The sequence below is a fragment of the Bufo bufo genome, chromosome 2, assembly GCF_905171765.1.
Source record: "Bufo bufo chromosome 2, aBufBuf1.1, whole genome shotgun sequence".
In the NCBI taxonomy this organism is placed as follows: Eukaryota; Metazoa; Chordata; class Amphibia; order Anura; family Bufonidae; genus Bufo; species Bufo bufo.
The window spans coordinates 20170261-20242349 of NC_053390.1; the positions used below are offsets into that span (position 1 = coordinate 20170261).

The 72089-nt window shown below is 43.5% G+C and overlaps 3 protein-coding genes across 3 annotated transcripts; all 3 read right to left on the bottom strand.

Annotated features, from left to right (window-relative positions):
* Positions 1–13192: 13192 nt before the first annotated feature.
* Positions 13193–49953, bottom strand: LOC120990645 (zinc finger protein 250-like). Its single transcript, XM_040419561.1, has 2 exons — positions 48978–49953; positions 13193–14651 (listed from the first exon to the last, which is right to left on the bottom strand). Exons 1-2 carry the CDS (start codon positions 49951–49953, stop codon positions 13330–13332), a joined length of 2298 nt encoding a protein of 765 aa, XP_040275495.1. The 3' UTR covers positions 13193–13329.
* Positions 49954–66175: 16222 nt separating this feature from the next.
* On the bottom strand, positions 66176–67259 carry LOC120990646 (gastrula zinc finger protein XlCGF71.1-like). The gene is made up of 3 exons (XM_040419562.1): positions 67249–67259; positions 66967–67175; positions 66176–66630 (listed from the first exon to the last, which is right to left on the bottom strand). The coding sequence occupies exons 1-3, from the start codon at positions 67257–67259 to the stop codon at positions 66176–66178; spliced, it is 675 nt and encodes a 224-aa protein (XP_040275496.1).
* A 167-nt stretch (positions 67260–67426) lies between these two features.
* LOC120991165 (gastrula zinc finger protein XlCGF49.1-like) lies at positions 67427–70676 on the bottom strand (the record flags this gene model as incomplete). The annotated part of the gene is made up of 3 exons (XM_040420077.1): positions 70632–70676; positions 70399–70519; positions 67427–67995 (listed from the first exon to the last, which is right to left on the bottom strand). Coding segments are annotated over exons 2-3 (690 nt in total), but the record flags the coding sequence as incomplete, so codon positions are not given.
* Positions 70677–72089: the final 1413 nt, after the last annotated feature.

The window sequence follows — 72089 nt, forward strand, 5'->3', positions numbered from 1 at the left end:
TAACTTAATCACTACCAGACAGAAACCACACATTTTTCCCAACACACAGAAAACACCTCAAAACCCCACACATCCCCATAATGTATACATCCATGGATAGCTCTGATCTGGGTGAACAACATATCCAAAAATCACCCAGATCCGAGCAGGGGTTCCCGAATTCCATGGAAGTCACATTTGGCCGGCCGCAAGCATGGCTTTCCTGCCCAAAAAAGTTCCACAGATTTAAGCTGTGCGGCCGGTCTGTCTTCTCCTTCAAAGTTAGTATGGGCCATAATCCTGGGGCAGGAGGCTGGCAAACAGCCCCCTCCAAAACACAGTGGCGAGGTTGGTTTCGCCACAGTCATTATACTGCACGGTGTGTAATCTGACATGTAGCTAAACCCCCTGTCTTCATAAGAAAAAGGCTGTGAAGCTGTAACCTTCAGAATATATATCAACTGTACAGTGCACAGGATACAGATAATCTGCTATACAGTCGTGGCCAAAAGTTTTGAGAATGACACAAATATTAGTTTTCACAAAGTTTGCTGCTAAACTGCTTTTAGTCCAAATGAAAAATAAAAACAGGCACTCACCAGCTGGTATGTCTATAGTTGGTATTTTTATATAATAAAATCACACATAAAATATACATAAAATACAATGTAGCATAAAATCAATATGCACTGAGATCACTGGTATTGGTACATATAGGTCGATCCTATTCTCTCTATATATAGCTAGCAGGATGGATATAGTATCCTAACCGAAAACAATTTGTGTTATAATGTGCATACAAATAACTTGTGATACCAATAAAATCCAATATCCTGTAAATAAAATAAAAATAAAACAATTCAAATAATGAGTGTCCTGTGAAAAAATAGGATAAATATCCTGTATAGAAGTGTCCTTTGAAAGGAATCTGTGAAAGGAATCTTGTAGAAACCTAATAACAACTTCTTATGTGGAAACTGTGTCCATCCAATGTAGCAATATTGTAGCAATATAGATCAAAGCAGTTGCTCTGTTGATATTTTATGTTTCAATACCACACAGAGTCCGCAATCAGGGTTGGGTAAGGCATATAGGTTGAAATATAAAAGGTGATCGGGTTTTGTAACTGGGGCGTCCCCCTATTTGCAAACCCTCTTACCTTGCCCTTCAAAGTGCCTGTCCCTTATATGGTTGCTGCTCCAGTGATAGCTGAGTCCTTCGTATCTACCGGGATAGCACACGGGATCCGATACTTTAGGTTTTCCTGCTTGCTGCTCCCTGGTCTCGGCGTTCCACGTGGTTTCCTCTTTGCGTGTCACCGTCCAGGAAGCACTCTGCAGAATTTGCGTGATCTCGCGATAGGTTAAACCAGCTTCTCTTTCATTGGCGTTTAGATCTATATGGAGATCTTATAATGACCAATACTGTGTTAGGTAGGTCTTTGCTCGGGTTCAGGTGGGTAGTTTATCACTCGCAGGACCAGTCAGACGCGTTTCGAGGGTTCGCCCTCTTCCTCAGTGGCTATAATGCGAGTACTACTACCCTCTTCTTTATATACTCCGACTTTCAAAAACCCCACCAAAACCCGGCATGGATTTCTAATATTCACACTTGACCATTTCCTACATCTTCAATACATTCTATTGAGATATATATATATATATATATATCCCTATAAACTCGTTTGCCTTTGTTTGGGCATATTCATCTTGTATCCTTTATTTTTAAATACTTTATTTTTAAAAAGTCAAAAATATCTTAAAACACAAACTTAAAAAACCTTATCCATTGGATTCTATTTCCTTCCTTTTGTTCTCTCTATATTAGATTAGTAGTACATTTTAGTTGGCACAGCATTTTATTTGATTAAATCCTCCACCAATCGTCCAAATTTCTCCTTATCCTCAATGTTTTAGATCTCTCCACCTTTTTAGTTTTTGTTATAGAGATGTAGGGGATCAGGTACCTAGAGAAATCCAAAAATCGCATTAAAAAAACAAAAAAAAAAAAAACGCATCAAACTCCAAAAACTGCATGTGCGTCTTCTATGCGTTTTCGATGTGTTTTTTTTACGGATTTCACTCTCCCATATCCATCTCTATTATCCTATATCAGCTGGTACTCTTCCTCCCTGTTTAGGGACAAAAATATATGTTGGAAACAAAATTGTTGTTGGATAATTTTAATGGGACTACCATCTGTCTAGTTCCCCATATTAGTTTGCTCCACTTCTTTCTCATTGGTTCCTTGGACATTTCTGGTATTTGTATTGTTTATATTGTATATGTTGTATAAGGGGAGGGAGCCAACCCCCGAGGGGAGATCCTGGTGCTGCTTAACAGCCAAACTCAGGATGTCCCGTCAGAGGAAGGCATCCATCTCCAATGTCTACAAGAAACCAAACAGTTCAAAATCCGAGTTAAGTCCTCGTGGGAGGAGTGTTTCAAAATCAAAAATCCGTCTGGATTCCTGCCTTGACATCCTGGCAATATGGTCTCCGCCTCTCCAATGTACATCCACCTTTTTAAAGGCCGCGAAGACCATACCTTCAGGATTTTTATTATGGTATTCTTTATAGTGTAGTGAAAGGGAGTGCTTTTCATAGCCATTTTTAATATTTGTAATGTGTTCTGACAGTCTTTTTTTCAATGAGCGTTTTGTCCTCCCAATGTATTGTTTCTTACACTGGCATTCTATCATATACAGAATATTACTTGAGCTACAGGTCAGGAACTCTTTTATTTTCCATGTAAAGGAATTTACCCGTGATTGAACTTCAGTGGTCTTCCTAGGAAACGATGTCAGTTTACAAATCCCACATTTCCCACATTTATAGAAGCCACTCAAATTCAACCAACTTTGCATGGATGACTTGTTCCCTTTATTCTTAATTGTTGGTGCTGCCTTTAAAGATAGATTCTGAGCCCTTGTATATGTTATTTGGGGACCATCACTAACCATAGGGCCTTTTAATCTGTCATTCAGTAGATGATGCCAGTGCTTCCTCACAATTCCTTCTATTTGTTTGTGTTGTTTGTTAAAAGGTAATATTATTCTCAATTGATCTTGTTCTTCTTTTCCTTTTTCAACCTCTTTTATTCTTTCCGTAAAGAAGGTCTCCCTATGTATATTTTTGACTTTTGTGAGTGCCTTATTCAATACATTGCTAGGATAGTTTTTATCCAGAAAACGTTCTTTCATAATTTCGGCCTCCTTCTCGAAATCTGTTCCATCCGTACAGTTTCTTTTTATCCATTTAAATTGTCCTATTGGGACTTCAAGCAGCCATCTTGGTAGATGGCAGCTTGAAAAAAGGACGTAACTGTTTCGGGAAACCTCTTTTTGATAAGTGCTGCAGATTAGCTGTTTATTATGCACTCTAATTAATAGATCTAAAAATTCTATTTTTTCCACACTTATATTGGCAGAGAATTTAAGGTTATATGCATTGGTGTTGATTCCTACAAGGAATGCATTAAGATCCTCTCTCGTGCCTCTCCAGAAAACCGGATGTCATCAATGAACCTGTGCCAGAGTACCAGGTCTGCCCCCACCATGGGCAGGATCTCCTCACATTCCCACTGCGCCATGAATAAGTTTGCATAACTGGGGGCAAACCTGGTACCCATGGCAGTCCCCCTGGTCTGGAGATAGTAATCGAGATTGTAAGAAAAATAGTTGTGGGTCAAAATAAATTTTACCCCCTCTGATATAAAATCAATTTGCTTCTCAGGGAGATCACTGTGTATCTTTAATTGGCTCCTCAATGCTTGTATTCCTTGGTTATGATTTATAACCGTGTAAAGGGAACTTACATCTAAGGTCCCCAATATCCAGTCCGCTTCGTATTCAAGTCCCTCCACTATTTTTATGACTTGAGTCGTATCCCTAATGTATGCAAAATTCTTTTTTACACTAGGCTGTAGGAGTTTGTCAATGTATTCTGACAGATTGGAAGTTAATGAACCTATGCCAGAGATGATTGGTCTCCCTGGGGGATTCATTTGATCTTTATGAACTTTCGGGAGACAGTAAAGTACTGGTAATCTATTATGGGTGGTACTAATATATTTGAACTCATGTTCATTTAGAATTCCCCTTTCCCAGCCATCCCTGGCATAGTCCATCAACTCCCCCATGCAACTCCCCCATACATTCTGCCTCATATTTTTGTGTCTCCAGAATGACAATGGCTCCTCCCATGTCAGCAGGTCGTATAGTGATTTTCTCCGTCTTTTGTAATTGTTTCAAGGCCTGTATTTCTTGTGTTGTCACATTATTTCCTATTCTTCCATTTGTTTTTAATTTTCTTATATCTTTTTCTACAGACTTCTTGAATGCTGCCATCTCATGGCCTATTTGCTGTCTTGGATACATCTTACTCCTTGGTTTTAAATTTGTATGGAGAAAAGTGTCTTTTTCCATAGAGTTCATGGATATGGGTTCCTCATAAAATGTTTTTTGAGGCACAATTTTCTAACAAATTTTTCTATTCCAATATAGATATCAAATTTGTTAGCTTGTGCTGTAGGGGCGAATTTTAGTCCCTTATTCAACAGTTGGATCTGTGTTGGAGTAAGTACTATTTGGCTAAGATTAATAATTGAATCTGTCTCTTTCTGGGTTTTTATTCTCTGTGATTCCTTCTTCCCTTTTCTCTTTCCCCTCCTTGTCCTCTTTGATCGTGGTGGTATTGATACCGATTTGGGATATATTTCTCCCTCCTTCCCTGATAATCCCCCTCCCTGGAGTTGTATTGTATTTCTTGATGTTGATCCCTGTATCTCAGGTTGTACTGGTGACCCATTTCTCGGTGACGGTCCACTTTTGGGGGAGATTTCGCCCGTTCCGGTGTTATATGTTTCGTTTGACGTGTTTTCGTTTTGTGGTGTGGAGGGGTCCCATCTAAAAAATGGTTGTTCATAATTGGTTCATACCTATTTCTCACTGGGATTTCATATTCTATATGTTGTCTATTTTCTCTAATGTGTTCTTCATTTATCCCTATATTTATATCTATATTTGGTATATGATGATTTTCACCTGATGTCTGTTTATCCATTTCTCCTCTGGTGGTTTTCTTCAATTTCTTACTTTTTTTTGCTAATTATCTCTTGTTCTATCAATCCTAAATTTTTACAAATTCTTTGCTGCCAATTTGTAATTTTTTCACTTGTGGGAAATTTCTGTATTATTTCCCTAAAATTTAGGATTTTTTCTGAGGTTTCTTCTAAAATTTGATTCCTCCTTTTGATAATTAGTTCCACCAGTGCTATGGATTGTTTCATCAAGATTGTCCCATTCTTCCCTGAAGGAATCATTTAATAGATCCATAGCTGGGTTTTTAGAGAGCTGCAATCCTTTAGGTATTATACCTAATTCTAGATGTTTCCCTAGGGATTTGATCTCCCATTTCTGCTTTAATTGCCTAATCAGCAAGGTTTCCAGCTCTCTAAAAGACTCCGTAATGGATCTCTCCATGGATCCATTTGAGTTGTATATGCTAACCTCCTCGAAAGTAAATGTCTCCAACCTGGCATTTTGGTTCTCTATAAACTGCCAGATGTCCATACTAAGAGACACTGGGGAGCTCACTGATATTAGGTGAATACAATATAAGCAGTAGAATATATTTATATCGTGGCTTACCCGTATCTGTTAATATGGTTAAGGTGTTCTGTTTTTTGGATGATTCACCTATTCATCCTATATAACAAATATAATCCAAATGAAAAATAAAAACAGGCACTCACCAGCTGGTATGTCTATAGTTGGTATTTTTATATAATAAAATCACACATAAAATATACATAAAATACAATGTAGCATAAAATCAATATGCACTGAGATCACTGGTATTGGTACATATAGGTCGAATGCCAGTGTAAGAAACAATACATTGGGAGGACAAAACGCTCATTGAAAAAAAGACTGTCAGAACACATTACAAATATTAAAAATGGCTATGAAAAGCACTCCCTTTCACTACACTATAAAGAATACCATAATAAAAATCCTGAAGGTATGGTCTTCGCGGCCTTTGAAAAGGTGGATGTACATTGGAGAGGCGGAGACCATATTGCCAGGTTGTCAAGGCAGGAATCCAGACGGATTTTTGATTTTGAAACACTCCTCCCACGAGGACTTAACTCGGATTTTGAAATGTTTGGTTTCTTGTAGACATTGGAGATGGATGCCTTCCTCTGACGGGACATCCTGAGTTTGGCTGTTAAGCAGCACCAGGATCTCCCCTCGGGGGTTGGCTCCCTCCCCTTATACAACATATACAATATAAACAATACAAATACCAGAAATGTCCAAGGAACCAATGAGAAAGAAGTGGAGCAAACTAATATGGGGAACTAGACAGATGGTAGTCCCATTAAAATTATCCAACAACAATTTTGTTTCCAACATATATTTTTGTCCCTAAATAGGGAGGAAGAGTACCAGCTGATATAGGATAATAGAGATGGATATGGGAGAGTGAAATCCGTAAAAAACGCATCGAAAACGCATAGAAGACGCACATGCAGTTTTTGGAGTTTGATGCGTTTTTTGGGTTTTTGGGATTTTTGATGCGATTTTTGGATTTCTCTAGGTACCTGATCCCCTACATCTCTATAACAAAAACTAAAAAGGTGGAGAGATCGAAAACATTGAGGATAAGGAGAAATTTGGACGATTGGTGGAGGATTTAATCAAATAAAATGCTGTGCCAACTAAAATGTACTACTAATCTAATATAGAGAGAACAAAAGGAAGGAAATAGAATCCAATGAATAAGGTTTTTTAAGTTTGTGTTTTAAGATATTTATGACTTTTTAAAAATAAAGTATTTAATAATAAAGGATACAAGATGAATATGCCCAAACAAAGGCAAACGAGTTTATAGGGATATATATATATATATCAATAGAATGTATTGAAGATGTAGGAAATGGTCAAGTGTGAATATTAGAAATCCATGCCGGGTTTTAGTGGGGTTTTTGAAAGCCGGAGTATATAAAGAAGAGGGTAGTAGTACTCGCATTATAGCCACTGAGGAAGAGGGCGAACCCTCGAAACGCGTCTGACTGGTCCTGCGAGTGATAAACTACCCACCTGAACCCATGCAAAGACCTACCTAACACAGTATTGGTCATTATAAGATCTCCATATAGATCTAAACGCCAGTGAAAGAGAAGCTGGTTTAACCTATCGCGAGATCACGCAAATTCTGCAGAGTGCTTCCTGGACGGTGACACGCAAAGAGGAAACCACGTGGAACGCCGAGACCAGGAAGCAGCAAGCAGGAAAACCTAAAGTATCGGATCCCGTGTGCTATCCCGGTAGATATGAAGGACTCAGCTATCACTGGAGCAGCAACCATATAAGGGACAGGCACTTTGAAGGGCAAGGTAAGAGGGTTTGCAAATAGGGGGACGCCCCAGTTACAAAACCCGATCACCTTTTATATTTCAACCTATATGCCTTACCCAACCCTGATTGCGGACTCTGTGTGGTATTGAAACATAAAATATCAACAGAGCAACTGCTTTGATCTATATTGCTACATTGGATGGACACAGTTTCCACATAAGAAGTTGTTATTAGGTTTCTACAAGATTCCTTTCACAGATTCCTTTCACAGGACACTTCTATACAGGATATTTATCCTATTTTTTCACAGGACACTTATATATAATTTTTCACAGGACACTCATTATTTGAATTGTTTTATTTTGATTTTATTTACAGGATATTGGATTTTATTGGTATCACAAGTTATTTGTATGCACATTATAACACGAATTGTTTTCGGTTAGGATACTTATTGAAGCATATATTGTAAAAAGCACTATATCCATCCTGCTAGCTATATATAGAGAGAATAGGATCGACCTATATGTACCAATACCAGTGATCTCAGTGCATATTGATTTTATGCTACATTGTATTTTATGTATATTTTATGTGTGATTTTATTATATAAAAATACCAACTATAGACATACCAGCTGGTGAGTGCCTGTTTTTATTTTTCATTTGGATTATATTTGTTATATAGGATGAATAGGTGAATCATCCAAAAAACAGAGCACCTTAACCATATTAACAGATACGGGTGAGCCACTATATAAATATATTCTACTGCTTAAACTGCTTTTAGATCTTTGTTTCAGTTGTTTCTGTGATGTAGTGAAATATAATTACACACACTTCATACGTTTCAAAGGCTTTTATCGACAATTACATGACATTTATGCAAAGAGTCAGTATTTGCAGTGTTGGCCCTTCTTTTTCAGGACCTCTGCAATCCGACTGGGCATGCTCTCAATCAACTTCTGGGCCAATTCCTGACTGATAGCAACCCATTCTTTCATAATCACTTCTTGGAGTTTGTCAGAATTAGTGGGTTTTTGTTTGTCCACCCGCCTCTTGAGGATTGACCAGAAGTTCTCAATGGGATTAAGATCTGGGGAGTTTCCAGGCCATGGACCCAAAATGGCAACGTTTTGGTCCCCGAGCCACTTAGTTATCACTTTTGCCTTATGGCACGGTGCTCCATCGTGCTGGAAAATGCATTCTTTTTCACCAAACTGATGTTGGATTGTTGAAAGAAGTTGCTGTTGGAGGGTGTTTTGGTACCATTCTTTATTCATGGCTGTGTTTTTGGGCAAAATTGTGAGTGAGCCCACTCCCTTGGATGAGAAGCAACCCCACACATGAATGGTCTCAGGATGCTTTACTGTTGGCATGACACAGGACTGATGGTAGTGCTCACCTTTTCTTCTCTAGACAAGCCTTTTTCCAGATGCCCCAAACAATCGGAAAGAGGCTTCATTGGAGAATATGACTTTGCCCCAGTCCTCAGCAGTCGATTCACCAAACTTTCTGCAGAAGATCAATCTGTCCCTGATGGTTTTTTTTGAGAGAAGTGGCTTAATTGCTGCCATTCTTGATACCAGGCCATCTTCCAAAAGTCTTCGCCTGCTGCCATTCCTGAGCAAGCTCTGCACTGGTGGCACTCCGATCCCGCAGCTGAATCCTCTTTAGGAGACGATCCTGGCGCTTGCTGGACTTTCTTGGACGCCCTGAAGCCTTCTTAACAAGAATTGAACCTCTTTCCTTGAAGTTCTTGATGATCCTATAAATTGTTGATTGAGGTGCAATCTTAGTAGCCACAATATCCTTGCCTGTGAAGCCATTTTTATGCAACACAATGATGGCTGCACGCATTTCTTTGCAGGTCACCATGGTTAACAATGGAAGAACAATGATTTCAAGCATCACCCTCCTTTTAACATGTCAAGTCTGCCATTTTAACCCAATCAGCCTGACATAATGATCTCCAGCCTTGTGCTCGTCAACATTCTCACCTGAGTTAACAAGACGATTACTGAAATGATCTCAGCAGGTCCTTTAATGACAGCAATGAAATGCAGTGGAAAGGTTTTTTTGGGATTAAGTTAATTTTCATGGCAAAGAAGGACTATGCAATTCATCTGATCACTCTTCATAACATTCTGGAGTATATTCAAATTGCTATTATAAAAACTTAAGCAGCAACTTTTCCAATATTTATGTAATTCTCAAAACTTTTGGCCACGACTGTACATACAGAACATGAGGTAACAATGCAAGTTGGCAATGAGCTATCTAATGCAACAAACATATAATGAATTACAGTATAATGACACATAATTAGTGCCCTTATGCTTGAAACAGGCTGTAGACACTGAACATGGGCAGAAAACAAGTGAGAGTGTGGCTCCTCACACAGACATAAGGTCGCTGCTGCTACTAAACAGGAAGAGGACCATAATGCCTAGAAACTTCAGGCTAGAAAAAATACACTAAACCACCAGTAGATGGTGCTATTATCATACAATAGAAGACAGATGGTATTCAAACACAGGCAATTACAATGTCTGCACTGGTATACACTCACAAAGAGCTAGATTTGTATCTGAGGACAGAACAGTCATCATGCCCCCAATATCACTGTCTCCGCACAGGAGGGTTAGTCTGTAGGAGCAATGAAGGTCACAGCGCGAGGAGATATGAGCCAAGAAGAAGATGTCTGTCAGTGACAATGGTGACGCTGTCGTGGAGCAAATAGAAGACTTTATTTTATCTATAAATACTGTTTGAATGAAGATGAAATATTAATATGTCCACATACATTATAAACTATTACATGGAACGTCGTTACTTCTCCCCATGTCACTCTGGACTCTCCCGCAGTGTGGGTGGAGGTGTGAATACAGTGATAATAAGCAAGGTTCATGGGGACAATTCATCTTCACTGCTCTGGAGGTAAACAAGGCTCTTCTTCTCTTCCAAGAAATATATTGTAGTTGTTCGGCTGATACACGATAATTCCACCCAAAAAATAAATATTCTTATCGGCTTTTAAGCTGGAGATACACGGAGACATCAGATGATATGTTGAATTGTGACACTACATATAATGACTGCCAATGGGTTCACAACATGACACGCTACATGTCATCATAACAGTCACATAAAATCCAACACTTGGATTCCTGATCGCAAATCATATGTGACTTTCCTATGATAGAACACAATGCAAGTCATGGTCAACTACAACTTCTGCAGTTTGGCAGATATTATTTACTGCCAAATCTCAGCTCAAAAATAGCTGCACAATAACAAGTTGCAGACAAGTTGAGACTGTTCTGAGACTTGCAGTAATGTCACACATGTTGCCATGTAGCCCAAAACGTCTGTGAATAAGCTGGGTTTAAAATTCTTTTTTGCTCTTATTGCATTTCCCATATCTAAAAATCAATATATCATATTTTTCGCCCTATAAGACGTACCTGCCCATAAGACGCACCTAGGTTTTTGAGGAGGAAAATAAGGTGTGCTTTTGGTGGGTTTTGAACTAATGGTGGTCTGTGGAAGACACTATTATGGGGAATCTGTGGATGACACTGTTATGGGGATCTGTGGATGATGCAATGTTATGGGGGATCTGTGGATTACACTGTTATGGGGATCTGTGGATACGCACTGTTATGAGGGGTTATGTCAGTGCTTCTCAAATAGTGGGGCGCGCCCCCCAGGGGGGGCGCCAGGCTCCGTAGAGGGGGGCTCGTTCAGGGCCGGCCTTTGGGGTGTGCGGGCTGTGCGGCCGCACAGGGCGCCATAGCAACAGGGGCGCCGGGCGGCCGACAGCTCGCAGTGTAATATGCGGCAGGGAGATAAGCGCTTCCATTGTGGAAGCGCTCATCTCCCATCTGATCAGAGGCCGGCGCAGGCGCTGGACGCGATGTACGGAGCGGGGGCCGGGGGAGGGACTGGGAGGAGGAGCTGGGGGCCGGCAATAGCGGTGGGGCGGTGTGGTCACTGTACTATAGCCCCGCCCCACCGCTCCCTCCGGTATACTAATATAAAATGTATTATTGAATTAAAAGTTATTAAACATGCCCCCCTCACTCCTAATAGTACCGTATATCCGAATTTCTTCTGTATAATGCCGGCAGGCAGGCCGGGCGGCCGGCGCGTCCCTCATTGATGAATGAAGCAGGCGGCGCAGACAAGTGACGTCACTGAGGGACGCACCGGCCGCCTGCCGGCATTATACAGAAGAAATTCGGATATACGGTACTATTAGGAGTGAGGGGGGCATGTTTAATAACTTTAAACGGCGGCGGCGGGCACACGGAATCTGTGCATGGCACAGTTAAGGGGTGGGGGTCTGTTGATGGCACTGTTATGGGCTAGGGGGGCACTGTGGATGGCACTGTTATGTGGTGGGGGGTCTGTGGATGGCACATATATAACAGTGCCAGCCACAGATCCCCCTGTAACAGTGCCAGCCACAGTTCGCCCCCATAAGTGTCCGTCATCCACAGATCCCACCATAAGTGTCCGTCATCCACAGATCCCCCCATAAGTGTGTGTCCGATCCACATTTCTTTCTTTTTTTATTCTCTTATACGTTAATAAGGATACAGTGTTATGCAGAGGTGTACTTATAACAATTTTATAGACAAATGATACTATTTACAGTCGCGCGGGGGGCGCGAAATGTTTTCTTCTTCCTAGGGGGGGCATGACAGAAAATAATTGAGAAGCACCGGGTTATGTGGATACGCACTGTTATGGGGGATCTGTGGAGTGGATGGCACTGTTATGGGGGATCTGTGGATGGCACTGTTATGGGGGATCTGTGGATGACACTGTTATGGGGGATCTGTGGATGGCGGCACTGTTATGGGAGTCTGTGGATGGCGGCACTGTTATGGGAGTCTGTGGATGGCACTGTCATGGTGGGGATCTGTTGCTGACACTGTTATGGGGGGGGATCTGTGGATGACACATATATAGCATCTTATGCTATATATGTGTCATCTACAGATCCCCCATAAGTGTCCCTCTGTAAATAGTGAATGACCCCCAATACAAAGGCTGGGGGCCGGCAACTGATATTGGAATGGCAGCGGGGCCCGATGCAGTCACTGTATTCTATTACACCAGGCCCCGCTCACTGTAGTATTCATATCTAACGTGTAGGCATGGGCGCTTTGTTAAACTATAGCAATTCTTTGCAGCAGTAGAGAAATCCACAGTAGTACCCACTTGAAACCCCCGTAGCAGGCAGGCCGGCCGGCAGCATAACGTCACTCACTACGTCACGCTCCTGCTCCACCTGCTTCATTCATAAAGTGGGAGGAGCAGGGGCGTGACGTAGTGAGTGACGTTACGCTGCCGCCCGGCCTTCCTGCTACGGGAGTTTCAAGTGAGTACTACAGTGGATTTCTCTACTGCTGCAAAGAATTGCTATAGTTTAACAAAGCGCCCATGCCTACACGTTAGATATGAAAACTACAGTGAGCGGGGCCCAGTGTAATAGAATACAGTGACTGCACTGGGCCCCGCTGCCATTCCAATATCAGTTGCCAGCTCCCACCCTGCTGATACATCGCGGCCAGCGATGTATCAGTGTTAAATGGCAGCATTCGCCCCACTGCCATTTTCCCCCCACTTTTGGGGGGGGGGAAGTGCGTCTTATAGAGCGAAAAATACGGTACTTTTTCCTGATTTGTTGAATTTTAGTTCTTTATTACAAAGCATTTTCCAGATATAAAACATCAAAATGGCTTCTCTCCTTTGTGAATTCTCTGATGTCTAACAAGACACGATTTCTGTTTAAAACATTTCCCACATTCTAAACATGAATATGGCTTCTCTCTTGTGTGAATTCTCTCATGTCTAACAAGGTGTGATTTTTTGCAAAACATTTCCCACATTTTGAACATGAATACAGATTCTCTCCTGTGTGAAATCTCTTATGTATCACAAGATTTTCTTTATGTGGAAAACATTTCCCACATTCTCAACATGAATACGGGTTTTCTCCTCTATGACTTCTCTGATGAATGTTAAGTTTGGCTTTAGTAGTAAAACATTTCTCACAGTCTGAACATGAATAAGGCTTATCTCCTGTGTGAATTCTCTTATGTTTAACAAAACTGGAATTATCTGTGAAACATTTCTCACAATCTGAACATGAATATGGCTTTGCACCTGTGTGAATTCTCTCATGTATAACAAGATATGATCTCATTCTAAAACATTTCCCACATTCTAAACATTCATATGGTTTCTCTCCTGTGTGAATTCTGTCATGTTCCACAAGATTTGATTTTCGTGTAAAACATTTCCCACATATTGAACATGAATATGGCTTATCTCCTGTGTGATTTGTCTCATGTACAAGAAGATGTGATCTCTTTCTAAAACATTTCCCACATTCTAAACATGAATATGGCTTCTCTCCTGTGTGAATTCTCTCATGTTTAACAAGATCTGATTTATATGTAAAACAGTTCTCACATTCTAAACATGAATATGGCTTCTCTCCTGTGTGAATTCTCTTATGTTTAACAAGATCTGATTTATATGTAAAACATTTCCCACATTCTGAACATGAATATGGCTTCTCTCCTGTGTGACTTCTCTCATGTATAACAAGAGATGATTTCTGTCTAAAACATTTTCCACACTCTGAACATGAATACGGCTTCTCTCCTGTGTGAACTCTTTCATGTCTAACAAGACTGGATTTATCTCTAAAACATTTCCCACATTCTGAACATGAATATAGTTTCTCTCCTGTGTGAATTCTCTTATGTTTAACAAGAACTGATTTATATGTAAAACATTGCCCACATTCTGAACATGAATGTGGCTTCTCTCCTGTGTGAATTCTTTCATGTCTAACAAGACTGGATTTATCTGTAAAACATTTCCCACATTCTGAACATGAATATGGCTTCTCTTCTGTGTGAATGTTCTCGTGTTTAACTAAATCTGATTTACTTGTAAAGCATTTCCCACATTCTAAACAGGAGTATGGCTGCTCTTCTGAGTAATTTATTTTGTGTGTAGAAAGTCTTGATTGTTCTGTAGAATCTTCACTATCCTGAAACCTTTTATCCCCTTTCTGACCTGTTTTTTTGGCAACAATCTGTAATTGGTCAAGAGAAGGTTCCTCATGATGAGGGAGATTATATAATGGAAGTGTACTTTGAAGTCCTGGGTGTACATTAAGTGTAATGAAGTTTTCTCCTAAGCAGCGCTGTAGGACATCTTCAGCTTCTTCTTTATCATTTAGTGATAATATAGGTTTGCCCTTAATAATTTTACTGGAATACTCTGAAAATAAAGATTGGAATTTATGATTATTTTTCAAACTACAGAGAGGACAAACCTATAACATTCCTATTAGGCTGTAATTGGATATATGGTATAAACCAGCTCTGCCTCTAATGCCACCAGATGTAAGGTAGCTATCCTATAAGTCAGTGTCTGACCTTTTAAACAGGTCTTGAGGCATGACTTGGATAATGATTAAGTCAGCATCATTAGAGCTCTTTTTAGTGTACCTGCTGCTGAAAAACTCACACTGCTCAGTACATGATGAGAGATCCTCCTTCCTCCAGCAGCAGGTTCAGTGTGTAACTACAGCTTCTAATTCCTTCTGCTGTTTTATTTTAATGCAGTCTGCACTAAGCTTGTGTGAGACAGCAGAAGCGGGGGAGGAGGTACACTGAAAGGAGCAGGTCACTTAAGGAACAGATGGACGCTGGAAAGAATGAGAAACAAAAATGGAAAATCGTCATGACCTCAAAGGGTTAAGGCTGTGATCATCTGAGAATCTGATCATGGGCAACATCTACATTTTGCAAAATATTCTGTCACAAGGTAAAGCACACATCTCAGGCTGAATTCATGGACATGACAATATGGTCTGTATAGCCGCCTAAGGGCCGCACAGTCACCAGATCTCAGGTTTATAGACATCTTCAGGATGCAGTGGAATAGACAGAGTGAGGTCATCAATCAGAACCTGTAATAAAGGCTTCCAGCACCTTGTTGGGTCCATTACACTAAGAATCCAGGATGTTCTAAGGCTACTTTCTCACTCGCATTTTGGCTTTCCGTTTCTGAGATCCGTCATGGGCCCTCACCAGCGGTCCAAAACGGATCAGTTTTGCCCTAATGCATTCTGAATGGAAAAGGATCCGCTCAGAATGCATCAGTTTGCCCTCCGATCAGTCTCCATTCCGCTCTGGAGGCGGACACCAAAATTTGGCCTGCAGCGTTTTGCATTCCGCTTGACAAAACTGAGCCAATCTGTAACATAGCCAAGACGGATCCGTCATGAACTCCATTGAAAGTCAATGGGAGACTGATCCGTTTTCTATTGTGCCACACAATGCAAGTCAATGGGGATGGATCCGTTTTCTCTGACACAATCTGGCCCAAAAGAAAACTGATCCGTCTCCTATTGACTTTCAATGGAGTTCATGACGGATCCATGCAGTTGTATTATGGTAACAGATCCGTTTTTGAAGATCCATGACGGATTCGCCCAAAACGCGAGTGTGAAAGTACCCCAAGGCTGTGATGGCGAACCTCCGGCACACCGGCTGTGGTAAAACTACAAGTCCCGAGATGCACACTTGCTTGGCTGTTCTCAGAGCTCCACAGAAATTAATGGAGCATGCTGGGAGTTGTAGTTTCACCACATCGGAGTGCCTGAGGTTAGCCACAACTGTTCTAAGGGGAACGAGGGTCTTATCAAGAATTAAGAAGGTGGATGTAATGACGTGTCCTGTGAGTGCAGGTGACCATCACTGAGACGTCTGTGTCCGTACAATATTTACATGTGACATCGGAGCTTCCTGATCATCATGGAGCTGAGGACAGGAGTGCACCGACAGGAAGGAAAAAACACAACCAAACATCTTAACATTTTTAAACACTTAATGACTAGGCTGGTTGTCATTAAATTAAAAATGTTTTGTATTTCATTGTTACATTTCAAGACATAAAACTTTTATATTTTTGTCTGTGGCCGTACGAGAACTTTTATTTCGCCAACAATCTCCTCCTGTCACCCAGTCTGCATAGGGAGCTTCACTACTCCTACCAAAACCACAGAAAAAGGTAAATTTTTCTGTGACTTGTATTTTGTGACATAAGTTGTATTTCTCAATGGAATCAATTACTTGTAATTTATTGTTTAGCTTTTATTATTTTTTATTTTTTGAAAGAACATAAAAAGCCTCAGCAATTTATTTTTTGCTATTTTATTTGGCGTTCTGTCATAAACAGAGTTCAAGGAAACTGTCACGTTCTGTTTAAGGAGACAGGGCAACAAAGAGTGGAAATCATATGGTTGGCAGATGTCAGCTGGATAAGGGGAACCCTTCATGATGTGATGGAGACATCTCCAATCAAAGAGCAGCTCAGCAGCCGGTGATCAGATTCTCCTCCTGCCCTGAAGGCACCAAGGACAGAATCTGAAGTCACCTTCTCAATTTATTATTCCATACCTGTGGTGACATCTCCTGGAATGTCCTCCTCCACCTCACTCCTACACGGGGGATCGCCCATCATCCTCTCTTCTTCATCCTCCACTGTAATATCAGTCAGATCTTCCCCCTGATTTGTCATCTGTAACAATTCAGTACAATACAGCAGACAGGTGGGAAATCTAACAGATCCACAGAAGAGACCCCCACAATCTATGACCCCTCTATGACTGCAGGACCCCCTATATAGATGTGTATAGGGCTCAGCTCCATCTACCTGAGGGTTCTCTGGGACCTTCTCCTCTGGACAGTCCTGGGAATACAGAGGACGGGGACATCTCTCTGGTGGCTTGCTCCTTTTGGATCCATCTGTGGAGACACAAGCACACAGTGACTAAATACATGGCCTCCTGTAGATCTGTCTATAGATCAGACACTTCTCTCAGCTCCTTCACTTCTAGGTTTAGTAAAGGGGAATATCCTCCTCCTGTTGTGCTGTCATGAGGGATGACCTGGAAACAATGGATTACTATTGAACATTTGTATCAGTCACCACTTTTTCTCCTTTCATGGGTGTGAACCCCGATTCCACCGTCTCTGGCATCTCACCCTACAATAGGCCCTACTCTAATGACTAGAGATGAGCGAATTGAAGTTGACGTGGAATTGAAGTGGAATTCGATTTGAATTTCAGAAAAAAATCGATTTGCACCGAATCTGAATATCCTCACGCTTCGTGGTAACGGCTAAAACGGCTGCTGCACGTGTTAGGACATGGATCAAAAAACTCTGGGAACAAGGGATCACCCACAATGCCATGCATGCAGCCAATCAGCAGCCAGCCAATGTACTTAGTGCAGGGAGAGATGTCAGCAGGCGCTAGGGACAGTGCTAGGAAAGACTTCATTGTGCTGAAAAAACGATTTAAAAGTTCAGGGAAAGATTATTCAAGGTGTAGGGAAAGGATAGGGAGGCATCATCTACACTATAAAAGGAGAACATGGTGCAATAGGGGAGTGTACAGCCTGGGTAATAGGAGCGATTCTATTACACCTTGCTGCACTAATTGGGATCCAAATTGCTATCATACTGCTGCTCTTAGGTTTGCACTAGATGATACCTCTGTAATTCAGCAAACCTTGCTTGTTATTGGGGTGCAAGTGCTGTGTTGCAGGGTGTATTTATAGGAATATATACATATGTCATAGTAACCGTTCTCTGGTGAAGTTACATTGTAGAACACACTTTTTTGGGGGTGTTTTACTAGTATAAAAAGTACATATTTTGGGGTGTATTAGTGTAAAAATAAAGTACATCTTATTTGACGTTCTGCGGTGCAGTTACATTGTACTACAGACTTTTTTTGGGTGCATTAATTTCCTTTTAATTTAATAATTTTATCTGACAGTATGTCAGACAGACAAATGACAGGCCCTTCAAAGGGAACGGGCAGTGGCCAAATATTTTTCTGGCGCAGGCACAAGTAGACCAGCCAAGATCTGGAGGAGAGATCCGCCACTTCCTTCATGATGATGAGAGTCGTGTGGGAGCTGATGTTGCGAGGGGGACATCAGTGATGTGCAGACAGTAGTGGATGATGATGAAGCTGATCGCACTTGGGAGTCGGGTGAAGAAGGGGCTTCATCATCAGGAGAACAGGGTGGTAGCTTGCGCGTGAAGCAGCAGCTGAGCCAGCAAGATGGTAGCGTGGCTGGAAGTCATCAGGGTGGCAGCAGTGGGAGGTCGGGAGCCAAACGTACCTGGGGTAGACCGCCAGCTTCGCAGGAGCCTACCTGCCCAGATTTCTAATTCTAAATTTCAAATCCTGGCTTTCTCCTCGACAACTCAGAATCGGTGGTGACCAACAACGGGAAGAACATGGTGTCGGCGCTGCATCAAGGACGCTGAGCCATGCGCCCTGCATGGCACACATGTTCAATCTGGTTGTAAAGTGGTTCCTGAAGTCTTCACCCCATCTGCAAGACATCCTGAAAATGGCCAGGAAACTTTGCATGCACTTCAGCCACTCGTACACCGCAAAGCACACCCTACTTGAGCTGCAGCAGCAGAACGGTATACCCAAACATAGGCTGATATGCAATGTTTCCACCCGTTGGAATTCTACCCTCCATATGTTGGACCGATTATATGAACAGAGAAAGGCCATAAACGATTTCTCGATGATACAAGCGGACAGAGGTACTTCCCTGTGTAACTTCGATGTTAGCCAATGGCAGCTCATGCGTGACACCTGCCGTTTGCTCGGGCCCTTTGAGAAGGCCACTTTATTTGTCAGTCGCCAGGACTACGGGATGAACAACGTCATTCCACTGATTCATGTCCTGGAACAGATGCTGCTAAATTTGGCTGGCCAGGGGACAGGAGACGTGGCGACTACATCTTACGGCCACATGAGCCCTGTGGGGGCTGAACTAGAGGAGGAGGAGGACATTCGAGCACAAGCAATGTGTGGTATTTCTACACAGGTGACAGGAGAGGAGGAGCAGGAGCAGCCAGAGGAGCTACAGTGAGGAAGAGGAGGCAGAGGACCTAGACACACCGTGGCAGTATGCAGTGGAGATGGAGGCAGGGAGTCCCTCCGAGTAACTTGCACAAATGGCACGATGCATGCCCTCTTGCTTGCGTAGTGACAGACGAATTATCACCATTCGGCAGAGGGATGACTACTGGCTCTCCACCATGTTAGACCCTTGCTACCAGTCGAAAATGGGGGCCTTTTTTGAGAGGGAGGACAAACTGAACTACTATAAAGACATCCTATGTAGTCAGTTGGCTGCTGCCTATCTGCACCATCGCCCATCCTCACGCAGGTCTGACCGGGGGGCCCTCTGTGCTCACTTTCCACTGCCATAGCTGCTAGGGGGGTGGGGGGGGCAGGAGTAGTACTAGCTCCATCAGCAGCAACTTAAGTCTAGAGTCGCTCATGAGCAGTTTTCTTCACCCGCCTACTGAAGAAACTACTCACCAGCAGCAGCAGGTAGACATAGAGCAGAACCTGAACCAGCAGGTGGTGGCATACTTGGAATGCATCCTGCCACCCCACATCAAAGATCGCCTGGACTACTGGGCAGCCAAACTTGATTTGTGGCCTCAACTGGCCCAGTATGATCTGGACAAGCTTTCCTGCCCGGAAAACATAAACAGTGTGGCATCAGAGCGGGTGTTTAGTGCGGCGGGGGCCATAGTTACCCCAAGGAGAACTCGCCTGTCCACCCAAAATGTGGAGAGACTGACCTTTGTGGAAATGAATCATGCTGCTGCCACATCACCTCTGTGGTCTCCTCATGCTGCTGCCACCTAACCACTCTGTGGTCTCCTCATGCTGCTGCCACCTAACCACTCTGTGGTCTCCTCATGCTGCTGCCACCTAACCACTCTGTGGTCTCCTCATGCTGCTGCCATCTAACCACTCTGTGCTCTCCTCATGCTGCTGCCACATGACCATTCTGTGGTCTCCTCATGCTGCTACCACATCACCACTGTGTGGTCTCCTCATGCTGCTACCACATCACCACTCTGTCATTGGGCCACTCTGTGGACTTCTCATGCTGTTCCCACCCTCCCCAATCCATGACTGGGCCACTATTTTGCCTTTTTGGCCTGGCTGACATCATCATTTATTTGACCATTCTTCTGATCTGTCAGAAGGAAAAATGAGACACACAATGGATCCTGTCTGTGTAGCAGCTGTAAGGCCTGTATGGTCCCATCAGAATTGGCTTATGATTTGGTAGCCAAAAGCAGGAGTGGGTACAAAACACAGAAGACATGCAAATATTCCATTCACGTGTCATCTCTGTTTTGGAGCCACTCCTGTTTTTTTTGGCATTAGCAATACTGATGGATTACTGACCAAATGCTGACTGAGTGAAGGCGGATGTTCTACAGACAGGATCCGTTTTTTGTGGGTTATTGTTCTGACCGATTACAGGAAGGGCAAAATAATCAGTGACGTCAACACAAACTTACTGCTGACCCCCTCTCCACTCTGTCAGGGGCGCTACTTGTATAAGAGTTTAATAGAAGAGGTTCTGTAGACATCTATGTGGAATCAGCTGATGACGGTGTAAACGAGTGCGCTTTTTCTTGACACTAACATCGACCTGTAATTATTACTATATTTGAGTTATTTGGTCAGTTTTGCCCCTATAACTGCCCAAATAAGTGAAGTGTGCAGTGATTCTAAAAGCGACGCCTGTCATCTGCATGTCATACGGACTCACAGTATTATTTCACTACCACAGCAGACTCCCTATGCGTGTTACTGCAAGGCACAGTGTTCTACACCACTATACAGGCTCTCTGCAGCCCGGAAATAGGTGTTTTTTAATGCGATTAGCCACAAATAAATTTGGATCGAATCTTTTTGGAAAATTTGGTGAAACGGGCGAATAGAATTTTTGAGAAAATTGCTCATCTCTACTAATGACCTGTCAGAAATATTTCCTTTGATACAGATTTCACCGTCTCCATCTTGTATTCTCAATTCTGGGACACCCGGATTTTCCTGCGGGATCCTTGCCCGGTCCGTTTCACATTTGGAGCTCACAGGGCAAATGCTGTGCCCCTTACTTTAGAACATCAGGAAGATGGTTAACACATACAGAACTGCTCAACCTTTCTAACCGTTGCCAGCCAGGCTCTTGGAAGGCAATGCAGTTATTTCAATTTTTATCCACTCTTCCATCGAACCCGGGTTATGATAGATCCCTCACTTCATATGAAAAATCCTGCATTGGATCAGGTATCCTCCGACATTCTCTGACTTTTACAAGTTACTGATCTCCTCACCCTCGGATTTACGACCGCTGTACATCTACAACTAGGCTTCCAATCTGGGTACTGACATCTCTGACCAATGTTCCCAATTATTTCAACTCACCCATAAATCCTCTCTAGCCAGTAAATGCCAGGAAGCAGGCTACAAAATACTGACCAGATTGTACTGTGTCCCAAGACGACTGCACAAAATGTTCCCTGCAGCCTCCACGATGTGCCGGCGTTGCCACTCAGCAGAGAAAGAAAATCATTTTGAATCCCTGCATCCCAAGTACCATGACTTTTTTCTTTCTATGACCTTGTGATATAAGAGACTGGTGCTCCTCCATTACATGTCACTGCACACACGTGTATACACTGCACATGACGGCTCTTACCTTGTGATATAAGAGGCTGGTGCTCCTCCATTACATGTCACTGCACACACGTGTATACACTGCACATGACGGCTCTTACCCTGTGATATAAGAGGCTGGTGCTCCTCCATTACATGTCACTGCACACACGTGTATACACTGCACATGACGGGTCTTACCTTGTCATATAAGAGGCTGGTGCTCCTCCATTACATGTCACTGCACACACGTGTATACACTGCACATGACGGCTCTTACCTTGTGATATAAGAGGCTGGTGCTCCTCCATTACATGTCACTGCACACACATGTATACACTGCACATGACGGCTCTTACCTTGTGATATAAGAGGCTGGTGCTCCTCCATTACATGTCACTGCACACACGTGTATACACTGCACATGACGGGTCTTACCTTGTGATATAAGAGGCTGGTGCTCCTCCATTACATGTCACTGCACACACGTGTATACACTGCACAAGACGTCTCTTACCTTGTGATATAGAGGCTGGTGCTCCTCCATTACATGTCACTGCACACACGTGTATACACTGCACATGACGGCTCTTACCTTGTGATATAAGAGGCTGGTGCTCCTCCATTACATGTCACTGCACACACGTGTATACACTGCACATGACGGGTCTTACCTTGTGATATAAGAGGCTGGTGCTCCTCCATTACATGTCACTGCACACACGTGTATACACTGCACATGACGGCTCTTACCTTGTGATATAAGAGGCTGGTGCTCCTCCATTACATGTCACTGCACACACGTGTATACACTGCACATGACGGCTCTTACCTTGTGATATAAGAGGCTGGTGCTCCTCCATCACATGTCACTGCACACACGTGTATACACTGCACATGACGGCTCTTACCTTGTGATATAAGAGGCTGGTGCTCCTCCATTACATGTCACTGCACACACGTGTATACACTGCACATGACGGCTCTTACCTTGTGATATAAGAGGCTGGTGCTCCTCCATCACATGTCACTGCACACACGTGTATACACTGCACATGACGGCTCTTACCTTGTGATATAAGAGGCTGGTGCTCCTCCATTACATGTCACTGCACACACGTGTATACACTGCACATGACGGCTCTTACCTTGTGATATAAGAGGCTGGTGCTCCTCCATCATGGCCTCCTTGTACAGGTCCTTGTGTCCTTCTATATACTCCCACTCCTCCATGGAAAAATAGACAGCGACATCCTGACACCTTATAGGAACCTGACAACACAATGACACCGTCATCACCCAGACCCCTCCAGTGCTGTTACTGGAGAATTTCCCAGCATTCCCAGCAGTGTCACCTCTCCAGTCAGCAGCTCCATCATCTTGTGGGTGAGCTCTAGGATCTTTTGCTCATGTATCAGGGGGTGAGGGGAAGGCTCTGTGATGGGGGGAGGGGTCCTGCTCCGCCCTCCTGACTCCTGGAGATGGATGATGGGAGTCACACAGTCCCCCGATGTCTTCTTCACTATTGTGTACTCCTGTGGATGGAGAGAGACGCTTAGGGAATAAACCCTTCAGGGGCCATGTGCTCTCCTCCGGCCCTCTCCTCCCGGGTACAACGTGCCTACTTACCTTCTCATGGCTCCTACATGACTATTGGTCCCTGGTCACATGATACATCACTCACCATACTGGGGGCTGATCTTCAGGTTCTCCATCACTTGGAAGGTCTAGAGGACGTTCTACAGGACCCTGGACTCTTCCTATCACTTCCTATGATGGATTCTCCTTCCCGATGTCTGACTTGTTACAGAATACAATACAGAGGAGAGAAATCTAGAAAAGTTTACCTCTCCGCTCAGCAGGGAGATGATCTCCAAGGTGAGGTCTAATATTCTTCTGCTGATCTCCTTCCTGTCCATCCTTGGTGGTCATTCAGGAGAAAACTGGAGGAGCTGGAGGCTTCTAGTACTGCAGGCGCCTTTATGAGAAGAGGAGAGGAAATCATCCAGGGAACAAGACCAGATGTCACCTCCAGAACCGCACTTCCTGAGCCTGGAGGGGCCCCGCTCCTCAGAGCCCCCACCACATGGATTCCAGGGGCCCCAACATGGAGATTTCTGGTGGCTCCACAGGAGATAAATGTCTGATAGATGCAGGTCCCACCTCTGGGCTGTGCTCAGCTGTGTCCAGAACTCCTAGAGAAGAGACTGGAGAGAGCTGAGCTCAGGCCGGGCCCCGCTGCATTCATTGTGTTCCTGGAGGCAGGGGCCCCTCACCAGAACAGTCAGGGGCCAGAGAATGATGACAACCCCCACTACTCCTCCCCCATCATACTAAGCTGAGGAGCGGAGAAGGATTCCTTGTGTGTAATGGAGGAGAATCTCCAGAGGTGACATGTCTGAGCTCTCCACCACACTGTCTCCTCACAGCTCATCTTACCTGCAGGCTGGAGGAATGGCTGATACCAGAGAGAACAAGAGCCCTGACTACCGACCAGGACCTGCCCAGTATTTGCTGCACTGCCAGAGCTGAAGGACCTGCGGTGACGTCACTGTCATGTGATCAGTGTAGGGGGTGGGGCTCAGCAGTGGAGAGGAGAAGAGGTGGGGAAGGACCTGGGGTGACGTCACCATCATGTGATCAGTGCAGGGGCGGGGCTCAGCAGTGGAGAGGGGAGGAGGTGGTAAAGGAACTGGGATGACGTCACCATCATGTGATCAGTGCAGGGGGCGGGGCTCAGCAGTGGTGGGGAGAAGAGGTGGTGAAGGACCTTGGGTGACGTCACCATCATGTGATCAGTGCAGGAGGCGAGGCTCAGTAGAGGAGATGGTGAAGGACCTGGGGTGATGTCACCGTCATGTGATCAGTGCAGGGGGCGGAGTAGGCAGTAGAGCCAATGATCACATGACGGTGACGTCACCCCAGGTCCTTCAGCTCTGGCAGTGCAGCAGATACTGGGCAGCAGGTCCTGGTCGGTAGTCAGGGCTGTGACTGGAGTGCAGTTGCTGGAGGCAGGATCTCCCAGGAGCAGCTCCACTCTGGCCGATCACTAAAGAAAAAATAGAAATGACTCAGTGTGAATTCCGTTTCTGTATGGCTACTTACACACTAGCGTTAATATTTGCCGGTATTGAGACCCTATGACTAGTGTTGAGCGAACTTGTGTTTTAAGTTCAGCGTCTAAAGTTCGAGTTCAGGTTATCGAAGTATTCCGTTATGGATTCTAAATTCCGTTATGGTCCATGGTAGCGGAATCCATAACGGGATACTTCGATAACCCGAACCCGAACTTTAGACGCTGAACTTAAAACACAAGTTCGCTCAACACTACCTATGACGGATCTCAAAAACGCTTCCGTTTTGTCTCTATTCATTGTCAATGGGGACAAAACGTAACTGAGCAGAACGGAGCGCTCCAACATGCCTCATACCGGAGAGCAGCATGCTGCGGTTTGCTTTCCGTCCTGAGATGCTGAGCAAGACGGATCCATCATGACCAACCAATGCAAGTAAATGGGGACGTATCCGTTTTCTCTGAGAGGTCAAGGGTCAATCTCTTATTTCCATTTCATCCACCCTGCGGGGGGTCGGGATTAAGGGAGGTGAAGAGTTTTTTAATTTTCCTTAAAGGTGGATTATCGATGGGTATTCACCCTCCTTATTTCTTACCCTTTACTGGGTTTACCTGGATCCCTCTGTCCTTCTGTGGCTCATGCTAACGCTGGGCAGAGGGAGAGACATGGCGCTCGCTTCTCAGCCCGCAGCCTCCACCTCTACTACAGGCTCCCGCGCTCTCTTTCCCCTCTTGGGAAACAAGCCGGATGATACCCCATGTGACTTCTGAAGGAGGAGGAGCGGTATCGCGTGCACATCCAGCGTGTGCTACAGAAGACCCATGATGCGGTCATGTGACCAAGTGTCATCGCGTCACATGGTGAAGGCGGAGTTGGGCCCTGCACACACCGGAAGTGCGGCAGAGCCGGCAAATGACGTCAGACGCCGGTGTCACGGTGGGGAGTGGGGGAAACTCCCCACTGTATTATGAGGGCTGTTACTAAGCCTGGACACAGGGAAAAGACGCAGGTCACCTCCTACAGCCACCCTAATCCTTACTCTGACCGTATGAGCGCCCCCTAAAGGTGGGAGGGCTCATACACTGGAACCTGTATCCTGCTGATCCTAACAGTCCCTTGCATAGTGGTCAGGAATAGGAGACAACCGGTTCGGAGTCTCCAGTGGCCTAGTAACAAATGGAAGAGAGATAGATAGAGCAGCAACTGAACGGCAGGTAAGCACCAGGTAAAACAACAACACAACAGAACAACAAACACTTACCTGCCGCAGCAAAGATGGAACAACGACAACCAAACAACCTGGAACCTCCTGCGAACACCGGATGCAAGGCTGCTCCTAAACTTTAGGTTCACCCCTCCGGGAAACCAATGGGGCCCCCTTCAGGAGGCATAGACAGACAAGGAGATGTCTAGCAACCATGCCAGGCATAACACCAAAAATGCCAGACATAGTACACCAAACAAGACATCACCACACACCCATAACATAAACCCACATCAAACACAACAACAGGTAAGGATAGGGGATAGAACATAGAAACAAGGGGGTGACATTGATGTTCAACTAGGATGACCCTAAGACTGGACAGATGGAATCCAGGACCATCAACACTTCAACACACACACACACCAAGGCTGGAGGCAAAACTAGATCTCAGGCTCAAAACACAAGGATAAATGCACCCAGTTCCACACCAAGGAAGACATTAACCGCACGACCACCAGACAGAAGGAGGAAACAACTTAAAGGGGAAGTGCACACAAGCAAAAAAAAGCAACACATTGCCGCAGGCAACAGCATGCATGGCAACCATGTCATGGCGCACACAACAAAGGCCCTGACCCTGCATGCTATAACAGCAACACGCTGCTACAGGCAACCGCAAGCTAATTTAAAGACAGACAGCATGTGGACCGGTGCCTCAGTCCAGCATGTCTGCAGTGGCTCCCCCGGCAGGACATATGGATAATCCAGACCCCTTTATAGCAGCTCCTACTTAGAGTTCCCCAGTGGGGAGAAAGGAAAGTCTCATTTAACCTTATGTGTATTATGGTCTTAAAGGGGTTGTCCGAGTTATGAAAAAAATATATATTGCACTGAAAATCTGATGGGCAGCAATATATAACTGAGCTAAGCAAGTTTCAGGCAAAAAAAAAAAGATATATTTCCTAATTTCCCCGGTTCTCTTCTGGCCCTTGTTTACATGCAATAAAAACAACCTCTGCCCCTCCCCCTGCTCTGCTAAGGGAGTGGATACAAGAGCTGCCCTGAGTGCTGGAAGAATCAGCAGCATCTTGTATGTGTAGAACCACAAGTCCCAGCTGTATAACGACACTGCTAATACACACAGGATCTTCCCCCTACCTTCTTGTGCAATGCTCTTGATGAAGATGCCCTAAATTAGAGCATTTGAGATACACTCTGGTGCTCCAAATCAATGTACCCCCACGGAGTTAATATCCACGCGTGGTTGAGAGACTAGACACTGACACAGGAGCTGGTCAAAGCAATCTCTAACTTTTATTACACAGAGTAAGTGGTATATGTATCTTCAGAAAAGGGCAGTACTTTCTGAGGCCCAGGCATTATTTCATTGGCTCAAAAGGAAGAAGAGATAAGAGAGAGGAGATAATACACCTGCATCTGCGCACTGGGCCCTACTTTGGAATGTGAACTAATGTAAACATCTGGTTACCATCGCCATTTTGTAATGGTGTTTATCCTAACACTAATACTGCATACGTCATATGTGACACTTCCAGGAGGTGCTTCTCTATAGGCAGTGAATAATAGGTATATATCATCAACCCATATGATTGGCTTATGCATTCCTCCACAATCTATACACCTATACAAAGATGAGAAAACAGACACTATTCACAGCTCAGCTCTTTGTCCCCCCCCCCCTCTCTTCTCCCAGCCTTGAAACAAAGAGGGGGGTGGGAAGCACTTGAAAAAGAAAAAGTTAACTCATTACAGTCCTAGAGATACAAAATATAGAATAAAATTCGCACATCTTTAACAGTCCCCCCATGAATTTCATTCTCTGCCTAAACCTAAACATCTGTCCCAATGCTCCGACATCCTCTTCACCAGCTTCCACGACAAGCCATACCTAGCGAACAGCCTCCAGTGACACTGGATTTGAGCACGGGGAAGTCAGAGGATCTTTTCCTAACTGGCGTTGACATTATATGGGGGGACTGGAGGTCATCAGTGCTTCTGATTTTCTGGATCGATGTTTTCATACAATTTTTTCCATATTCTTTTGAGTCATGATCAACAGTCACACAAGGGAAAACCAGTCTCAACACTTCCTTGAAATCAATCCAATTATGCTTTTCTTTGAGCTTCACTGTGCTTGTGGTCAACAACACTCGGAATGGACCATCAAACCAGGGTTTTAGGACTTTTCTAACGTGTCTTTTACTACCACCCAATCTCCAGACACAAGTTGGTGGGTTCCTGGTACTTTATCAAAACCTTGAAGTGAAGCAAAAACTCGAAAATGTACTTTAGTCAAATGCTTGTACAAAACTGATCACATAATCTGTCAGACAACCATGTTGCATCAGAAGCTGCTGTGGGAAATAAAATCCTATCCTAGGGGCTTACCCAAAAAGGACCTTATAGGGACAAAGACCTGTCTCACGGTTAGGCGTATACCTTACTAAAAGAGAGCTACCAGCAGGCACTCTATTAAGGCTTTTGAATCTTTAACTTTAGTGTCCCGTTCAGTTCCTTTTCCCTACTCTACGCTGCTTTGTGGATGGTACGAAGCATGTAAGGCCTGTCCTACACCCAAAACCTTCATCATCTTCTGCATCACTTTACCTGTGAAGTGAACACCTGTGTCAATTTCAATGATCTAAGGTACCCCATACCTGCACACAACGTCGGCCATAATCTTCTTTACTTCTTTGGGTACGGTTTTGGCCATCCTGAAAACAAGTCATCACATATCAATACATACTCATACATGCCCACCTTGGGTAGTTTAAGGTAGTCTGCAAACGTTGAAACAGATACAAAAAGCAAGACGTGTTTCTTGGGTACCTTAACCACCTTGCCCACTTTGTTCTGGGCACAAATCATTTATCCTTGAGTATGTCTGACTGTTACAGTGCTGAACCCTGGGGCGTACCATATGCTACGTACTAAATCACACATAGCAGTTTTTGTCTGGTGCATCACTTCATGGGTTGCCTGTGCCATCGTGGATTAGAGGGACCTGGGAAGGCAAAGTTTCCCTTCTTATTTGTAGTCCCCCCTTTTCCATCCACCAGTCCCTTTCCTCCTTCCCCATCTAGTTCTGTAAGGTCTTAAGAACTTTCGGGAGACAGGAGGAGTTATTTCAGGGACCTGAACTGTGGCCACTTAAGACAGGGGTCTGCTTAGGTAATTTGGCAGCCATTTTTGCCGCCTGATCTGCCGTGGCTTTCCCCTTTGCCTCCTCTGCATATGTTTACAGTGGCCTTTCGTTGCTATCATCACCTCTCATGTTAGTGACAAGAGGGCTTCCATCAGAAGCGATCAAGGAGTCTCTGGCTTTTCATATGGGCCCATAGTCATGGGCTATCCCAAAAGCACACCTGGAATCAGTGTAAATGTTGGCTGTTTTTCCATCTGCATATCTGCAAGCCATCTTCAGAGTCTTTTAGCTCCACTTCTTGAGCAGACATGTGTGGTAGTTCACGTTTAATCACCACTGCCCAACCTGTGTAGTACCTGCCATCCTGGCCATACCTCGATCCATCCACAAAGAGCACATGATCTAGATTACCTAATGGCTGATTTACCAAATCCCACTACCTCTTGTGACATCATCTGCAAACAGTCAGGAGCCTCTTCAGCAGTCAGGAGTTTAAGTTTAAAGTGCGGTGCCCTAACTCTTCCCTCCCCCCTTGGTCCAGAGGTAACAGGGTGGCTGGGTCCAAAGTATTAACCTTTTGAGAGCAACATTGTCAGGCAACAAAATGGAACACTGCATTCTCAAATAATGGGTAACAAAACAATCATTTGGATTGTACGTTCATGAAGATAGATGTAATATCACCATCACTTTGTGGTTCAGAACTATCTCAGAGCTTTCATCAAGCATAGCTAGTACAACTACTACAGCTCTGATACAGAAAGTGGCACCTCTGGCCACGGGATCAAGTCTGGCTGAATAATATACTACGGGGCGTTATTGCTGGCCATGCAGTTGGGTGAGGACAGCTGAGTCATGGCCACTCACTTCATAACAATACAATCTAAATGTAATAATCTGATAGGCCCAGTGTGGGGGAACACAAAATTGCCAGCTCTAGGCATAAAAAGCATCTACCACCTCATCTGTGAGGCGGTAGGGACTAAAGGACAAATCAATCACAGTGGAGTGAGTAGGGGTAATGGGAACCTGAGCCAACAAGGTGTGTGTATTGGGCACGATGTGGGTGTTAGAAACTGTGGCTTCATTAACGGCATGTAGGTCATGTACCATCCAATGGTGAGTGGTTTTGCTTTTTTCAGCTTCTAGGAGTACTGATACAAACATGGACCAGGGAATTTTATCACTAATGGCCAACAAACAAAGTTCCTGGTCGTTGAGGGCACCTGTATGCTTCACAGTGCCGTTCTCTTGATATGAGATACCAGCATGTACTTTTGCAAGCAAATCTGCACCCAGGAGGCAACAAGGGGCGTTACCACTGACCAGCAAACGGGCAAGCGCATCTTGATTAGGGGCAAATCTAATATGGATGGTTTCTGTTGAAAAGGGAGCGTACTACTTTCCCATCCACTTTTACCCAAAGACTGGTGTCCTTGGAGAGTAAATCAGGGGAGGCCATGTTTGCTGTGCACAACTGTCTTGGCTGCTCCAGTATCAATCAAAAACGGGACTACTTCTTTATCACCCAGAGTGAGGGATATCGTTGGGCCAGACTGAATCTGCTAAAAATGTTTAAAAGTAGAGCCGATACTGGATTTCCTGTTTCCTAATCTTGATCTAACTCCCCCTCACCTGTCTTTGTGTTTTCCTTATGACAAAAAAACATGGGTGTCTGTGGGGACGGACAGTGATCCGGGCATGGTCAATATAGAATACAATCCTCTCGTGTGGTGTGGACGAGGAGTACCACACACAGCACAGCACTCTCTCTTCTGGGATCTGGGTCCCACAGACTCTGCAGGCCCATCTCCCAGGACCATTATAGAGTGGCAGACTTACTTTTTCCTCACTTCAATGAGGCGTTTGACATCAGGGCTGAAGCAATGCCAAAGGAACACTACCTATGGTTGGCACCACTGAACCACCTAATGCTGCTTGATGTTACTCTGCATTTTGGCTTACAGAAGTATCCAACTTTTCCTATCGCAGAATTAATAGACTGGAAAACAGGACTTCTCATCTTCCATGGGAGTGTCTCATAACTAGGGGATGGGCACAAGGGCTGTCGTTGTCTGTAACGTCCACCCCTATCCTCCTCCCTCCGCTCTGAGTCATCTAAGTCCACCCCTTTCAGTCGGACGCTGTGGTCCTCCTTTTGTTCGTCAGTAGTGTGCCAGCTGTCCATAAGAACAGAGCTCTGATGTTTAGCACAACACTTAACATGTAACACATAACTTCAAACATTGAAACAAACAGATATGACAATACAGACATGAACACACAAAGGGCCCATAAGAAACTTTTCATTGACTTCAATTTAAAAAAATGTACAGCTCAATCAACACTGTTGGCACCAATAAAAAAAACAAAAATCTTCCAAGAAAAAATACAATTCTCAATGCGCATATTATTTAAAAACAAATATCGTACTCTATACGCATTCACATTTTCATGTACTCATTTTCACAAACAGCTCATAACCTCGCCCTCATACATAAAATATGCATTCACAGCTCTGCTAAAAACATCCATCAGTCTTCACACATATTCGCCTCAACTACAACTCAAAGCCACACCCATTCACATTCCACTGAATCATTTATCTTCCAACCCAGTCACACAATTTCTTTGTTACATTCCAAAACTTGCAGCACAGACAAACACAGCTTTCCTGGAAACAGATATGCACACCCAGAATTGCTGATGGTCTGTCGCTGTTGTGCTGTTTTCCAATGTCTTCTGGTCTTCACTCTGTGATTAATCAAATCTTATAAGAAGACAATATACATGTTATAATCATACAGTCATTTTGTTAAAAGCTGGATTCCCACATTACACTGCTTGGGAAAGAAGAAAGAAAATTATTGAACAATTCTTCGTCTTGTATAATATATTACACATCACTTACTCTGCATGATTCCCTGCCCGCTTCCCTTATCTCAGGAATGTTTTTGTGTGAAGGCGGGGGAAGTGGATCTCTGTAGCTCACACTAGATACATACAATACTTATCCATTAACTGACCATCTTTTACTGCTGTAATCTCTAATGCTAGTGCTAGAATCTTCCATATTTAAGCACACACATATCATTAGGGTAAAAAAACGTAACCAGTTCATTTCTGAACATTTAACATAAGCGCCGTTCTGATTGCAGACACTGGGGCACTTTATTTCTTGCTAGTGCCATCAATTAACATCCTGACACTGCTCTGTAACATTTTTTTTACATTTTAACTTTCAATTCTCCATTAATATCACATCCTATAATCTTCATTAACTTCTTATAATTGTTTTACATGTTGACTTCCTTCTTCTCTCGCTACAAGCTGAGGAGCAGTATATTCTCCTTCTTCATGTGAGTGGGACTGACCCATCTCAACAACAGTATTTCAGACTGACACACACACAAAACAGAGTAGTGATCAGCACCTTTAACCCTTTCCTCCGCAGACAAAGGATTCACCCCCCCCACTGGTTGGCTCAAATCTGACTATCACGTCTGACTAGTCAGCTGGGACTCCCCGCACGTCTTCCCCCTAGAGGGTCAGGCGGGCTCCACCGCGTCTTCCTGGGGTCAGGTCAGGTGGAGAATATCTCCGCAGTCTTCCCTATCAAAGGGTCATGAGGCTCCACGCGTCTCCCTGGTCAGGTCAGCCGGAGTTTACTTTGTCCCACACCTCAGCGCTACAGCGCCCCCTTCCAAACCAGGAGGTTACTGTCCCCTCCCTTTGTCTGTGGTCTTACCGTCTGTGCTCAACTCACTCCTCACATAAATCACAGACACACACAAAACATATACACACCAGAGTGATCTATAATTTCAGACTATTGGTTCTATAGACTCCAAGCTTTCAGCATTACAGCCGACTACTATACTTACATCGGTACCACCTCACAGCAGACTGAGCTATCTGAGCATGACGAAGTAAATAGCAGAAAGGCAGATGAGATAAAGTTTTCTCACCTTTCTTTGAGGCTGCAGTCCTCTCCCCTCTGCCGTTCGTCAAGCTCAGGGGCCCGTCTTGTCAGCTGTTGGATGCTACTTTCGCTTAGAGTCCCTTCGTGGTCGCCATTTGATGAAGACGCCCTAAATTAGAGCATTTGAGATACACTCTGGTGCTCCAAATCAATGTACTCCCAGGGGGTTAATATCCACGCATGGTTGAGAGACTAGACACTGACACAGGAGCTGGTCAAAGCAATCTCTAACTTTTATTACACAGAGTAAGTGGTATATGTATCTTCAGAAAAGGGCAGTACTTTCTGAGGCCCAGGCATTATTTCATTGGCTCAAAAGGAAGAAGAGATAAGAGAGAGGAGATAATACACCTGCATCTGCGCACTGGGCACTACTTTGGAATGTGAACTAATGTAAACATCTGGTTACCATCGCCATTTTGTAATGGCGTTTATCCTAACACTAATACTGCATACGTCATATGTGACACTTCCAGGAGGTGCTTCTCTATAGGCAGTGAATAATAGGTATATATCATCAACCTATATGATTGGCTTATGCATTCCTCCACAATCTATACACCTATACAAAGATGAGAAAACAGACACTTCTCACAGCACAGCTCTTTGCCCCCCCCCCCTCTCTTCTCCCAGCTTTGAAACAAAGAGGGGGGTGGGGAGAACTTGAAAAAGAAAAAGTTAACTCATTACAGTCCTAGAGATACAAAATATAGAATAAAATTCACTCATCTTTAACACTCTCTCTAGTCTGTCAGCTCCAGTGCCCAGCATTTTTCTCCTCACTGCCTGCAGCTACCCAGTCTGTGCAGCTGAAGGGGTTAAGAATCCTAGGAGAGAGCAGACAGCGGCAGTGAAGGGGGGGCATGGCCAGCACAGTGACGTCTCGTTTACAGGCTTGTAAACAAACTTTATCAGAGCAGGGAGAGAAGCTGACATCACAGGTCATGTGACCATCAGTCAATTCTGATAAACCAGGCACTGCAGATAAAAGGGAGTTAACCGTAAAGTTGTTATTTTTGCCCAGTTAGGAACATAGAAAGAACAAAAAAATAACTCGTACAACCCCATTAATACATGGTTGCTCTTTCTGTTTTTTTAAAATATGGAGGTAAAGAGACTAAAGTTAAACTTAAGTCTCAGAAATGTGCTACTTCCACAAAGAGGCTCCCTGAAAACTACAAGAAAAAATTTATTCAGGATTTATTAAAAGAAGAGATTAAATCCTCTCTCGCATCATTATCTGCCCCCAGTTCCTCTCCAGTACCTCAAAAAAAAAAAGATTATCAGCTCTGTCTTCTTCTGATCAGGAAGAATTAGACGAGGACGCCTCTTCCTCCAAATATTTTGGAGAAGACTAATTATCTGAGGGTGAAATAATGGAGGAAGAGAGAAAATACTGTTTTTCCATGGAGGAGATGGATGATTTACTGAGGGTGGTTAGATCAACGATGGGCATAAAAGATTTACACAAACCGGATGAAATGTTCGGCGTTTTGAGGATGAAAAAAAAACAGGGTCTTTCCCATACATGAAAATGTGAAAGATATGATCTTAGATAAATGGCTTGAACCAGAAAAAAGGTTGGGGGTCTCCAAGGAGTTTCGAAACCGTTTGTAATTTGACGCATCGTAATCTAAAATCTTTGACGAAACCCCTAAGATAGATTTTCAGGTGGCAAAAGTAGTTAAAAAAAAACTTCTTTGCCATTTGAGGACTCTTCACAATTACTCGATCCCATGGAACGTAAAGCGGACTGTTTGTTGAGGAAAGCTTGGGAGGCTTCCATGTTTGGAGTGAAAACCGACATTGCAGACACATCAGTTGCTAGGTCCATGTATTTATGGCTAAATAACAGAGTTTGCTGCTTATAGTTTAGGGGGAATATACTGTAATTATTAGGGATCGACTGATATAGATTTTTTAGAGCTGATACCGTTAACCTATGAACTTTCAGGATGATAGCCGATAATTTATACCGATATTTTATATCTTATAATATATATTCTATTAGTTGGTAGTCACTGAGGTGGTGGAAATTTGCATTTGGCACTAGTATATTATAAATGTAAATTATAAATTAATAAAGCCCTTAGTTGGTAGTCAATTTATAATTTACATTTATAATATACTAGTGCCAAATGCAAATTTCAACACCATCCTCCCTCCTCACTGATTTTATTAACCCCTATCAGACCTCAGATCAGCCCTTTATTAACCCCTATCAGACCTCAGATCAGCCCTTTATTAACCCCTATCATACCTCAGATCAGCCCTTTATTAACCCTTATCAGACCTCAGATCAGACCTTTAATAACCCCTATCAGACCTCAGATTAAAAAAAAAAAACTCCTTAACTCTCCTGCACCGCAGCTCCTCTTCATCTCTGGGTCCGGCGTCTCGCTCCCCTGTCTTCTCCGTCCCACGCTGCACTGTCACCTGACAGCCTGCAGCGTCAGGTCATAGTGCGCGCAGCGCGGGCCCCATCAAAGAAGACCAGGTAGGGTGTATATCGGAAGCACTTGCTGCGGTTCTTCCCCGCTCCCGGAACCCGATGCATACTAGTGCGCGCTTCCATAATGGAAGTGCTCACTAGTATTCGCTTTATACGCATTATCGGCATCTCACAAGGTTAGATGCCGATACTGATAATGTACAAAATCCTGAATATCGGCCGATAATATTGGTACTTCCGATAATCGGTCGATCCCTAATAATTATATTGTGGTCACTATTACCTAGTGTTTCTCGAACAGTAACATTTCCAACAAGCTCTGCATCATTAGAAATTACCACATCCAACAGAGCATCGCCCCTAGTGGGAGCTTCTACAAACTGGCCCATAAGGTGCAGGACGTAGCAAGCTGAGGAATCTTCTACCCTTTGTGGTTGAGGCAGAACCATGACCCCAGTTAATGTCTGGGAAGTTAAAATCTCCCATTATGACCACTGTACCAGCCTGTGCAGCCCGCTCTATTTGGTTATACAGTTGAGCTTCTATCTCCTCTGTGATGTTAGGGGGTCTATAGATTACACCAAGTATTATTTTTTCAGTGTTTTTATCCCTTTGAACTTCCACCCATAAGGTTTCCACATCCTCACCAGTCTCACCCACAATTGCCTCTTTCACACTTGTCTTCAGATCACTCCTCACATACAGGCACACACCACCACCTTTTCTATTGACCCGGTCTTTCCTAAATAGTGTAAAACCCTCAATATTTACAGCCCAGTCATGCGGAGAGTCAAGTTAAATAAGGTAAATGTGAACAAGGCTCCAGGTCCAGATGGATTACACCCAAGAGTGCTTAATGAGTTCAGTTCAGTCATTGCTGTGTGTTACAGGAAAATATGGCTCTTAGCCAGAACCTCAGCCTGATGACCACACAAATATGCCTGATAATTGGATACAGTGTATATTGATATCCAGTGGTATTCACTCATTCAGTGATATCAGTATGGCCAGTAGCCATTTGGTCATTGTGTCCCTTGTTAGCTTATCAAAGGCAGGAAGGACACATTGTAAAAGCAGTTGGACAATATTCTTGTTGCGATTGGGAAGAAATTTGGGTGGTCACAGGGCGGAGTCCATGGTGGGGGGCTGGGACACAGGAACATATAGGCTATGTGAAACTTGGGAGGCTCTCTCTCTCCTCCTGCCAGACCTTAAACCAACAACACTTCAGGAGCAAGCTAAGTATCTATCTGGTTATATGTATATAAGTATAATATCCCAATAAACTTTATATGTGTACATATAGATATTTAGAGTAGATTATAAATATCTCAAATAATTTTGTACAAAATGATTTGCCAAGCATCTCTATTTTATAAGTATGGCATTAGCAATTATTATGCATTTTTGTACTTTATTTGGTTCACAGAGAGCTGTTGCATTGCATGTTTTGTTTTACATTATATATGCTATTTATGCATAAGTCTCTTTATGTACCGTATTTTTCACCCCATAAGACGCACCTTTTCCTGCCCACAAGTGAGGGGAAAAAAGCACTGCGTCTTATGAGGCGAATGCTGCAATTTACACTGATACACCGCGGCTGGCGTGTGTATCAGCGGGGAGGGAGGAGGGGCTGGGGGCCAGCATCTTGTTTTGTAATGGCAGCGGGGCACGGTGCAGTCACTGTATTCTATTACACCGGGCCCCGCTCACTGTAGTAATCATATAGGCAATGTTAATTCCTCTCCAATCCACCATGTAGTACTTACTACAATCTTCTGTAGCAGGCAGGAGGCCAGGTGGGAGGCGGAAGCATAACTCACTATGTCACGCGCCTGCTCCTCCCACTTTATGAATGAAGCAGGTGGCGCAGGCGCGTGACGTAGTGAGTTACGCTGCCAGCGCCCGGCATCCTACCTGCTATGGAAGTTAGTAGTAAGTACTGCAGGCTGGATTGGAGAGGAATTCTACAGTTTAACATTGCCTATATGATTACTACAGTGAGCGGGGCCCGGTGTAATAGAATACAGTGACTGCACCGGGCCCGGCTGCCATTACAAAACAAGATGCCGATCCCCACCCACTGTATTGGGGGTCATTCACTACCCAGGCACACTGTTATGGGGGGGATCTGTGGGTGACACATAGCATAAGATGCTATGTGTCATCCACAGATCCCCCCATAGTAGTGTCATGCCATCCACAGATGCCCACATAACAGTGCAATCCCCAGATGCCCCCATAACAGTGCCATCCACAGATGCCCCCATAACAGTGCCATCCACAGATCCCCCATAACAGTGCCATCCATGGATCCCCATAACAGTGTCGTCCACAGACCCCCATAACGGTGCTTCATCCACAGATCCCCCATAATACAGGGAGTGCAGAATTATTAGGCAAGTTGTATTTTTGAGGATTAATTTTATTATTGAACAACAACCATGTTCTCAATGAACCCAAAAAACTCATTAATATCAAAGCTGAATATTTTTGGAAGTAGTTTTTAGTTTGTTTTTAGTTTTAGCTATTTTAGGGGGATATCTGTGTGTGCAGGTGACTATTACTGTGCATAATTATCAGGCAACTTAACAAAAAACAAATATATACCCATTTCAATTATTTATTTTTACCAGTGAAACCAATATAACTTCTCAACATTCACAAATATACATTTCTGACATTCAAAAACAAAACAAAAACAAATCAGTGACCAATATAGCCACCGTTCTTTGCAAGGACACTCAAAAGCCTGCCATCCATGGATTCTGTCAGTGTTTTGATCTGTTCACCATCAACATTGCGTGCAGCAGCAACCACAGCCTCCCAGACACTGTTCAGAGAGGTGTACTGTTTTCCCTCCTTGTAAATCTCACATTTGATGATGGACCACAGGTTCTCAATGGGGTTCAGATCAGGTGAACAAGGAGGCCATGTCATTAGATTTTCTTCTTTTATACCCTTTCTTGCCAGCCACGCTGTGGAGTACTTGGACGCGTGTGATGGAGCATTGTCCTGCATGAAAATCATGTTTTTCTTGAAGGATGCAGACTTCTTCCTGTACCACTGCTTGAAGAAGGTGTCTTCCAGAAACTGGCAGTAGGACTGGGAGTTGAGCTTGACTCCATCCTCAACCCGAAAAGGCCCCACAAGCTCATCTTTGATGATACCAGCCCAAACCAGTACTCCACCTCCACCTTGCTGGCGTCTGAGTCGGACTGGAGCTCTCTGCCCTTTACCAATCCAGCCACGGGCCCATCCATCTGGCCCATCAAGACTCACTCTCATTTCATCAGTCCATAAAACCTTAGAAAAATCAGTCTTGAGATATTTCTTGGCCCAGTCTTGACGTTTCAGCTTGTGTGTCTTGTTCAGTGGTGGTCGTCTTTCAGCCTTTCTTACCTTGGCCATGTCTCTGAGTATTGCACACCTTGTGCTTTTGGGCACTCCAGTGATGTTGCAGCTCTGAAATATGGCCTGTTGCAGCTCTGAAATATGGCCAAACTGGTGGCAAGTGGCATCTTGGCAGCTGCACGCTTGACTTTTCTCAGTTCATGGGCAGTTATTTTGCGCCTTGGTTTTTCCACACGCTTCTTGCGACCCTGTTGACTATTTTGAATGAAACGCTTGATTGTTCGATGATCACGCTTCAGAAGCTTTGCAATTTTAAGAGTGCTGCATCCCTCTGCAAGATATCTCACTATTTTTGACTTTTCTGAGCCTGTCAAGTCCTTCTTTTGGCCCATTTTGCCAAAGGAAAGGAAGTTGCCTAATAATTATGCACACCTAATATAGGCTGTTGATGTCATTAGACCACACCCCTTCTCATTACAGAGATGCACATCACCTAATATGCTTAATTGGTAGTAGGCTTTCGAGCCTATACAGCTTGGAGTAAGACAACATGCATAAAGAGGATGATGTGGTCAAAATACTCATTTGCCTAATAATTCTGCACTCCCTGTAGTGTCATCTATAGACCACCATTAGTTCAAAACCCACCAAAAGCACACCTTTTGGTTAAAAAAAAAATTTCTTCTTATTTTCCTCCTCAAAAACCTAGGTGCGTCTTATGGGCCGGTGCGTCTTATAGGGCAAAAAAATACGGTGCATGTACTAATGGTCATGTACTGGATGTGAGTTGGTTAGAAGAGTAGATCCAGTAGAAATTATATTGGAGGAATCTGGATATACTTTATGTACATACACATTATTAGCCACATTGATTAGCAGCCAGGGAGGGCATATGATTGGCTTATGCATTCCTCCACAATCTATACACCTATACAAAGATGAGAAAACAGACACTTCTCACAGCACAGCTCTTTGCCCCCCCCCCCCCCTCTTCTCCCAGCTTTGAAACAAAGAGGGGGGTGGGAAGAACTTGAAAAAGAAAAATTTAACTCATTACAGTCCTAGAGATACAAAATATAGAATAAAATTCACTCATCTTTAACACTCTCTCTAGTCTGTCAGCTCCAGTGCCCAGCATTTTTCTCCTCACTGCCTGCAGCTACCCAGTCTGTGCAGCTGAAGGGGTTAAGAATCCTAGGAGAGAGCAGACAGCGGCAGTGAAGGGGGGCATGGCCAGCACAGTGACGTCTCGTTTACAGGCTTGTAAACAAACTTTATCAGAGCAGGGAGAGAAGCTGACATCACAGGTCATGTGACCATCAGTCAAATCTGATAAACCAGGCACTGCAGATAAAGTGAGTTAACCGTAAAGTTGTTATTTTTGCCCAGTTAGGAACATAGAAAGAACAAAAAAATAACTTGTACAACCCCTTTAATACATGGTTGCTCTTTCTGTTTTTTTAAAATATGGAGGTAAAGAGACTAAAGTTAAACTTAAGTCTCAGAAATGTGCTACTTCCACAAAGAGGCTCCCTGAAAACTACAAGAAAAAATTTATTCAGGATTTATTAAAAGAAGAGATTAAATCCTCTCTCGCATCATTATCTGCCCCCAGTTCCTCTCCAGTACCTCAAAAAAAAAAAAGATTATCAGCTCTGTCTTCTTCTGATCAGGAAGAATTAGACGAGGACACCTCTTCCTCCAAATATTTTGGAGAAGACCAATTATCTGAGGGTGAAATAATGGAGGAAGAGAGAAAATACTGTTTTTCCATGGAGGAGATGGATGATTTACTGAGGGTGGTTAGATCAACGATGGGCATAAAAGATTTACACAAACCGGATGAAATGTTTGGCGGTTTGAGGATGAAAAAAAAACAGGGTCTTTCCCATACATGAAAATGTGAAAGATATGACCTTAGATAAATGGCTTGATCCAGAAAAAAGGTTGTGGGTCTCCAAGGAGTTTAGAAACCGTTTGTAATTTGACGCATCGTAATCTAAAATCTTTGACGAAACCCCTAAGATAGATGTTCAGGTGGCAAAAGTAGTTAAAAAAAACTTCTTTGCCATTTGAGGACTCTTCACAATTCCTTGGTCTCATGGAACGTAAAGCGGACTGTTTGTTGAGGAAAGCTTGGGAGGCTTCCATGTTTTGAGTGAAAACCAACATTGCAGCCACATCAGTTGCTAGGTCCATGTATTTATGGCTAAATAACAGAGTTTGCTGCTTATAGTTTAGGGGGAATATACTGTCATCATTAGGGATCGACTGATATAGATTTTTTAGAGCTGATACCGGTAACCTATGAACTTTCAGGATGATAGCCAATAATTTATACCGATATTATATATCTTATAATATATATTCTATTAGTTGGTAGTCACTGAGGTGGTGGAAATTTGCATTTGGCACTAGTATATTATAAATGTAAATTATAAATTAATAAAGCCCTTAGTTGGTAGTCAATTTATAATTTACATTTATAATATACTAGTGCCAAATGCAAATTTCAACACCATCCTTCCTCCTCACTGATTTTATTAACCCCTATCAGACCTCAGATCAGCCCTTTATTATGCCCTATCAGACCTCAGATCAGCCCTTTATTAACCCCTATCAGACCTCAGATCAGCCCTTTAATAACCCCTATCAGACCTCAGATTAAAAAAAATAACTCCTTAACTCTCCTGCACCGCAGCTCCTCTTCATCTCTGGGTCCGGCGTCTCGCTCCCCTGTCTTCTCCGTCCCATGCTGCACTGTCACCTGACAGAGTGCAGCATCAGGTCATAGTGCGCGCAGCGCGGGCCCCATCAAAGAAGACCAGGGAGGGTGTATATCGGAAGCACTTGCTGCGGTTCTTCCCCGCTCCCGAAACCCGATGCATACTAGTGCGCGCTTCCATAATGGAAGTGCTCACTAGTATTCGCTTTATACGCATTATCGGCATCTCACAAGGTTAGATGCCGATACTGATAATGTACAAAATCCTGAATATCGGCCGATAATATTGGTACTTCCGATAATCGGTCGATCCCTAATAATTATATTGTGGTCACTATTACCTAGTGTTTCTTGAACAGTAACATTTCCAACAAGCTCTGCATCATTAGAAATTACCACATCCAACAGAGCATCGCCCCTAGTGGGAGCTTCTACAAACTGGCCCATAAGGTGCAGGGCGTAGCAAGCTGAGGAATCTTCTACCCTTTGTGGTTGAGGCAGAACCATGACCCCAGTTAATGTCTGGGAAGTTAAAATCTCCCATTATGACCACTGTACCAGCCTGTGCAGCCCGCTCTATTTGGTTATACAGTTGAGCTTCTATCTCCTCTGTGATGTTAGGGGGTCTATAGATTACACCAAGTATTATTTTTTCAGTGTTTTTATCCCTTTGAACTTCCACCCATAAGGTTTCCACATCCTCACCAGTCTCACCCACAATTGCCTCTTTCACACTTGTCTTCAGATCACTCCTCACATACAGGCACACACCACCGCCTTTTCTATTGACCCGGTCTTTCCTAAATAGTGTAAAACCCTCAATATTTACAGCCCACTCATGCGGAGAGTCAAGTTAAATAAGGTAAATGTGAACAAGGCTCCAGGTCCAGATGGATTACACCCAAGAGTTCTTAATGAGTTCAGTTCAGTCATTGCTGTGTGTTACAGGAAAATATGTCTCTTAGCCAGAACCTCAGCCTGATGACCACACAAATATGCCTGATAATTGGATACAGTGTATATTGATATCCATTGGTATTCACTCATTCAGTGATATCAGTATGGCCAGTAGCCATTTGGTCATTGTGTCCCTTGTTAGCTTATCAAAGTCAGGAAGGACACATTGTAAAAGCAGTTAGACAATATTCTTGTTGCGATTGGGAAGAAATTTGGGTGGTCACAGGGCAGAGTCCATGGTGGGGGGCTGGGACACAGGAACATATAGGCTATGTGAAACTTGGTAGGCTCTCTCTCTCTTCCTGCCAGACCTTAAACCAACAACACTTCAGGAGCAAGCTAAGTATCTATCTGGTTATATGTATATAAGTATAATATCCCAGTAAACTTTATATGTGTACATATAGATATTTATAGTAGATTATATATATATATATATATATGCAAAGAAAAAGGGGGTCAGTCAGCACATCCCAATGCGCAGGAGCACGTTGCTATGGCTGAGAACAACACTGTAAAACAAAACATGCAATGCAACAGCTCTCTGCAAACCAAATAAAGTACAAAAATGCATAATAATTGCTAGTGCTATACTTATAAATTAGAGATGCTTGGCATTGTGGACTCTAATTGCATTCTTTAGTGGCCATTTGGCGCAGGCGCGTGACGTAGTGAGTTACGCTGCCAGCGCCCGGCATCCTACCTGCTATGGAAGTTAGTAGTAAGTACTGCAGGCTGGATTGGAGAGGAATTCTACAGTTTAACATTGCCTATATGATTACTACAGTGAGCGGGGCCCGGTGTAATAGAATACAGTGACTGCACCGGGCCCGGCTGCCATTACAAAACAAGATGCCGATCCCCACCCACTGTATTGGGGGTCATTCACTACCCAGGCACACTGTTATGGGGGGGATCTGTGGGTGACACATAGCATAAGATGCTATGTGTCATCCACAGATCCCCCCATAGTAGTGTCATGCCATCCACAGATGCCCCCATAACAGTGCCATCCCCAGATGCCCCCATAACAGTGCCATCCACAGATGCCCCATAACAGTGCCATCCACGGATCCCCATAACAGTGTCGTCCACAGACCCCCATAACGGTGCTTCATCCACAGATCCCCCATAATAGTGTCATCCATAGACCACCATTAGTTCAAAACCCACCAAAAGCACACCTTTTGGTTAAAAAAAAAATTTCTTCTTATTTTCCTCCTCAAAAACCTAGGTGCGTCTTATGGGCCGGTGCGTCTTATAGGGCAAAAAAATACTGTGCATGTACTGGATGTGAGTTGGTTAGAAGAGTAGATCCAGTAGAAAGTATATTGGAGGAATCTGGATATACTTTATGTACATACACATTATTAGCCACATTGATTAGCAGCCAGGGAGGGCAGGAACGGAGGCGGCTGTGTGTGGCGGTGTCCAGGGAGGGCGGGAATGGAGGCGGCTGTGTGTGGCGGTGTCCAGGGAGGGCAGGAACGGAGGCAGCTGTGTGTGGCGGTGCCAGGGTGGGCGGGAATGGAGGCGGCTGTGTGTGGCGGTGTCCAGGGAGGGCAGGAATGGAGGCGGCTGTGTGTGGCGGTGTCCAGGGAGGGCAGGAACGGAGGCAGCTGTGTGTGGCGGTGCCAGGGTGGGCGGGAATGGAGGCGGCTGTGTGTGGCGGTGTCCAGGGAGGGCAGGAACGGAGGCAGCTGTGTGTGGCGGTGCCAGGGTGGGCGGGAATGGAGGCGGCTGTGTGTGGCGGTGTCCAGGGAGGGCGGGAACGGAGGCAGCTGTGTGTGGCGGTGCCAGGGTGGGCGGGAATGGAGGCGGCTGTGTGTGGCGGTGTCCAGGGAGGGCGGGAACAGAGGTGGCTGTGTGTGGCGGTGTCCTCTATGTATTTTGTAGAGCAGGGATCAGCAACCTTTGGCACTCCAGCTGTGGTGAAACTACGACTCCCAGCATGCACACTTGCTTAGCTATTTTCAGGACTCCCATAAAAGTGAATGGAGCATGCTGGGAGTCGTAGTTTCAACACATCTGGAGTGCCGAAGGTTGCTGACTGCTGTTGTAGAGTCTGTATTTTTTATGTATAATGTCCATTGCTTTGTCATCTCTATGTTATCAGTAAACTATTTTTATATATAAGTATCTGTGAGGGTTGTATGTTACTACTGGGGTGTATGAAGGACTGGTGGGGTGTATATAATACGCAGAACAAGCAGGTTATATAGGAAACAAAGACAACAGTCTAGGAATAGAATAGAAGGGACAGAATACGGAGATAGACATAAATCTCCAATTTCCGATAAGCAAAACCCCCTTCATCAATGGCGAGCCAGGCCCAGCTGTTTTAATTGATCTCTGTTAGGATATACTGATGAAATTGCTGTTATACTGTGAATTTAGGTTTTTAGACCTGGGAGATTTGGACAGGTAACACAGTTTCATTGAGTCCTAGTGTGAGAGCGATTCATTACAGAGAACCTATTTAAAGGGAACCTGTCACCGGGATTTTGGGTATAGAGCTGAGGACATGGGTTGCTAGATGGCCACTAGCACATCCGCGATACCCACTCCCCATAGCTCTGTGTGCTTTTATTGTGTATAAAAACCGATTTGATACATAATCTGTTATAATAGATTTGTGGTTCGGATCCCTAAGGATCTGGCCATATTATGTAACTCAGGGATACCGCATATACTGGCCAGAGCCTGCAATCAATTCAACCTTTAATAGCCCCCAGTTTATGGTGACATGGTCGCCAACACAGGGGGAGGAATTAGGTTTACTGCTGCATAAACCTTTTGTTTAATGTAATGCAAATGTGATCTTATCTTCAATCTCTAGCCATTTGGTCATTGTGTCCCTTGTTAGCATATCAAAGGCAGGAAGGACACATTGTAAAAGCAGTTGGACAACATTCTCGTGGTCAACAGATTGGGAAGAGATTTGGGTGGTCACAGGGCGGAGTCCATGGTGGGGGCTGGGACACAGGAACATATAGGCTATGTGAAACTTGGGAGGCTCTCTCTTTTCCTGCCAGCCCTTGGAACAACAACACTTCAGGGGCAAGCTAAGTATATATCTGGTTATATGTATATAAGTATAATATCCCAGTACACTTTATATGTGTACTTATAGATAGTTGTAGTAGAATATATATATATGCTATTTATGCACGAGTCTCTATATGTACATGTACTAATGGTCAGGTACTGGATGTGAGTTGGTTAGAAGAGTAGATCCAGTAGAAAGCATATTGGATAAATCTGGATATACTTTATATACATACACATTAGTCACATTGCTTAGCAGCCAGGGAGGGCAGGAACAGAGGCGGCTGTCTGTGTTGGTGTCCTCTATGTATTTTGTAGTGTCTGTATTTTTATGTATAATGTCCATTGCTTTGTCAACTCTATGTTATCAGTAAACTTTTCTTTATATATAAGTATCTGAGAGGGTTGTGTGTTACTCCTGGGGTGTATGAAGGACTGTAGGGTTGTATATAATACGCAGAACTAGCAGGTTATTTAGGAAACAAAGACAACAGCCTAGGAATAGAATAGAAGGGACGGAATAGGGAGATAGACATAAATTTCCGCTAAGTACAGTCCTAAGTGATTGGCACAAGGCAAATGTGGTGCCCATATTCAAAAAAAGGATCTAGGTCCTCCACAGGTAATTATAGACCAGTTAGTTTAACTTCTGGTGTGGGAAAAATGTTTCAAGGACTCTTAAGGGACTATATATACTGGAGTATGTGACTGTAAATATTATAAATCCAAGGTGGTTTATTCCATATACAGCAAGATGGTGCGACGTTTCGACCTAATCAGGTCTTTCTCAAGCAACAAAATGAATTTAGTCTGTGTGTGCTTTATACCATACAAAGTGGGTGGAGCCATCGCTTCCCCAGGTGAGGTGATATATCCAATTATATCCAAATACATATACATCGTCATAATAATGAGGATCGTTTCCGATCCAGTATGGTGAACAATCTTAGTGACATATAAACATATACACTTCTATATAATAATAACATTGTCTCCTACCCTAAGGTGACGTCCCCGGGGTTCTAACCCATGTCCGCAGTGTTCTTACAACGCGCTGAACTCAGCGGCCCGGAAGTCGCACTGCGCATGCGTGCCCGCCTACCATCAGCCAATAGAGAATTTTTTCAAGTATCGCGTCATCTGTTGTCGGTATCCACAGGCAAAAGTGCTTCCCGGCATCGCACCAGATGACCCGAATCATGACGCAGGTAGTTACCATGGGGACGCGGCTATTGACACAACAAACTGCTGGATCGTCCGCGTTACCCCACATACTACCTCCTCATTATATAGATAGCGAAAGGGTGAATGGCGGTGGGTGGAAAGGTCAATGTCATCGGTCCTTAGGCAGTAACATTTAAAATTACTCTATTAAATCACGGGTTCAAGTCCCTAAATGTTATATGTGGTTCCTCCAGGTGGAATACCGATTCCACTCGGTTCTCCCTCCTTCCTGAGGATACCACATACCCATGCATACTTCTCCTTATGAAAGTGTACATGTCCCCATCCGTTGCATTAGATGAGACATGTGTACACTTTTCAGGGTTATTTTCAGTCGCTAAGGGTACCACACGGATCGATCACCGCAAAGTGACAACAGTCCAGGTGGCCCACCGCGGCTGTCCACTCATGCATCATTATATGTTCAATGGCCATGGACAAACGTCATGCACTTACCACCGTCCGCCAAACCCAAGCACCATACAATATATCAGGCTGAGTTAAACGGGGTCAGCATTGGAAAATTTGCGGATCAGTATCAAATATCAGGCTGAGTTAAACGAGGTCAGCATTGGAAAATTTGCGGATCAGGGATAGTCCCGGTGAGGTCCATCCTATGGGGGGACAAGAATAAATATAAAAAGAAGTGTTAAGTGAAACCCATACATAAAAACCTCACAACAATAACCTTTGTTGGGCACAAAACTTAGTTACTAAAAACAAAAAAGAGTTTGTTCATCTATACTGTGTGAAAAAAACAGGGATCCCTTACAGGAAGACCCCCAAGTTGAAGTCCCTGTTGAGTCCCCTTGGTTCCCGTGTATTTAACCTATATATCCACTTAAGTTCCAATTGTTTTAGAAGGGTTTCTCGATCTCCCCCCCTCCTAAGTGGTGGTATTCCATCTATTACCTGGAACCTTAATTGTGACACACTGTGTCCCAATTTGTGGAAATGTTCTGGTACTGGAAGGTCCAGGGCTTCCTTGCAGATTTTGGACTTATGCTGTGTAATCCTCTTTTTGACCTCCTGTGTGGTCTCCCCCACATAAAGGAGCCCACATGGGCACTGAAGGATATAGACAACATGAGTTGAATTACAGGTATAGAACTGCCTGATCTCATATCTTTTTCCTGTATGCGGATGTACAAATGTTTTACCTTTTGCCATGTTGTTACAGTGGCAGCAGCCTAGGCATGGATAACATCCTGTTTGTTTATGTTGTTGTGCATTCAGGGGTTTGTCTGCGTGTACCAATTTATCCCTGACATTGGGGCCTCTCCTATATGAAAACAGGGGGGGATTTTTGAATTCTGGGGTATCTGGAAATGCCTGAGTAAGCAATGTCCAGTTTTTTCTGATCACCGTGGCAACCTGTCTGCTCATTGCTGTGTACCTAGATACAAAGGGAATTCTAGCTTGTGTCTGTGTTTTATTTTCATTTTTTTTGAGCAACATTTCCCTCTCCATCCTACGAGCTATATCCTGATGTTTGTTCGTCAATTGTAGGGGATAGCCTCTCCTGATAAATTTTTGGTTCATCTCTTGCAATCTGACCTCCACCCTTTCTTCATCACTAACTATTCTGCGTACTCGCAGGAATTGACTATAGGGGAGCGATTTTATCATTGCTCGTGGGTGTGAGCTGTCATATTGCAAGATATTATTCTTATCAGTATTCTTTATGTGGATGTCCGTGCCCAATACATCCCCCTGTACACACACCAGTGTGTCCAGAAATTGTAATTGGGTTTTGGAACTGACTCTAGTAAATTTCAATGCTGGGTGGATGTTATTCAAATGCTCATTAAATGCCTCCAATTCAGATTCCGTACCTGTCCATATGAGAAAGATGTCGTCTATGTATCTCATCCAGCCCCTCACTTTACTGAAGAAGCTGGATGGATACACAGACGAACTCTCTACATAGGACATGTAGATATTAGCATACACCGGTGCAGCATTAGACCCCATCGCGGTCCCACTGTTTTGCACAAAGAATTGATCTTTAAACTTAAAATAATTGCACGTTAGTATGATCTCTAGCAACGCCAGAATAAAATTCACCATAGCAGGTGTATACTCTGAGTTGCGTAAGGCATACCTAACTGCTTCAAGTCCTTTGTCATGGTCAATACTGGTGTAAAGACTGACCACATCAAATGAGACCAGTGTGTCCCCTGGCTGAAATGTCAACTCCTTTAACTTAAGTAAGAAATGGGTGGTATCCTTCACATAGGACGTTGCATCAATAGCATATTTTTGGAGTACTCCATCCAAAAAAATGGCCGATCGTGAAAGGACAGAGTTGATCCCAGACACTATAGGGCGTCCTGGTGGATCAACTCTGTCCTTATGAATCTTCGGCAGGGTGTACAGAACCGGTGTCACGGGATGCACTACGATAAGGTAGTCATGTAATGAGTTATCAATGATATCCTCGGCGTATGTGTCATCGACCAGGAGCCTAATCTTACGAGAAATCTCGAATTTAGGGTCATGGTCGACGAGGCGATACACCGAGGCATCATCCAGTTGTCTCTGTATCTCCTGTTCATACTTCACCGTATCCATAATGACGATAGCTCCGCCTTTATCGGCGGGCTTAATGGTTATTTCATCCCTATTGCTAAGTTTATTAAGTGTTTCTCTTTCTGTTCTGGTTAGGTTAGATTTAAATCTAGTCTGAGATTGTTCTCTTAATTTTTGCATACCTTTCTTGACCAATGCTATATAGGCCTCAATAACATCTATATTTGGCGGGGGTTGGAACCTGCTTTTTAATGAGAGATTAAACTCTTTAAGGGTCATAATGTTGTCCCTATCACCCCTCCCCTCATTAGTGATATTACCATCCTTTTCAGAAAAAAAACCTTTGAGCCTTAAGCGTCTAAAGAACATAAATAGATCAACTTCATATTCAAACCAGTCTATGAACATAGTAGGGCAATAGGATAAGCCCTTATTGAGCAGAGTCAATTCGGATTCGGTAAAGGTGAACGAAGATATATTTACCACAAGCATATCTATTTCGGTCTGCTCATGGCCTGTTCTTTCATTTTGTTCAAATGTCCCGTCCGGGTCTGGCCCACAGGGGGTTTCTTGGATCTGGTCATTACGGTACTTCCTCCATCGCCTATGTTTTGTTCCTCCCCTCCTTTGTCGTCTCGCCTTCTCCGGTCGGATCCTTGTCCTAAAAAAGGAAATTCATCGCTGCAATCCTCTGATGACTCTGTGGCCGTCATATCCCTTTCTGATCTTTCATTATGCGGCTTGCGTCGAGGTTTTGGTTTAAATTGCATGGTTTGATTCCTCTGTCGTCCCATGGTTTGCTTCCTGTAAACATCTCCTCTCATATAGTCATCCAGGTCTCGATGCCATTTTTGTCGTTTGGTGGTTTCTATATTACTGCGGTATTTTGTCAAATCAATATCCAGTTTAGCTTTAATCGTTGATATTTCAGCAGCAGATAATAGAGTGTCTAGCTGGTTCTCTAGCATATTAATGCGTTTCTGATTAGCTTCCAGTTCTATCTGTAAGTACTCCATATTCAGGAGCATAATGTCCATGGAATATCGATTGGAAATCATTTCAAATTTTGCGCAAAATTCCTTGTTATTGGGCAAAAGGATAGGTCTAAGGTGAGAACGAAGGCCCCTAGGTATTCTCCCAACTTTATAATACTCCCGGAATGTCTACAAATGGAGTTCATGGGAAACCCATATCTTTCTTTCTTGTTCCAGTTTCCGCTTAATTAGATCTGACGTGGGTTTGTTCAAGAAGGAATCTTCTCCAGAGGTCTCCCCCAGGATCCTAGTCACTTCCTCATCAGTATAGACTGAACTTCCCGCTGTTGTCATTTTTAAAAAATTAATAACTTTAAGAAAAGTACATCAAATAGTCCGTTCTTCAGTGTGCACGCACAAAAATTGGCCACAAAATGCAATATACAAAAACGGTTTGGCAGCACTACTGTCCCACATAAGGGAAAGCCATTCAGGAAAATACCTTGAAGGTAATGGTGCACGCGGATGGGGACCCTGGCTAATGATCCCAACGTCAGAATAGATATACAAGAAATCCGCAGCACTCGTCAATGTGATAAATCCAAGGTGGATTTATCACATTGACGAGTGCTGCGGATTTCTTGTATATCTATTCTCACATTGGGATCATTAGCCAGGGTCCCCATCCGCGTGCACCATTACCTTCAAGGTATTTTCCTGAATGGCTTTCCCTTATGTGGGACAGTAGTGCTGCCAAACCGTTTTTGTATATTGCATTTTGTGGCCAATTTTTGTGCGTGCACACTGAAGAACGGACTATTTGATGTACTTTTCTTAAAGTTATTAATTTTTAAAAAATGGCAACAGCGGGAAGTTCAGTCTATACTGATGAGGAAGTGACTAGGATCCTGGGGGAGACCTCTGGAGAAGATTCCTTCTTGAACAAACCCACGTCAGATCTAATTAAGCGGAAACTGGAACAAGAAAGAAAGATATGGGTTTCCCATGAACTCCATTTGTCGACACTCCGGGAGTATTATAAAGTTGGGAGAATACCTAGGGGCCTTCGTTCTCACCTTAGACCTATCCTTTTGCCCAATAACAAGGAATTTTGCGCAAAATTTGAAATGATTTCCAATCGATATTCCATGGACATTATGCTCCTGAATATGGAGTACTTACAGATAGAACTGGAAGCTAATCAGAAATGCATTAATATGCTAGAGAACCAGCTAGACACTCTATTATCTGCTGCTGAAATATCAACGATTAAAGCTAAACTGGATATTGATTTGACAAAATACCGCAGTAATATAGAAACCACCAAACGACAAAAATGGCATCGAGACCTGGATGACTATATGAGAGGAGATGTTTACAGGAAGCAAACCATGGGACGACAGAGGAATCAAACCATGCAATTTAAACCAAAACCTCGACGCAAGCCGCATAATGAAAGATCAGAAAGGGATATGACGGCCACAGAGTCATCAGAGGATTGCAGCGATGAATTTCCTTTTTTAGGACAAGGATCCGACCGGAGAAGGCGAGACGACAAAGGAGGGGAGGAACAAAACATAGGCGATGGAGGAAGTACCGTAATGACCAGATCCAAGAAACCCCCTGTGGGCCAGACCCGGACGGGACATTTGAACAAAATGAAAGAACAGGCCATGAGCAGACCGAAATAGATATGCTTGTGGTAAATATATCTTCGTTCACCTTTACCGAATCCGAATTGACTCTGCTCAATAAGGGCTTATCCTATTGCCCTACTATGTTCATAGACTGGTTTGAATATGAAGTTGATCTATTTATGTTCTTTAGACGCTTAAGGCTCAAAGGTTTTTTTTCTGAAAAGGATGGTAATATCACTAATGAGGGGAGGGGTGATAGGGACAACATTATGACCCTTAAAGAGTTTAATCTCTCATTAAAAAGCAGGTTCCAACCCCCGCCAAATATAGATGTTATTGAGGCCTATATAGCATTGGTCAAGAAAGGTATGCAAAAATTAAGAGAACAATCTCAGACTAGATTTAAATCTAACCTAACCAGAACAGAAAGAGAAACACTTAATAAACTTAGCAATAGGGATGAAATAACCATTAAGCCCGCCGATAAAGGCGGAGCTATCGTCATTATGGATACGGTGAAGTATGAACAGGAGATACAGAGACAACTGGATGATGCCTCGGTGTATCGCCTCGTCGACCATGACCCTAAATTCGAGATTTCTCGTAAGATTAGGCTCCTGGTCGATGACACATACGCCGAGGATATCATTGATAACTCATTACATGACTACCTTATCGTAGTGCATCCCGTGACACCGGTTCTGTACACCCTGCCGAAGATTCATAAGGACAGAGTTGATCCACCAGGACGCCCTATAGTGTCTGGGATCAACTCTGTCCTTTCACGATCGGCCATTTTTTTGGATGGAGTACTCCAAAAATATGCTATTGATGCAACGTCCTATGTGAAGGATACCACCCATTTCTTACTTAAGTTAAAGGAGTTGACATTTCAGCCAGGGGACACACTGGTCTCATTTGATGTGGTCAGTCTTTACACCAGTATTGACCATGACAAAGGACTTGAAGCAGTTAGGTATGCCTTACGCAACTCAGAGTATACACCTGCTATGGTGAATTTTATTCTGGCGTTGCTAGAGATCATACTAACGTGCAATTATTTTAAGTTTAAAGATCAATTCTTTGTGCAAAACAGGGGGACCGCGATGGGGTCTAATGCTGCACCGGTGTATGCTAATATCTACATGTCCTATGTAGAGAGTTCGTCTGTGTATCCATCCAGCTTCTTCAGTAAAGTGAGGGGCTGGATGAGATACATAGACGATATCTTTCTTATATGGACAGGTACTGAATTTGAATTGGAGGCATTTAATGAGCATTTGAATAACATCCACCCAGCATTGAAATTTACTAGAGTCAGTTCCAAAACCCAATTACAATTTCTGGACACACTGGTGTGTGTACAGGGGGATGTATTGGGCACGGACATCCACATAAAGAATACTGATAAGAATAATATCTTGCAATATGACAGCTCACACCCACGAGCAATAATAAAATCGCTCCCCTATAGTCAATTCCTGCGAGTACGCAGAATAGTTAGTGATGAAGAAAGGGTGGAGGTCAGATTGCAAGAGATGAACCAAAAATTTATCAGGAGAGGCTATCCCCTACAATTGACGAACAAACATCAGGATAGGGCTCGTAGGATGGAGAGGGAAATGTTGCTCAAGAAAAATGAAAATAAAACACAGACACAAGCTAGAATTCCCTTTGTATCTAGGTACACAGCAATGAGCAGACAGGTTGCCACGGTGATCAGAAAAAACTGGACATTGCTTACTCAGGCATTTCCAGATACCCCAGAATTCAAAAATCCCCCCCTGTTTTCATATAGGAGAGGCCCCAATGTCAGGGATAAATTGGTACACGCAGACAAACCCCTGAATGCACAACAACATAAACAAACAGGATGTTATCCATGCCTAGGCTGCTGCCACTGTAACAACATGGCAAAAGGTAAAACATTTGTACATCCGCATACAGGAAAAAGATATGAGATCAGGCAGTTCTATACCTGTAATTCAACTCATGTTGTCTATATCCTTCAGTGCCCATGTGGGCTCCTTTATGTGGGGGAGACCACACAGGAGGTCAAAAAGAGGATTACACAGCATAAGTCCAAAATCTGCAAGGAAGCCCTGGACCTTCCAGTACCAGAACATTTCCACAAATTGGGACACAGTGTGTCACAATTAAGGTTCCAGGTAATAGATGGAATACCACCACTTAGGAGGGGGGGAGATCGAGAAACCCTTCTAAAACAATTGGAACTTAAGTGGATATATAGGTTAAATACACGGGAACCAAGGGGACTCAACAGGGACTTCAACTTGGGGGTCTTCCTGTAAGGGATCCCTGTTTTTTTCACACAGTATAGATGAACAAACTCTTTTTTGTTTTTAGTAACTAAGTTTTGTGCCCAACAAAGGTTATTGTTGTGAGGTTTTTATGTATGGGTTTCACTTAACACTTCTTTTTATATTTATTCTTGTCCCCCCATAGGATGGACCTCACCGGGACTATCCCTGATCCGCAAATTTTCCAATGCTGACCTCGTTTAACTCAGCCTGATATTTGATACTGATCCGCAAATTTTCCAATGCTGACCCCGTTTAACTCAGCCTGATATATTGTATGGTGCTTGGGTTTGGCGGACGGTGGTAAGTGCATGACGTTTGTCCATGGCCATTGAACATATAATGATGCATGAGTGGACAGCCGCGGTGGGCCACCTGGACTGTTGTCACTTTGCGGTGATCGATCCGTGTGGTACCCTTAGCGACTGAAAATAACCCTGAAAAGTGTACACATGTCTCATCTGATGCAACGGATGGGGACATGTACACTTTCATAAGGAGAAGTATGCATGGGTATGTGGTATCCTCAGGAAGGAGGGAGAACCGAGTGGAATCGGTATTCCACCTGGAGGAACCACATATAACATTTAGGGACTTGAACCCGTGATTTAATAGAGTAATTTTAAATGTTACTGCCTAAGGACCGATGACATTGACCTTTCCACCCACCGCCATTCACCCTTTCGCTATCTATATAATGAGGAGGTAGTATGTGGGGTAACGCGGACGATCCAGCAGTTTGTTGTGTCAATAGCCGCGTCCCCATGGTAACTACCTGCGTCATGATTCGGGTCATCTGGTGCGATGCCGGGAAGCACTTTTGCCTGTGGATACCGACAACAGATGACGCGATACTTGAAAAAATTCTCTATTGGCTGATGGTAGGCGGGCACGCATGCGCAGTGCGACTTCCGGGACGCTGAGTTCAGCGCGTTGTAAGAACACTGCGGACATGGGTTAGAACCCCGGGGACGTCACCTTAGGGTAGGAGACAATGTTATTATTATATAGAAGTGTATATGTTTATATGTCACTAAGATTGTTCACCATACTGGATCGGAAACGATCCTCATTATTATGACGATGTATATGTATTTGGATATAATTGGATATATCACCTCACCTGGGGAAGCGATGGCTCCACCCACTTTGTATGGTATAAAGCACACACAGACTAAATTCATTTTGTTGCTTGAGAAAGACCTGGTTAGGTCGAAACGTCGCACCATCTTGCTGTATATGGAATAAACCACCTTGGATTTATCACATTGACGAGTGCTGCGGATTTCTTGTATATCTATTCTGACGTTGGGATCATTAGACAGGGTCCCCATCCGCGTGCACCATTACCTTCAAGGTATTTTCCTGAATGGCTTTCCCTTATGTGGGACAGTAGTGCTGCCAAACCGTTTTTGTATATTGTAAATATTATAAGTGATAACCAACATGGGTTTACCAAGGACAGAAGTTGTCAGACTAACCTGATTTGTTAGATGAGTAGAAGCGTGGACAGAGGGGCGGCTGTGGATGTAGTGTTTCTGGATTTTGCAAATGCTTTTGATACTGTCCCTCATAGTACAGTACTATGGATAAAAACACAAAGGTTCTTACTACTCGACAAATTGTGTGATCAGAGTCCGTTCTGGTTCTGGGGACAGGAGGACGTGGAACACAACCTAATGTATATCGGATCCCAAAATTGTGTCAATGAAACGTTCCAAATCCCACATTTTATCCCCCTTCAGCAGAGGGTGGAGCTGAGAGACGTCTCCCATCCTTGGCCCAGCCTTCTGGGAAGACCTTCATTATGTGTGCGTGCTCCACCGCTATCCCTTGGCTGGCAAGCCTAAAATATTAATAAAACATGTCTGCCCGTTCACCCTAATGGACATTCCAACCCCAACATGTTTTAATAATGCGTATTTCATCAGGCCGGTCGTTCTGATACCAGTATAGGGGTCCCGGAATGAGAGTTTCTCATTATGCAGTAATAGCTGTCAGGGGGGAATGTTTGGACTCCGCACGATGCCCACATTATACGGAATGCAATTATTACAATAATTAGTAGGTGAGTTGTACCAGAGATGAGTTATAGCTAATGATATATTTCTGGTAGTCCATCTGAAAGGCACCTAGATGTCTGCTCTGCACCGGTGCCAATGCATCTGACGTGTCAGGCATTACCATGAGGCTCTAGTGTCCCGTCCACGAAACCTCGTTATCACTACTTTTGTTAGCAGGAGGATGCTAATTTGAATCCTATCAAAGGTGAGTGTGTATTAGCTCCTACCGGTCCAGCCTGAAAGGCATCATACAGACAATCTCACAGAATGGCATGAAAATATATAGAGTCTCACGACATAGATATAAAAACATAGATAATAAAAGTTATGAGAAAGGTTGTCTACTTCTCATACTGTGAGTTAAGAACACATGTACTGACTGTATTAATTGGTCATATGTCTCTTTACAGTAATATCAGCGAGGATAGTCACACACTGATATGGAAAGCCAGCTTCTGGAAAACTGGAACTCTTACAGGGGTTATCTGGTAATTAGTATTGATGACCTGTCGTCAATGTACGTCATCAATACCAGATTGGTGGAGGTCTGACGCCTGAAGCACCCACTGATCAGCTGTTACTAGAGGCTGGCGCTGCATGATCACCGCAGCCTCTTCCTAGGCCATGTGATGTCACCGTGCATCGGTCACATGGCCTAGTTGCAGCTCAGCCCCATTGAAGTGAATGAGGCTGAGCTGCAATACCAAGCACAGCCACTGTATTATGTGTGACGCTGTGTTTGGAGAGAAGCTGGAAGCCGGCTGCACTCACCAGAGCTCCGGGAAGTGTGGCGGCTCCATGTAACAGCTGATCGGTGGGGGTGCTATCTCTAGAATAAGGTTCCCATGATCCTAACCCACTGAACGCCATATCCCGGCTGTGAGAGGTGGCTGGGTCAATGAAAACAGCCAAGATCCCTTCACTACTGTTTCTATATCTCCCATACAAGTAAATGGGAGTTACAAAAATAGTAAAGCAAAGCAAACTATGCTCTTCCAGAACTTGTGAGGTCAGAAACAGCGTTGCGCACTGTGCTAGGAGACTCCCCTCCCTCCCTAACACTTGGGATCATTTATCAAACTGGTGTAAAGTAGAAGTGGCTTAGTCGCCCATAGCAACCAATCAGATTCCACCTTTCATTTTACACAGCTCCTTTGGAACATGAAAGGTGGAATCTGATTGGTTGCTCTGAGCGACTAAGCCAGTTCTACTTTATTTCAGTTTGATAAATGACCCCAACTATTTTTGCTCCCAAAATCTATCTAGCTATTAAAGCTGTTGTTTCATCACAGCCAGTGGGGGCATATCGCTCGGACATGCCCCATTGTCTTATAGGTGCAGGTCCCACACCTATATCGAGAATGGAGCCCCGGAAGTGGTGTGGGACCCGCACCTATAAGACAATAGTGGCATATCCTAGCAATATGCCACCATTGTCTGTGATGAGACAACCCCTTTAATAACTATCTCTTCTCATTATCTCTGTGGATGCTTTATACTTTCTCTGCTGGCAGATTAGCTCATACATGATGCGTCTCTTCTCATTATCTTGGTCCGCTCTGTGGATGCTTTATACTGATTATTATTAGTTTTAATACTTTCACATATATGATGCCGTCTGGTCTCTTTTTTTCTTCCACACAAGATGGCACCGTTCTGGGTATCGCTGATGCTGCCAGGAGAACGCATTCAATGCTGCAATCAAACATGATTAAAGGGGTTATCAGAGACCAAAACAGTCCCGCACTGGTGATGACACTCACCCAGTCCCCACTGTCGGATTCGGTGAGTATGACGTTACACGTGATGTTAGGTGCAGGTCACCGCTGAGGACTGTGATTGGCGATGACACATGATGCCAGCGCAGAAGTGAGTGGAAGTGCCGGTCCGGGATCCACACAGACCAAATCCAGCAGCGGAGATCAGGTATCGTCACCAGTGCGGGTCTACTACAGCTAGGGGTTCTGTCTTTGTCTCGGATAACCACTTTAGGACGGGACCATTTTCCAATTTTGTTCTTTACTGCCAGCCTTCCCAGAGCCATAACTTTTCACAGAGTGCTTCCGTGGGGTTTCTCTCCGTGCCTCCGCACCGCAAAAAAGTGAATGGGTCCTGCCCCCGAATACGGCGGCCCTACGGTCGCCAGTCCGCAGTACAGGTCCGGCCGGGGCATGAGCCCTTATATAGTTTTATGGGTTTTGTTTTTACAGTGTTCCCTATGAGATAAAACTGATCTGTTCTCTTCATTCTCCAGGTCAGTACGATTACAGTGATTTATATAGTTTTTGCTCGTTATAGTTTTAATTTCGGGAAAATAGTGCGATTTGAAAATATATATAAACTTTTTTTTTTTGCTTCACATCACCGTTTAGCTTTCTGTTCTTCTGATCTGTCAGAAGAAGAGAGAAAAAAGAATAGGATCTTGTAAAAAAAAACAGATCTCAGACAGAAAGGGCTCAAACAGATGACAACTGGTGCAACAGAAGATCAGAAGAACAGAAAGCTGAACGGTGATGTGAATGCTCCCTAATCATTAGATTGCGTCTCTCATAGACTCCAATGCTCAGGCAGGATCTTCATAGGAACATAGCTATGGCAGCCATGGATCATTGGGGAGGACTGAGGTTACACACACAATCCGGCTCCCCTGATCCTCGCTCGGGGGAGCCAATGCATGGCGGGGAGCATGTGCTCATGGTTTTTCATCTCTTAGATGCCGTGGTCACATTTTACCACAGCATCTGAGGGGTTAAATGTGTGCAATTGACGTTATTGTTAGTTGCATACATTAGTCCTGGGTGCCTGCCGGTTACAACACCAGGCACCCGGGGATATGGTGCTCAGGAGCGGACGCCATCTCCAAATACCCAACTGCCTACGTATATTAAAGCTGGGCAATTAGGAAGGGGTTAAAGCATTGTACAATGCAGGAAGGCCCCTTGTAGATGCTGGTCAGCAGGCGGCTTAGTGTGGAGGGCTGTGGGGTCATTGTAGACATCTGTGCCGATCTCTATCCACAGCTACAAGCTCCGAGCAGACAGAAGAACGCCAATGGATAGTGAAAAAACGAAACAAAAATAAAAAATTTTTTTTTAAAAAAAATTGGATAAAATTCTTAGTTTTTATTGAAAACAGTAAAGCCGGCAGATTTCACCTCTACATGTACAGTAGAAGATATCAGGCAGGGGAGACATGATAACTAAGGATGAGCGAACCCCATCTTTACAGGTCCGGTGTACAGGCGGTGGAGGAATCCCAATATAACTGAATTCTATGACGGAATGCAAAACGGAAGCCTTTAGGAGGCGTTCCGTCATAATAGAAGTCTATGGGCAGCATAACGGATCCGTCTGGTTTCCGTTATACAGGACGAAAAACAAAGTCCTGTCCTGCATAATGGAAACCAGACAGATCCGTTATGCGGCCCATAAACTTCTATTATGACAGAATGCAAAACTGAATGCCCTCCCCCAGCATACAATCCCACACAGCCCTCCATACAATAACACACAGCAACCATACAATCTCCCACAGAATCCCACCTCATAGAATTCTCAGCCCCTCCACAGGATTCACATCTACCTCTCAGTATGGTGGCCACTTACAGAACCCCAAAAAGGAGGACACCACACCCCGAAAAGGAGTACATTGTACCGTAAATATGTACAGCTGGTATAAGCTATACATCTTCTTGTATATGGTAATATGAACCATGCTGGTATAACCTGGGCATCTCCTGTATATAATTATATGTGTACAGCTGGTATAAGTTATACATCTTCCAATATATAGTGATATGGACAATGCTGGTATAACCTGGGCATCTTTTGTATATACCGTAATTATATGTGTACAGCTGGTATAAACTTATACACCTTCTTGTATATAGTGATATGGACCATGCTGGTATATAATATACCAGAAGATCTATAACTTATACCATATATGTACAATATGTACATAAATATAATTATATACAGGAGATGCCCAGGTTATACCAGCATGGTCCATCACTGTATATACAAGAAGATGCATCTTCTTGTAGTTACCATAGTGATATGGACCATGCTGGTATAACCTGGGTCTCCTGTATATAATTATATATGTACAGCTGATCTAAGTTATACATCTTGTGGTATTTAATATTATACAGTGGGATGCGAAGGTTTGGGCAACCTTGTTAATCGTCATGATTTTCCTGTATAAATCGTTGGTTGTTGCGATAAAAAATGTCAGTTAAATATATCCTATAGGAGACACACACAGTGATATCTGAGAAGTGAAATGAAGTTTATTGGATCTACAGAAAGTGTGCTATAATTGTTTAAACTAAATTAGGCAGGTGCATAAATTTGGGCACCACAAAAAAGAAATGAAATCAATATTTAGTAGATCCTCCTTTTGCAGAAATTACAGCCTCTAGCGCTTCCTGTAGGTCCCAATGAGAGTCTGGATTCTGGTTGAAGGTATTTTGGACCATTCCTCTTTACAAAACATCTTTAGTTCATTCAGGTTTGATGGCTTCCGAGCATGGACAGCTCTCTTTAAGTCACACCACAGATTTTCAATTATATTCAGGTCTGGGGACTGAGATGGCCATTCCAGAACGTTGTACTTGTTCCTCTGCATAAATGCCTTAGTGGATTTTGAGCAGTGTTTAGGGTCGTTGTCTTGTTGAAAGATCCAGCCCCGGCGCAGCTTCAGCTTTGTCACAGATTCCTGGACATTGGTCTCCAGAATCTGCTGATACTGAGTGGAATCCATGCGTCCCTCAACTTTGACGAGATTCCCAGTCCCTGCACTGGCCACACAGTCCCACAGCATGATGGAACCACCACCATATTTTACTGTAGGTAGCAGGTGTTTTTCTTGGAATGCTGTGTTCTTTTTCCTCCATGCATAACGCCCCTTGTTATGGCCAAATAACTCCATTTTAGTTTCATCAGTCCACAGCACCTTATTCCAAAATGAAGCTGGCTTGTCCAAATGTGCTTTAGCCCACCTCAAGCTGCACTTTTTGTGCTGTGGGCGGAGAAAAGGCTTCCTCTGCATCACTTTCACATACAGCATCTCCTTGTGTAAAGTGCGCCGAATGGTTGAACGATGCACAGTGACTCCATCTGCAGCAAGATGATGTTGTAGGTCTTTGGTGCTGGTCTGTGGGTTGACTCTGACTGTTCTCACCATTCGTCGCTTCTGTCTATCCGAGATTTTTCTTGGTCTGCCACTTCGAGCCTTAACTTGAACTGAGTCTGTGGTCTTCCATTTCCTCAATATGTTCCTAACTATGGAAACAGACAGCTGAAATCTCTGAGACAGCTTTCTGTATCCTTCCCCTAAACCATGATGGTGAACAATCTTTGTCTTCAGCTCATTTGAGAGTTGTTTTGAGACCCCCATGTTGCTACTCTTCAGAGAAAATTAAAAGAGGAGGGAAACTTACAATTGACCCCCTTAAATACTCTTTCTCATAATTGGATTCACCTGTGTATGTAGGTCAGGGGTCACTGAGCTTACCAAGCCAATTTGAGTTCTGATAATTAGTTCTAAAGGTTTTGGAATCAATAAAATGACAACAGTGCCCAAATTTATGCACCTGCCTAATTTAGTTTAAACAATTATAGCACACTTTCTGTAAATCCAATAAACTTCATTTCACTTCTCAAATATCACTGTGTGTGTCTCCTATATGATATATTTAACTGACATTTTTTTATCGTAACAACCAACGATTTATACAGGAAAATCATGACGATTAACAAGGTTGCCCAAACTTTCGCATCCCACTGTATACCAGAAGATGTATAATAAATAACTTATATAGCTGCTGATATATAATAATATACAGAAGATACCAAGCAGGCCAGAATGGTATAATATAAGGTAATAACATTAGTAATAACTAGACAGTACCTGGGATGGGTTGTGGGTGGGCACTGAGCCTAGTGGGCTGGCTGATTGAAAAAGCCACTAATCAACTTGAAAAGAAGTGGCTGGCAGTCGCAGACAGTGGCAAGTTGGCAACTGGCATTGGCAAGCAAGACAACAAGCCTGCTGGCTCTGGACTCAGTGGGGCTGCCTAGTGCCTACTGGCTGGGCTGGATTTATCTGATGGCTGGCTGAGTCGAGGGCCGGCTGAGCGTGGCTGCCTCTGGCTTTTTCTGGGCACTTCACAGTTCACTTGACTAAACTTAAGGTAAGGCAGGCACGTCTGTTCCCTTTAGTTCCTTCCCGCCACCTGCACAAACCAGAATTGACCGGCGAGAGATGTAGGCAGTGCTGGTGTGTGATGTCACAGGGGCAGCGCACGCTGTGTGAGTGTGTGCTCCGGTCCAGACAGGCCTGCCAATTGGTTGGGGAATCTGGGAATACGTAAAGTGACCAGCTAAGCGCCGTACACGCCGATAACCACAAAAAATGAGGACTTCTGGCCGGCCGTCCTGGCCTTGCGCCGGACAGAGGACCAGGAGTCTAAAAACCGGAATGTCCAGCGGAAAACCGGATGTCTGGCCACCCTATCTCTCAGGCAGACAGACGCTGCTGAGCAGCCATCTGTAACCTTCCTACTCTGATAGCAGAGCACCCTGGCTGACGATCCAGGGAATGTCACGTGATAGTGTGACATCAGGAGGTCTGTTTTCCTCAGAATATATATCAACTGTGCATAGGATACAGATAATCTGCTATACATACAGAACATGAGGTAACAATGCAAGTTGGCAATGAGCTATCTAATGCAACAAACATATAATGAATTACAGTATAATGACACATAATTAGTGCCCTTAGGCTGCGTTCACACGGGCGAGATTTCCGCGCGGGTGCAATGCGGTAGGTGAACGTATTGCACCCACACTGAATCCCGACCCATTTATTTCAATGGGGCTGTTCAGATGAGCGGTGATTTTCACGCATCACTTGTGCGTGTGTGAAAATCGCAGCATGCTCTATATTCTGCGTTTTTCACGCAACGCAGGCCCCATAGAAGTAAATGGGGTTGCGTGAAAATCGCAAGCATCCGCAAGCAAGTGCAGATGCGGTGCAATTTTCACGCACGGTTGCTAGGAGATGATCGGGATGGAGACCCGATCATTATTATTTTCCCTTATAACATGGTTATAAGGGAAAATAATAGCATTCTGAATACAGAATGCATAGTAAACTAGCGCTGGATGGGTTAAAAAAAAATTAAAAATAATTTAACTCACCTTAGTCCACTTGATCACGTAGCCCGGCATCTCCTTCTGTCTCCTTTGCTGAACAGGACCTGTGGTGAGCATTAATTACAGGTAAAGGACCTTTGGTGATGTCACTCCGGTCATCACATGATCCATCACATGATCTTTTACCATGGTGATGGATCATCTGAGGACAGTTATCATGCCCCCAATATCACTGTCTCCACACAGGAGGGTTAGTCTGTAGGAGCAATGAAGGTCACAGCGCTAGGAGAAAGTATAATATGAGCCAAGAAGACAATGTCTGTCAGTGACAAGAAGAGTTTATTTTATCTGTAAATACTGTTTGAATGAAGATGAAATATTAATATGTAAACATACGTTACAAAACTATTCCATGGAGCGTCATTACTTCTCCCCCATGTCACTCTGGACTCCCCCGCAGTGTGGGTGGAGGTGTGAATACAGTGATAGGAAGCAAGGTTCATGGGGACAATCCATCTTCACTGCTCTGGAAGTAAACAAGGCTCTTCTTCTCTTCCGAGAAATATAATGTCGTTGTTTGGCTGATCCAGGATAATTCCACCCAAAAAATAAATATTCTTATTGGCTTTTTTTGGAGATACATGGTGACATCAGATAATATGTTGCATTGTGACACTACATATAATGAGTGTCAATGGGTTCACAACATGACACGCTATATGTCATCATGACAGTCACATAAAATCCAACATTTGGATTCTTGGTTGCAGGTCATATGTGACTTTCCTATGATAGAACACAATGCAAGCCATGGTCAATTACGACTTCTGCAGTTTGGCTCTAAAATAGCTGCACGATAACAAGTTGCAGACAAATTGAGACTGTTCTTAGACTTGCAGTAATGTGACAGATGTTGCCATATAGCCCAAAACGTCTGTGAATAAGATGGGTTTAAAATTCTTTTTTTGCTTTTATTGCATTTCCCATATCTAAAAATCAATATACTGTATTTTTCGACCTATAAGACGCACCTGCCCATAAGACGCATCTAGGTTTTTGAGGCGGAAAATAAGAAAAAATATATATTTTGAACCAAAAGGTGTACTTTTGGTGGGTTTTGAACTAATGGTGGTCTGTGGAAGACACTGTTATGGGGATCTGTGGATGACGCACTGTTATGGGGGATCTGAGGATGATGCTGTTATGGGGATCTGTGGATACACACTGTTATGGGGATCTGTGGATACGCACTGTTATGGGGATCTGTGGATATGCACTGTTATGGGAATCTGTAGATGGCACCGTTATGGGAAATCTGTGGATGACACCGTTATGGGAAATCTGTGGATGACACCGTTATGGGAAATCTGTGGATGACACCGTTATGGGAAATCTGTGGATGACACCGTTATGGGAAATCTGTGGATGACACCGTTATGGGAAATCTGTGGATGACACCGTTATGGGAAATCTGTGGATGACACTGCTATGGTGGGGATCTGTGGATGGCACTGTTATGGGGGGGATCTGTGGATGGCACTGTTATGGGGGGGATCTGTGGATGACACATATATAGCATAAGATGCTATATATGTGTCATCCACAGATCCCCACATAACAGTGTCCCTGTGTAAATAGTGAATGACCCCCAATACAGGGGTTGGGGGCCAGCGACTGATATTGGAATGGCAGCGGGGCCCGGTGCAGTCACTGTATTCTATTACACGAGCCCGCTCACTGTAGTATTCATATCTAACGTGTAGGCATGGGCGCTTTGTTAAATTATAGCAATTCTTTGCAGCAGTAGAGAAATCCACTGTAGTACTCACTTGAAACTCCCGTGGCAGGCAGGCAGCATAACGTCACTCACTACGTCACGTGCCTGCTACGCCTGCTTCATTCAAAAAGTGGGAGGAGCAGGGGCGTGAAGTAGTGAGTGATGTTACGCTGCCGCCTGGCCTGCCTGCTACGGGAGTTTCAAGTAAGTACTACAGTGGATTTCTTTACAGCTGCAAAGAATTGCTATAGTTTAACAAAGTGCCCATGCCTACACGTTAGATCTGAAAACTACAGTGAGCGGGGCCCAGTGTAATAGAATACAGTGACTGCACTGGGCCCCGCTGACATTCCAATATCAGTTGCCGGCCCCCAGCCCCTCCTCCCTCCCCGATACATCGCGGCCGGCGATGTATCAGTGTTAAATGGCAGCATTCGCCCCATAAGACGCACTGCCATTTCCCCCCTTATAGGGTATAGTGCGTCTTATAGGGTGAAAAATACGGTACTTTTTCCTGATTTGTTGAATTTTAGTTCTTTATTACAAAGAATTTTCAATATAAAACTTTAAAATGGCTTCTCTACTTTGTGAATTCTCTGATGTCTAACAAGACACGATTTCTGTTTAAAACATTTCCCACATTCTAAACATGAATATGGCTTCTCTCCTGTGTGAATTCTCTCATGTCTAACAAGGTGTGAGTTTTTTGTAAAACATTTCCCACATTTTGAACATGAATACAGATTCTCTCCTGTGTGAAATCTCTTATGTATCACAAGATTTTCTTTATGTGGAAAACATTTCCCACATTCTGAACATGAATACGGTTTTTCTCCTCTATGACTTCTCTGATGAATGTTAAGTTTGTCTTTAGTAGTAAAACATTTCTCACAGTCTGAACATGAATAAGGCTTCTCTCCGGTGTGGATTCTCTTATGTTTAACAAGACTGGAATTATCTGTGAAACATTTCTCACATTCTGAACATGAATATGGCTTTGCACCTGTGTGAATTCTCTCATGTAGAACAAGATATGATCTCATTCTAAAACATTTCCCACATTCTAAACATACATATGGTTTCTCTCCTGTGTGAATTCTGTCATGTTCCACAAGATTTGATTTTTGTGTAAAACATTTCCCACATATTGAACATGAATATGGCTTCTCTCCTGTGTGATTTCTTTCATGTACAACAAGATGTGATCTCTTTCTAAAACATTTCCCACATTCAAAACATGAATATGGCTTCTCTCCTGTGTGAATTCTCTCATGTTTAACAAGATCTGATTTATATGTAAAACAGTTCTCACATTCTGAACATGAATATGGTTTCTCTCCTGTGTGACTTCTCCTATGTATAACAAGATTTGTTTTATTTACAAAACATTTCCCACATTCTGAACATGAATATGGCTTCTCTCCTGTGTGAATTCTCTTATGTCTAACAAGACTGGAGTTATCTATGAAACGTTTCCCACATTCTGAACATGAATATGGCTTCTCTCCTGTGTGATTTCTCTCATGTGTAACAAGATATGATCTCTTTGTAAAACATTTGCCACATTTTGTACATGAATATGGCTTCTCTCCTGTGTGAATTCTCTTATGTTTAACAAAATCTGATTTATATGTAAAACATTTCCCACATTCTGAACATGAATATGGCTTCTCTCCTGTGTGACTTCTCTCATGTGTAACAAGAGATGATTTCTGTCCAAAACATTTTCCACACTCTGAACATGAATATGGTTTCTCTCCTGTGTGAATTCTTTCATGTCTAATAAGACTGGATTTATCTGTAAAACATTTCCCACATTCTGAACATGAATATGGCTTCTCTTCTGTGTGAATTTTCTCATGTTTAACAAGAACTGATTTATATGTAAAACATTTCCCACATTCTAAACATGAATATAGTTTCTCTCCTGTGTGAATTCTATTATGTTTAACAAGAACTGATTTATATGTAAAACATTTCCCACATTCTGAACATGAATGTGGCTTCTCTCCTGTGTGAATTCTTTCATGTTTAACTAAATCTGATTTACTTGTAAAGCATTTCCCACATTCTAAACAGGAGTATGGGTGCTCTTCTGAGTAAATTCTTTTGTGTGTAGAAAGTCTTGATTGTTCTGTAGAATCTTTACTACCCTGAAACTTTTTATCCCCTTTCTGACCTGTATTTTTGGCAACAATCTGTAATTGGTCAAGAGAAGGATCCTCATCATTAGGGGGATTATATAATGGAAGTGTACTTTGAAGTCCTGGGTGTACATTAAGTGTAATGAGGTTTTCTCCCGAGGAGCGCTGCAGGACATCTTCAGCTTCTTCTTTATAATTTAGTGATAATATAGCTTTGTCCTTAATAATTTTACTGGAATTCTCTGTGAAAATAAAAATTGGAATTTGTGATTATTTTTCAAACTATAGAGGGGACAAACCTATAACATTCCTATTAGACTGTAATTGGATATATGGTATAAACGTATAAACCAGCTCTGCCTCTAATGCCACCAGATGTATCCTATAAGTCAGTGTCCGGCCTTTTAAACAGGTCTTGAGGCATGACTTGGATAATATTTAAGTCAGCATCATTAGAGCTCTTTTTAGTGTACCTGCTGCTGAAAAATTCACACTGCTCAGTACAAGATGAGAGATCCTCCTTCCTCCAGCAGCAGATTCAGTGTGTAATTACAGCTCCTAATTCCTTCTGCTGTTATTTTACTGCAGTCTGGACTAAGCTTGTGTGAGACAGCAGCAGCGGGGGAGGAGGTACACTGAAAGGAGCATGTCACTTAAGAAACAGATGGACGCTGGGAAGGCACAGAGTAAGAAACAAAAATGGAAAATCGTCATGACCTCAAAGGTTTAAGGCTCTGATCATCTGAGAATCTGATCATGAGCAACATCTACATTGAGCAAAATATTCTGTCACAAGGTAAAGCATACATCACAGGCTGAATTAATGGACAATGTGGTCTGTATAGCCTTATAGCCGCACAGTCACCAGATCTTGGGTTTATAGACATCTTCAGGATGCAGTGGAATAGACAGAGTGAGGTCATCAATCGGAACCTGTAATAAAGGCTTCCAGCACCTTGTTGGGTCCATTACACAAAGAATTAAAGGATGTTCTAAGGCTGTGGTGGCGAACCTCCGTCACACCAGCTGTGGTAAAACTACAAATCCCAAGATGCACACTTGCTTGGCTGTTCTCAGAGCTTCAGGGAAATGAATGGAGCATGCTGGGAGTTGTAGTTTCACCACATCGGAGTGCCTGAGGTTAGCCACAACTGTTCTAAGGGGAACGAGGGTCTTATCAAGAATTAAGACGGTGGAGCTAATGACGTGTCCTGTCACTGTGACCATCACTGAGACGTCTCGATCTGTACAATAATCACATGTGACATCGGAGCTTCCTGATAATCATGGAGCTGAGGACAGGAGTGCACCGAAAGGAAAGAAAAAAACATGACAACCAAACATCTTTACATTTTTAAACACTTAATGGGAACCTGTCACCAGTTTTATGGTGTCCTAACTAAGGGCAACATAAATAAGTGATTGATTCTCTTAGCACAATGCTGGGTCACTTTCTTTAATTGACCCTGTCAATCTGCCAACATCTTGTATTGAAAAGCTCCAGCTGATAATGATGAGTCATGAATATTCATGAGCTCCTGACTCTCCCCGCCCACCTGCTGCTGAATGACAGTTTGTTTCCATATGAACCAGCAGCAGGTGGGCAGGGGAGTGGCTATAGCTCTGAATTAAATATACGCTGGACTCAATGACATCACGCTGGACTCAAATCAGCTCATTAGCATGCGGCATCTTTGTGTGTATATTATGAGGTAACCATCTGTCACACCAGTAAGTGAATACATCTAAGGTACTTTTTAGTAGTTAATGATTGTATATAATTAGTTAGATTATAATCAAATATTCACATGACAGGTTCCCTTTAATGACTAGGCTGGTTGTCATTAAATTAAATTTTTTTTGTATTTCATTGTTACATTTCAAAACATAAAACTTTTATATTTTTGTCTGTGGCTGTACGAGGACTTGTGTTTTGTCAACAATCTCCTCCTGTCACCCAGAGCTTCACTACTCCTACCAGAAAAAGTAACATTTTTCCGTGACTTGTATTTTGTAACATGAGTTGTATTTCTCAATGGAATCAATTACTTGTAATTTATTGCAAAGAAAAAATGTGGGGATTGGGTCAGCACAACCTGTATGTGGTGCACATCACTATGGCGAAATACATATACAAACGAAAAATACAAATGTGATAGCACTCTACATCCAGCAATTTGCCTCCATGCTGGATGAGGCATTGGTGTACATTTTGGCCAAAGCGTAGTAAGCCACTCACCACGTCAAGGTCGCCTCTATTTGAGTGGTCCCTAACTCTAGTTCCTACCTGTTCATGGGCCATGACAGCCACACAAAATTTGTAATTTGTAATTTATTGTTTAGCTTTTATAATTTTTTGAAAGAACATAAAAAGCATCAGCAATTTTTTTTCTTGCTATTTTATTTGGCGTTCTGTCATAAACAGAGTTCAAGGAAACTGTCACGTTCTGTTTAAGGGGACAGGGCAACAAAGAGGGGAAATCATATGGTTGGCAGATGTCAGTTGGATAAGGGGAACCCTTCATGATGTGATGGGGACATCTCCAATCAAAGAGCAGCACAGCAGCCAGTGTTCAGATTCTCCTCCTGCCCTGAAGGCACCAAGGATAGAATCTGAAGTCACTCTCCCATTCACGATTCCATACCTGTGGTGACATCTCCTAGAATGTCCTCCTTCACCTCATTTTTACACGGGGGATCGCCCATCATCCTCTCTTCTTCATCCTCCACTTTAATAATAATCAGATCTTCCCTCTGATTTGTCATCTGTAACAATTCAGTACAATACAGCAGACAGGTGGGAAATCTAACAGATCCACACAATCTATGACTGCAGGACCCCCCTATATAGATGTGTATAGGGCTCAGCTCCATCTACCTGAGGATTCTCTGGGACCTTGTCCTCTGGACAGTCCTGGGAATACAAAGGACGGGGACATCTCTCTGGTGTATTTCTCCTCCTGGATCCATCTATGGAGACACAAGCACACAGTGACTGAATACAAGGCCTCCTGTAGATCTGTCTATAGATCAGACTCTTCTCTCAGCTCCTTCACTTCTAGGTTTAGTTATCAAGAGTAAATAATATTTTGCTCCTCACCACCTGTGCTGAGATGCCCACAATGGGCCCCTGCATCTGAAAGTGAGCAATGGAAGAATAAGCATTATCTAAAGAATCACATTACATCATGTGGACGGCCAAGTGCATGTGGGAGTCACTTATCTGGGGGACAGATAGCACTATGGGAAGAAGACAAGCTGGTGAGGGCAGTGTGGTGCTCTGGGCAATGTTCTTCTGGAATGCTTGTCTCTTGGCATCATAACCCTAATACAAAAGAGGGCTCCTATCTAATTTGGCACTCCGTATTCAACTACAACCAGTGCAACTCCAATATTAGAACATAATACAACACAGTGCTAAATAAGTATCAAATAATTATATAATCTTTATTCATTTACATAAATATTTAAAAACAGTAGGTGGCAACGGCAAACACCCACAAATACATAAAACACACCGTCAGTAAGTAATTATACATAGTCTGCTGGATTTAGTCTTAAAGGAAGTCTGTCACCACAATTTGCCCTTAAAGACCACTTACATAGCACTGTAGCATAACTATAGATCAGTCAAATGGTACCTTTACAAATGGAAAATGCAAATGTGATCGCACTCTACATCCAGCATTCTGCCCTGCCTCCATGCTGGATGAGACATTGGTGTACATTTTGGCCAAAGCATAATAAGCCACTCACCACGTCAAGGTCGCCTCATTTGAGTGGTCCCTAACACTAGTTCCTACCTGTTTATGGGCCATGACAGCCACACAAAGTCCAGGGAATGCAGGAGTTTTATTCATATGTAAATGAGGGCTCGCAAGTGCCCAGGGGCGGCGTTCGGGCTGTAAGTGCCCAGGCCGCTCTGCCTTCTTCTCACATAATCCCTCCCCAGCCTGTTGCTTGGCCCCTCCCCAGCCTGTAAGCCTCTTACGTCATCCAGTGTACTGGCCGATATCCCGCCAGCGCATGGGCACTGTGATGACCATTGTGGGCAGCAGCATCATCATTCCATGCAGTGCGCATGCGCGGGCGGAATATCGGCCAGTACACTGGATGACGTAAGAGGCTTACAGGGCGGGCCAAGCAACAGGCTGACAGGCTGGGGAGGGGTTATGTGAGAAGAAGGCAGAGCGGCCTGGGCACTTACAGCCAGAACGCCGCCCCTGGGCACTTGCGAGCCCTCATTTACATATGAATAAAACTCTGTTTTTGCCCCTGGTGAACATCCAAACAAAAAGACAAAGGTACCATTTGACTGATCTATAGTTATGCTACA

Bases quoted from the DNA above. Each gene is read 5' to 3' on its own strand.
- LOC120990646 (XM_040419562.1), bottom strand. The intron at 66,631-66,966 runs ATAGGAGAAGTC...ATCTTGTTCTAC, and splicing joins TAAAACAAATCTTGTTATAC to ATGAGAGAATTCACACAGGT.
- LOC120990645 (XM_040419561.1), bottom strand. From the start codon at position 49,953: ATGACCCTTAAAGAGTTTAATCTCTCATTAAAAAGCAGGTTCCAACCC. The intron at 14,652-48,977 runs GTACGGAATCTG...CTTTATTTTCAG, and splicing joins CATCTTTCTCATATGGACAG to AGTATTCCAGTAAAATTATT.